Genomic DNA, 70510 nt, shown 5'->3' with positions numbered 1-70510 from the left:
ACAGCCAAAGTGACTCTGAAATTCCAAGGTCTGAATCACCATCCGTAAGGCAGCCTGGATCAGAAAGGAGTGCTTCTGAGGAGCTAACAACTGAGGAAGCCTCGCCTCCTAGAGGGCAGAGGAGAGCGAGAAGTAGGAGCCCAGAACAGCGGAGAACACGGGCTAGGACTGATAGAAGTAGGTCACCTATTAATCCAGTGAGTGAGACTCCTCGCAGGGCTCATCACAATACATCATCTCAGACACTTGATCATTCCTCGGTAAATGAAGCTGAGGGAAGTTCTAGAACTAGGCAGCATGTGACCTTAAGGCAGCATACAGTGGGGACTGAGATGCCAAGTGAAAACGCAGTTCTGTTTTCAACCCCTGAAACCAGACCTGTTCCTCAAGCAACAGGTTCTTCAGAAACTAATGGCAGCAGTGAGTCTGCAACTCCTGGGCAGAGGCCTCCTACTATAGTACTGGATCTTCAAGTGAGAAGAGTTCGTCCAGGAGAATATCGACAAAGAGACAGCATAGCCAACAGAACTCGGTCCAGGTCCCAGACACCTAACAACACGGTCACTTACGAAAGTGAACGGGGAGGGTTTAGGCGCACGTTTTCACGTTCAGAACGGGCTGGAGTGAGAACTTACGTCAGTACCATTAGGATTCCTATTCGTAGGATCTTAAACACAGGCTTGAGTGAGACTACATCAGTTGCTATTCAGACTATGCTAAGGCAGATAATGACAGGCTTCGGAGAGTTAAGTTACTTTATGTATAGTGATAGCGATGCAGATCCTAGTGGCCCTGCTCCAAATCAGAATGTGGATGCTTCTGAGCCGCAGAACGGAGGTGGTGGTAGTTCAAGCAACGAAAGTACAGATGCTAGCTCAGGGGAGGTGTATGAAGGTGGTAACGAAGGTGGTTCGACATCTGGTGCTAGACGGGAAGGTCGGAATACTAGGGGATCGGTCACATTTGAAGAAAGTGGTTCTCTGCCATTCCTTAGCCTGGCACAGTTTTTCCTGTTAAATGAAGATGACGATGACCAACCAAGAGGACTCACCAAAGAACAAATTGACAACCTAGCAATGAGGAATTTTGGTGAGAGCGATGCTCTGAAAACCTGTAGCGTGTGTATTACAGAGTACACGGAAGGCAACAAGCTTCGTAAACTGCCTTGTTCCCATGAGTACCATGTCCACTGCATTGACCGCTGGTTATCAGAAAATTCCACTTGTCCCATTTGTCGCAGAGCAGTCTTAGCTTCTGGTAACAGAGAGAGTGTTGTCTAAACGAGATCTGAATTCCTGGCCAAGCAGCTAGTGTAATAGTGATGGGCAAAGAAGTCACTTCCTTTATGGCCACTTTTTGAGTGGTACCTAAATGTATAGTAATGACTTGGAGTGAATCTTCCCTCATGAAAGCATTTTCTGAATTAAAGCTTTTAAAATTGGAGCATTTCTTTAATTAGGTTTTTCAAGGTCTAGTCAGTTTGTGATAAATATCACTTGTCCAAAGACATCTACCGGTTTAAAAATATGTTTTTCATTATGAAGACTATTAAGTTTTTCCCCTGCCCCCCAGGCCAATAAGCGTTTTGTCCTCAAGGTTGTACTCACGAGGAATTCTTCTGAGAAGTCGTCCCAGCTAAGCGTACATGAGTCGTAAAGGATTTTTTGCAAGAGATCCAACTACCCGACTGAAAAATAATATGAACTTAATTGCACACTTGAACATACTCTTAATTTTCATACTGGGTTAATATTGGACATGTCTGTGTAAATAACACTAATGTTAGCCCTTTCCCCATCACTATGGCACGCTGTAGGATGAGCTGTTAGCTTAATTGGGATATTTATCTTGTTGTGGAAATATAAGAATTGCCTATGCTTGTTTAAATAAAAAAAAATCTGTTTTAAAATTGTAAAGCTTTTTTGTAGAAGCTCAGTACTTTTCCAATGCACTGTTGTACTAATGCATTAAGAATTAAAATTGTACCATGCTTAGAAATCGAGAATGCTTTTCATACAAAACCCACCACACAGAGAGCAAACTAAATACAAGAGAGCTGCTTTTGTAACTGTGTACCTGTCAAGAGCAGTGCATATCTGTACTATTTATGTGAACAGCTACTGTAATATAAGAACAATTGAATTAGACATCTTAATTGCATTAAAAAATGGAAATTGAATGTTATAATTGCAGTGTTTTGGCTCAGTAATGCCACCAAAAAAGATGATAAAAATTTAGAAACTGTTCTAATGACTGGTTATTTCTTTGTATGGTTACTAATACGTAATAATACAGATGGGTATGTACCAGTTCATTCGGTGAGGTTTATGCCCATTTTTTGATATCAAATTTTATTTTAATTTTTGAGGCAACTCTGTAACTCTTCAGCAGACAAATACTGACTGTTGTTGTTGTTCTCCACCAGCTTCAACAATATTAGTAAACTCTGGATCCGTTTAGTGAACGTGCTGATACCCAGCGTGAGTGGCCTGTGACTAAAGTGCCGCAGAAGAATCATTTTAAGTATTAACTGGAAAGCAGATTAATTATTAGAGTGCTAAGTTAAATATGAAATTTGTAATTGATTACTGTAGTGCACTTAATGTTACACTTCTGGCAATTGGCAACACATTTTAAAAAAAGGTCTTTGTACTCCTTTTGGACCGATTAAAGCCAGTTACACTTTCCATTAAAAGTGAGTATGTGGCATATTAAATTGAGAATTGGAAAATGTACCTCAAGACTCATCAATGTCAGGGGAAAGTTTCCCTTCACTCCCTCTATGAGCTATTCTTTCTGTTTATTCTTTAGCGATCCCCCCACCCAGTGCAATTATTTATTTCAACTTCAGGGCAGTAGTTATGAAGGGATATGAACTGCTCTTGCTGGCTATATGGGAAATGTTGCTTGCTCCTCAGATGACAGAAAACCAAAGCTGGCCTATCTTTTTTTTTTTCTTTCCCCTCCCCCTAATTAAAACACATTTTCAGTGTTTTATAGTGGTGGTTGCGTAAAATACAGTCTCAGCTCTGAGCCATTTTAACTTCTCATCAGCTAGTTAAGGAGTCCACGGTATCCCAAAATTCCAGTTTTCTTTCTACCTGTGTGTTTTGTGGTGTTTGGCTCAGTGGGAAACCCTGACTGGCTATTGAGCTCGCTTTCCTCCTGGTGGGACACACCATTGTGGCAGAGGGGCTTATGTATATTCTTTTTTAGGCAGAAGACTAAATAAGCTTGTGCCCTTAAATTTTTCCCTCTGATGTGCATCACTGTAAAATTGGAAATTAGCTATTTCAGGTGCCGGACTCTCATGAATGTAGATGATGTACTTTATGCCAAAATTTCCTCAGCAAAATAACACTTCTGAATTTCTTCCAGTAGCATACACGTAGCAAATGCATGCTACCAGCTGCAGCTTCCCAGTAGCTTTGCTGGCTTACTGGAGAGTAGAATTAGAAGGGGAAAAAAAACCCCTTCCTCTACGTGAATATGTTTTAGATTTTGGAAATCTGAGCTACATCGCTGAGGACTAAGGATGGTGACCAGAAAGAAAGGAGCCCACTAGTGCTAATTAATGTGAAGCACGGCTGTGATACGTGTCATTCGGCATAACTTTCTTTTTAATGTTCTAAGTTTCCAATAACTGTACACTTCGATAGAATCGACTTTACAGTTTTGTTTTAGCTTAATAGTGGCATGCCTTAACATTTTATCTTCATGTAACAATAGCAACAACAAATAAAACGTTGGAGGTTTCCCAAATGGTACCAAGAACAAGTAATTTAACCTCAGTTAAGAAGCCCTTGAATGTTCTAACTCAGCGGACGCTGAGCGTGCTAAAGGCGCTGGGGCTCACTTGCCCGACTTCCAGACGGGTTAGCAGGAATGACATTGCTGCTGCAGCGAAGGCCTTTCGGAGTAGCCGAGTCGTCTGCTGATGGGGCTGAGCAGTGTCCCGACCGCTCCGAGGTGCACGCGGGAGCTCAGTGGTGTTCACGAATGCCTTTGGAGCGTACCGTGCACAAAACACAAATTTTATATCAAAGTCATAGGTCTTGAGGGCCGGCAACGAGAATTTTTAAGTGCTACCGTGTCATGCCCTAGTATCTTGAGATAATTTCTCGTCTTTTAAAGTTCTATTGGAATTTGGAAAAGCCAGTATTAGCACGTTAATTGCTAACAAAATATAAACGCCTGTCTTGATTTAGCAAGGTTAGCATTTAGCCTAATTTACTGTTTATGAATCATTTCGGTATTGAGCCCTTTTGCTTACACCTTCCCTAAATTCAAGCTTCCTTGTTTTAGCGTTGCTATTACAGGGGGGATGCAGCTGCTTTGCTCATGCTTCTAGCCATCGGAAGGGTTAAAATGGTTATTTTTTTGTAATTTTCCAATGCCTGATTGGACAGAAAGGAGTGTTGGGCAGAGGCAGCCTTGTTGCATCAACTCCCTAGTTCATAGTGCCACCTTGTGGGAGCCTCTCTTACCCTTCCTTCAAAGCCAGGATAAAGCTGCATCTTGTCTCTTAGAGCAACATGGTTCCTTTCACATTGAAGGCTTTTGCTTTATTTTAATTTTGAAGGAGTTCCCCGGTTGCTGCCTGCTTAACTAGAGTTGTGGTGGTGGGTTTTTAACGGCAAGCCAGACTAGCTCATATTGTGAATACCTGTCTGTCTGCGTGTGAGCTTAATTCCGTTCTTGCAGGACAGATCTGTGTCCCTAGGACCTCCATGCATGGCTATTAAAGCAGTCGTGAGGCCAAAACCTAGATGAATGCACGCTTTTTTATATATAAGAGTGCAGTGGACAGTTTAACTTAATTTGTAAACCAATAATGAGTTGAGGGTGCTTGCCTTTTTTTTTTTTTTTAAGGGCTTTATTCATTAAAAGACTGTGAAGAGTAATTCCTGAGGTTTGTTAGACTTTCCTTTTACACGCACTTTTTTATTACTTAAGTTGGGTTTTTTGCAAAGAGCTTGTAGGCAGTTAATTGATTTGTTTTCAGAATGATTTGACTCATGTAGCTACTGCATGCATAGAAATTACTCATTAAAAGTTTAAAGACTTTTTGTAGGAAGTATTAATGTGCGTGCATAGCAGCTGCACTAACATGATACCGTACCAGTTTTGAAGGAGCCATAATTGTTCATTGTGTCAACTTGCAAACTAATGTATTTCCCACTAATGTTGACACAATGGGCCATAATGACTGTCATTCCAGTTTCCCCTCACTTAGCTGGATTATGCAAATATGTGGAGTCCAAAGGACTGTTTCCCTAGTATAATTGCAGTGGATGTTTATCTCGAAATGGTCGCCTACACAACGGGGAGATTCAAAGTGCTGCCGTAATAACGCGGGTCTAACTCCAAGACGAGAAAAGAAACACAGTTGAGGCTGACCATTGGTTGGCAGTGTCACTAGGTGTTTCCTGAATCTCCCGGCATGGCCTTAGTCATCACAGTGCAATGCACAGGTTCATCCAGTTGGCTTAAGCCACAGCCTTATCTTTAACTTGAGATCCTTCTTATTACTGTAATGTGTACATTTGTATAACTGTCTGGTGTCTTGGCTTTTTCACCATTGGTCCTTGCTCCTGCTGTGGGACCTCGCTTGACCGAGGGTGTACGATCAAATGTTGAGCTGCCGAGGTATGCAGTCGTTACGGAAATGTCTGCCTGCTCCTCTGGCTTCTCCTGGGAGGAGTCGCTTTCTATGGGGGTTGGCTTGGAGCCATGTTAAGGGAATTTGTAACAAATTCAGAAATATTTCAAATTTTTACAGACGCTAGGCTTTTGGTTTGTTTATCCTTGACGAGGGAGGGAAGGAGGAGCGTGAAGAGACAGAATCAGTGATAACTTACCCAAGGTACATTTAAGCTATGTTGTGTTTGTTTGTTTGTTTTTTTTAAGAGAAAGAAAAGAAATTTGCATCTGTTATACCAGGGCTTCCCAACCTCTTTTTGATATGAGGTACCTTGTATCCTTTTCTTTTTTTTTTTTTCTTATGGGGGAAACAAACTATTCAATTTGTTTTGATTATCTTATCTGGTTTTGTTCCCTTAAGCTAAAACACCCAAGACCCTTTCCTGAATGTTACTATCTGCTAGTAAGGCTGTTGGTTGGGAAGCCCTGAATTAAACTGAGAATGTAATGATTTTCCTTTCTTTTTTTTTTTTTTTCTGGTACAGTGCTTTACATCTGTTTATACTGGACTTGTTTAGTACAAAATGGTACTCTGAGGTCATCAGACAACAGTTTGACCAGATTTGATAGCTGACATTTAGGAGGAGTTTGTTCCCTATGTAAGATGTCATAATGCACATTTAAATAGACTCAATAAAATGCATGAAGTGATAATTTTGTGCTTGATCATCACTCCTTGGCTTTATTCTTCTTATGGTGGGAAAGGACGGGAGTACATTACGATGGATGTGATAGGAATTTACTTCAGTTGTATACCTCCTCCCTTGAGGCTGGATGGAAAGAAAAGAACTGGAATGGTATCTAGTTAAGTCCTCAGAAGAAATTATTGCTCCTTCTTAGTTCGTAAAGCTGAAGGAATAAATCTCATTATGTACTAGGCTTCTGTAAACCTGTCAGTGGACAATATGGGATACCCAAACCGGTTATCCTTAAGTTGTCTTTCAAGTAGTAGCTGTGACTTTTCTGGGTACCCATCAGTACTAGGACCCGGTGAGCTGACTTCAGTGCTGCAAATCCAGAGAAACATGCCGCGCTCTTTGCAGCGTGCTGTGGCTTTCGTAAGCTCTCACAGATGGCTAAAAGCTTCATCCTAAAATTAGGATCTGATCTACGTGCAAACGCTTACTTGAGTGGGAAGGAAATTTTTTTAGGGTGTGGGACGCTATGTTTCTTATCAGCGCTTCCCTCACCTCAACTCCATTCCTTGTGTAAGAAGTCCTAGCCATTCCTCGAGGGAGGCGTGATGACATTGAAACGAAAGAAGGGGTAGAAAGCTTCTGCCGAGTATGGAATCATTCAGCGCCCATCGGTTTAGGTGCTCCGGCGGTGGGTAGCAGTATCGCGGTTAGGCTGATGCTTGGCAGCACTGTGAGTGATGATCTTGCTGTGGTAAATAGGAAAGATTTGCAGGATTCCCTAAGGGATGGTTTGAATCTGAATCCTTCTCCAGCTTCAGTCTCCACAGGTAGAGCTCTTTGATAGGAGCTTTTTTCCCAGTTCTCGTAGGCTTCATTTCTGAGCTTTGTGGTTTGTCTTGTTCTGGAAGCGTACGATGACTTGACCAGTTCAAACTGAAATTCTGTCTTTAACATAGGCCTTAACTTGTATTTCAATGTCTCCACTCAAGAAGCAGTTCCCATACTTTCTATACCAGAAACTCTTTGCCAGCTCGCTGACTTCAGCCCTGCACCTCCCTGTAGGAAGTCCTTTGGTATCTGTATCCCTGTACTTGTTCCTAAAAAATATCATTGCTTGACCCCCCAAATTGCTTTAAAAATCCAAACCAAGCTTGGAGCACTTGTGTGGCTACCTTCATTCCAATGCTTGTATTACATTTGAGATCGTTGTTTTGGCCTGCAAAAATTTGTATAGCTTAGTTCTTCTCTTTCAGTGCTTAAACCCTATAAGCTTTTATATTGTCCTACTCCTCCCTTCAGGGTATTCCTCCAAGGAAGAATGGTCCTCTTGCTAGGTGGGAGAGAGAGAAAGGCGATGGCAAAATACAGGTTGAGGAACCTTTCCATCCCCATGTAGATGGGGATGGAGGAATAATTGCTCGTTCAGTAATGTCGCTCCTCTCTCTCCGAAAGATGCAAAGAAATCCACCTGCACAATTAATTTTCAGTGTCTGGAATGAAAATGGCTTCTCTATGTCCCTACTCACATACCAAGGAAGAGAAACTAGATGTTGTAGCTCAGAAACAGCTAGATTATTATTATTTTGTGGAAAGGCCCATTTTCAGAGACCGTCCCACAGCATCTCCCATCTCATTGTCCTAAAGCACTCCGCTGAGAACAGCAAGCATTTCTGTGGAGGGGGCTTGGGAAGGACTAGTCAGGCCATTTTTCAGTGGGCTTTATCATCTGGAAATACAAGGGTGGAGAGGGAAGCAAATGCTGTTTTTCCTGCTAGCTTGTCCTTCCCAGCTGCTTCAAGTGTGACTGAACCTGTTCAGGGTCCTTGAGTACAATGAAGCTAAGCTCAGCTCTGCTGCGGCTGCGTTGGTGCAATTTGATGCACTAAATGGTGGTTGCGAGAGGAGCACTGAAGTCAAAATAATGGGACTTCTCATAGGGACAGTGTAGTCCTTACCCATGGCTTCATGCAGAGGGGACTTGTGCACTGGAAACCGAAGCAACGTGGCTTTTCCAAGCCTCAAGGGAGATTCCAGCTACCAAATGCAGCAGGAATCCCCAAACCCTGACATGAAGTTACGTAGGGAAAAACGCGAAACACTTCTTAATCTTTAAACGAGAGGGCATTGTCTGCGACACTAATGAGATCCTAGTGTTGCATGCTCCCACCGTTCCCCCGAAGAAATCCACCGTTCAGCCCAAGCGCGTGAAAAAAGCGGGCACCGGGCCTCCTCAGCGTTGGCCTCGCGGCGCACCAGTCCCTACCGTTTGCGGAGGGTTTCTCGAGTTTCGGCGTGTTAGCCTGTGCCGCCGGGTCCTGGGGCTCCACGGAAGGAACTCGCCGGGGGCGATGCCTGTGCTGAAGTCGCCGGCGCCGCCAGCGCGGCCTGCGCCAGGCTGGTGGGCGCAGGCTCGGCGGCCGGGCGGCTTCCCGGCGGCCGGAGCCTCCGCCAGCAGAGGGATGCCGTGTGCAGCTCTAGCAGGGCGCTTGGACCGCTTCTTGCTGCCAGCGGAGACCGCCGGGGTTTGGGTTTTTTTTTTTTTCTTTTTGCACTTGTTTTTTGATTTTGAGGATGAGTTTTGCAAACGTGATCTCTCCGGGCTGAAAGTTGGAGAGGCTGGAGCGGCCAGGCGGGCGCGACCCCCAGCGAAGAGCCGTGAGAAGGACGAGGCAGAGGCCGCGGTCCGGCGGCGGAGACGAGGGGCTCCCAGCGGCGCCTGCTGGCGTGAGGTCAACGAGCAAACGCGCCGACTTGGCGCGTCTCGCGTTCGGCACCCCGGAGCAGGGATTTTGCCCCTCGGGATGATGCCCTCCTGCGTGCAATGCCCCGAAGCAAAACGTGCCCCGTTTGGTTTCTTGCCTTTACTGACCTCTTTCAGCTTCTCCTTTCCCAGCGGCGAAGCCGGGCTCCAGCAGCGCGCGCCGCGGCAGCCCTCGGCTGCAGACGTCTCGTGGCCACGGCGCTGGCACAGCAAATCCCTGTTTGCGCGGCGGCCGCAAACCGAGACGCGGTGCCGAGGCCGCGCGGCGTTTCTGCCGGGGCCGGAGGGCGGGATGCGCAGGAGAGCTGGCGAAAGCGAAGCTATCTGGGGGGGCTCGAAGGCCGTCACCCCCGCGAGCCGCCGGGAAGGGGACGCAAGGCAAGCGAGACGCCGGCCGAGGCGCGGCGGAGCGCTACGGCTTCCTCTCCGTAGGAATACATTTTAATAATGTATATTAAAATCTATATATATATATAGATGAAATACAGGCAGTTTATATATGCAAACTATATAAATGCAGGCATACAGGGAGAGCTATAATGTCCGTATCTATATAGACACAGACACTAAACATACTAAATAGATATAGATATATCTACTGTCTATATACTATGTGCTATATATCTATATACTAGCTATCTACTAGATATATACTGTATATATCTCTATATAGATATCTCTATATAGAAATCAATACAGCTATATTAGACATAGCTTGAATAAAGTTACATCAGATATATATATAACTACATGTAACTAGATATATCTCATTTACATATATATCTAAAATATATGTGTAATTTAGAACTCTTAATGTAAACTCTAATATATATTTACATATTTTTAGTATCTAATATCTAGAATATGCACATCCACTTTATATTTCGTAGGTATGCATGTAAATTATAGAGCTAATATATACTGTATGCAGTACATATGTATAGTATGTATATACTTACACCGTACATAGGGAGGTATATATAAGCTGTATCTTACTATGTTATATATAAAAACACTAGATAATACTGTGTTGCCGTCTAATACCTGATTTATAAAATATATAATTTGTTAGTGCTAATGTAAACCAGGTATTTGCATTAATAGGTAGAATTTTTGCATTGCACAGATGTTATACATAAACCGCAGTTTTGGTGGCTGGCGTGCTTTGCGCCCTCGCAGGGGCCGTGGCTGCCACCGGGCTTTGCCCCGGGGGGAGCCGTCTCCGTCCCCTGCCAAGTCCCCGCGGCCGCTGCCCCAGGCTTTCCGGTCGCCGGCATGAAAACGGGTATTAACGTCTTTCGCTCTGACCCCTGCGACGTCTTCACCGGGAGCTCGCTGCCGTGGCCTAACTCTCCGAGAGCCTGGACTTACCATCGCTTATCTTACACGGTGGTTCCTTTTTTAAATATTATTCGTGGTCAATATCGCCAGCTTTAAACAAATGTTGCGATTCACATGCTTAACAAGAGAAAAAGCAGCCGGCCTGAATTATATAAAACTAAGGCGCATGGCAGCTTTCATCTCACGTCAATGAAAGCACCCGGCGTAAATAACTCATTGATGAAAAAATAAAAAAATAGAGCCCCTCGATCAAAGGGTTCTCAGGTACCTCGTGGCCACCAGCTATTCTATTAGGTACAATTATCCCTTTTCTTTCCCACCCGCAACCCTCCGGTACCTGCTTTTAGGGACAAAAGGGCTGCGGGGCCGGCGGCGGCGGAGCCCCGACTCGGGGCGTCTTAACGCCGGTCCTGGGAGCGGGCAGCACGGCGGAGCGACGCTTGGGGGGGTGTTTTGTTTTTTTTTTGTTCTTTTTTTTGGCAATTTCATTTTGCTTCCTGCGACTGGATGGAGCCAGATAAAGGAAACAATCTGTAAATGGCGGTGGTGCCGCGCGGCGCCGGGCCCGGCGCAGAGGCCAGCTCGGCAGTCGGCTGCTCTCAGCACCACCCGGCGCCGGCGCGAAACCCCTCCGAGGCGGCTGCTTGGAAAAGAGGCGACAAAACCGGCGGGCAGGACAGACACACACCAGCCTCCCCGTCTTACTTTTCAAACCGGGTTTATTCTACAGGGCTCTTCAACGACACTCATAAACACTTACAAAAACGTGCTAACAGTCTTTTTTTTTTTTTTCTTTTTTCCTTTTTTCTCTTTTTTTTTTTTGGTGCATGCCGAGTCTCAGAAGTTCACATTCGGAAAGGACAGGCGTACTTTAAGACACACATTCAAATGCTTTTCGCTTCCAAACGCAAAATTTTAAGGGCGTATAAGTTATAAGCAGACGTTTAAAAAAAAAAGGGGGGGGGTAGGGGCGGGGGGGTTTGCAAAGCTGCTGAAGGCGCTTGCGGCGCTTTCCCGCTTCTGCGGGATCAGACAGCGTTAGGGTGAGCGTTGCCAGCACGTCCGCAGGTGAAAGCAATGAAATCCTGCCCCCCCCAAACCCGCGCTCGGGCAGCCACCACTTCCACCAGAGATGTTTCCCCTGTCCACAGCCGACCCCGCCGCCACGGCCCCTCGCCTCCTGCTTTAATGGGTCCTAACAGCTGAGACAGGACAGGCTGGGCAAGGTCACTACTGACTTCTCCGGAAGCGATTTGATTTAATGCGCTCAGCGGCCCCAAACGAATCGAATGGACTCGAGACCGCTGGAGGCGACTGAGCCGCTGGAAGCAGTCTGGACGCCCAGGGCCAGGCCTTCCCGGGGCGGTTCTGGGTCACGCTCGAAACGCTCCCGAAAAGACAGGGGGATTTAACCATCTGCCGGGCTGCGCGCACCACCACCACCACCACCACCACCACCAAACCCCAAGGTGTTAAAGCCATGCAAAAGAGTCGCGCCGCCTAAACAAACCGTCTCACGCCCCGCGAGGGAAACCGCACAAAAATCGACGCAACAGGACGCTGAGCGTCCGCAAGCGCCTGGGCAGCTGGAGCTGAAAGGAGCAGGACAAACCTTCGGGAAGTATCTTACACCAGCAGCGGGGTCTTTAGGTTCATAAAGCATCGGTCGAAGGCGGGAGAAAATCGCACAGCCCGAGGGGTGGGTGACACGCGGGGAAGCAGATCCCCCCCGACCCCTCCACCGTGGCCACAGGACAGCGTCGCCGCAGCGGCCGCCGGTTTCCTTGGAAGAGCTCTGGAGAAGAAGGGAAACGTCCCCCCCCACCCCGGGAAACGCTGGTTCCCGGCCCGGCAGCCGCCTCGCTCCTTCCAGCCTCGGCGCGGCTGGCGGCGCCCGGACGAAGCTGGCTGAGCGGCTGAGCACCGCTCCCTCATGACCTTCGTTCTCCTCCCCGCAGGTGAAAAGGGCGGCCAAAACGCGGAAGGCAGAGCGGGCGGCGGTACGGCGGCAGCGCGGGCCGGACCCCTTGGCGTTGGCCAACGCGCCGGCGTCTCGGCGCGTTACAGCCCGGCTGAGGGGCTGAAGGGAGGGACGGTAGGTGCGAAGGGCAATACCGAACTGGCGAGCAGAACCTCCCGTTTCTCGCCGTTGGCTGCTTTAGGGGCTTTCCAAGCCCTAAATGCCCGCCAAAAAGCGCCGCTCCGCTGCTGCAGACCCGCGAAAGCCCTCAAACTTTTAATCACAGCAGTCATTAGGACGTGGGCCTTCCCACAGCTCCTACACCGGGGAAATTTTAGGACAAATTGAGTCAACAACCGGCCAGAATTCGTTAAGCTAAAGCACGTGCCGGAGAAACACGTCCGCGGAGGGACACGAGACCTCAGGGCAAAGCGCGCTGGAACGGCGAATCTTAGGCGGACGCGTCCAGCTTCGTTTCACAGCTCCAAGACGCTTTAACTCCTGAGTCGCGGCCTCGCACAGGGAGCTCCCGCAAACGGCGACCTGCCGCTTTTTTTTTTGAAAGCAAAACCCCGAGCCGTCCCAGCCCTCCTAGCTTGCCGGCGCTGCCCCGTCCTTCAGCCGGAGCAACAGCGGTTAAATCCTGCCTCTTGTTCTGCAGCTGCAGCCGTTACAAAAGAAGAAGAAGGAAAAAAAAAAAGGGCAACGGCTTGAACACCCTCAAGCTAGAGATTCAGAACAGACGCTCCAGCCAAGCCCCAGCCAGCGAGCTGCTAAGACACGTCGCTATAGACGCGCCTCCGAACGCGCTGCCGGCTCTGTTGGGGCAACCAGCGGAGCTGAGCCCTCCCTGCTCGCTTCCAGCCCGTCCCGATTCCTGAAAGACTCGACTGGCTCCCGCGCCCCCGCTTTGGGGCAAACCCGCCGCTAGAACGGTCTGACTGCCAAATTTCTGCTTGCCCTCCAAGAGAGAGGGAGCGGGAGGGCACGGGAGGGTTTGGCAGGAGACGTTTCTATTCTTCATTGGAAAATTACCCAGGCGCAGCAGGACGTCACCCAACGCTCTGGCTGAGATCTTGCAGCTTTGTCTCTGGCCTCTCTGGCTTGCAGCAGGAATTTCACCCAGGAGGGTTTTTCAGTCCCAGCCTTTGGCAAGAGCCAGAGGTCTATCAGCTCAGCAGGCCCCGCGTGGGGAAGGGGGACCGGCATGGCCAGTTTGGCTTCCCAGCACCAGACTGTGTGAGCTGAAGGCTGGGGCAGCACTCGGCTCGGAGATCGACACAACTTCTCCCCGCTGAGGGACACCCAGCTCGTCGCACTCCCACTCTTACACGTCGAGAGCGAGCAGAAATTCTTGGAAGCTTCCTGCCAGATACTCAAGCTAGACTGCACCCAAACCCAAAATATGCCCCTTTCTGCTCGCCAGCCCATGCCTTTGCTCCCCCAGTCCCAGGCTGCGGTTGCAGACAGCAGGTTGGGTTTAGTTTCCCTTGGAGAGGCGAGAGTTTCATTGCCGTTGCTCAAACATGCCTTTCCGAATTTGGTCCTTGTTGACGAAGGACATGGTCTTGACAGGACAAAGATGCTGAGGGCGGTTTTGGGAGGGTGTTAACAAACATCGGTGCAGGATAGGCTAAGGGATATATCCCTCTGCTCACCATCACGCCTGCTGATACCCAACATCTCCAACTCCTCGGGGCGGGGCGTTACATGATGCTGCAGCTTCAGCGTTAAGCACCCTTGCACCGACTGCAGGTGACTCCCTGGCACGGACCGCTGCAGCCAGGCAGAGCGCTCAATGGAAGTGAAATTTGGTAAAAATTCTCGACTTGAACCATAAATCGCTTTATGAGCTTGGGAGGTTTTGCTGGCCTGCAGTCTCATGCAGGGAGCCCAAAGTGCTTTGCCTTTTGGTAGCAGCCAGCTGCAGTTGCTTGCTATGAGCCACACATCCGTTCATCGAGTCCAGGTTTAGCTTTGGAGCAGCTCTGCTTGCCCCACGATGGCTCTCAATAAGCCATCTCTCTAATTTAACCCCCTTACATCTCTCCCTAGGAAGGCTTTAAAGTCAAAAATAGGATTCAAAGACCTTCATCAAAATTTCAGATGTCACTAACCCCCCCCCCCCAACTTACAAAGCGAGTTAGTTACAATATAAAACATTTCTTTCCTTTAACTGTCAGGCTGTGACGGGGTTTGGTGGTTTGGCCAACACTGCCCACTAACACGCATGTTTTATACCAGTGAACGGGGTTACGCTGGCACCCATCTCAGCAGTCTGATGAAGAGCACCGCAGCTTGGCTCCAGCCAACGTACTGATGCGGAGACACGTGGCCTGGCTGGGCACGATTTTGCAGATCGCCAATAACCACCCTACCTGGCTATGGACCTCTTGCTTCCTGACACGGGCTTCCTAAAATAAGGCGGCAGTCAGCAAACGGACGGTGCAATATGTGAAATGAGCGGTAGCAACCGTCACAGAAAAGCATCTCGAAGAAAGGGCAGGACAAACGGACATCTCATTTTATAGTCATAAACCAGACACGTCACGATACACCAGTTAATTCTCCAGCTGTTACAGGGACAGAAGGCAACAAAAGCTCAGACCACAAGACCTTATTACGCCTTATCAAATGCAGATAAAAAAGGGCCGGAGGGGCATGCAGGATCCGTAGCCTATATACAAACCTCCTGCCAACGGCTGCAGGAGTCGGGGGCCTGAACCGAAGTCCGGTTTCTGGAACAAAGTTTTGCCTTGGTGTTAGAAACACAGAAAACGAGGGATGATTCCCACAGCACGCGTTCCTCTTCGCTCTTTCAGTTCGTAATGGCAGGTGAATTTAAAAAAAAAAAGAGGCACGAAAACGACAAGCTAGCGATCGTTTCGCTCTCAGGAGACGCGCGCCCTTCGGGAAGCTTGCAGGAGGACGGCGGCGTCCTTGTCCCCGCTGCCCGGCGACGGCCCTCGTCCGCGCGACGCCGAGCTCGGCCTTCGCTCTGTGCTGTGCCCACGCCTCTACCGCGCTATTTTATCGAGATCTCGCTCCGGAAGAACCGCGCTGCGGTGGAGTCTCTAACCCAGCCGAGCTCCCGCTCGTCCTTAAGAGCGCGCCGACAGCTGCGGTGCCTTTCTTGGTGCATGCCGGCGTGCGTGGGAGGACAGCGGAAAAGGAGAAGATAAAAAGATTACAGTGTGACCTGCTGATAATTTATTCGGTTTTGCCTCGGACTAAAGCGGCGTTTCCTCCTTGAAAGCTGCCGCCTCCAAAATAACCTCTCCAGCTGCGCTGGGGACGGACTAGCTCACTTGACTGTGACCGAGGCAAGTGACACCAAAGGGGATGGTTTGGACATCTGAAAGGTTCAATGAGCTCCACTTGTGGCCTGCTTTAAAAAGATAAATTTATTAGCTGTAAACCTTTGTTGTGACATATAGAAAACTGGGAGAAGGACGAGGAGATTGATCAAATTTGAATCCTGGTGAGAGTTCTCCTTAGAAAAATGGTTAGAGGAAAAAAAAAAAGGAGGCTTTGAAATCAAAACTGTCCCGAAAAAAGCATTTCTGCTAGTTAAAAGCATTTAACTAGAAGAACTTTTTTTTTCTTTACAAACATAGTGCATCTGCAATCATTGAGAATTAGAGTCCGTTTAGAAAAGGGCCTGTGCTTAGGCTATCAAGAAGATGCTGGTGGCAACAGTGTGTGTCTAGGTGTGCGTGTGTCAGAGTGGAGGCCCAGGGAAAGGCTTTATATCTGTGCTTCTGAGGCAGGACAACCTGGAAGAAGCTCTCCGTTCATGACCGTCTCTGAAACCAACATCTTGTCTTTGCCAGAATCCAGCCGCTGCTTCTTGAGCATCCTTTGATGGACCAGAGGGACGACAGATAGCACCAAGCCTCCGATAATGGGGGGAACTCCAGCAAAATAAAAGGCAACGTGGTAATTCCCAAAATAATCATTGAGGTATCCTGAAAGAAAAGAGCGCCATTGGTTATAGCCGTGTCAGTCTAACAACTAACCTGTCTCCTCCACTGAGTGAGGACTCCGTTTTGTGGCCAGGAACACAAGAATGAAAGTCCCAGACATTCATTCTTATTTAACCAGAACAAAATACAATCAGACGTATCTTAGCTCGAAAGCAAGCTAAGATAGTGTTAGACAATCAAATGTTTCAGACGGCACTTCTGAGAGCTTTCACAGCCAGGAGGTATATAACTAAAAGCGGGCATGAGCTGCTCCTGAGCCGATTGCCTCCATCTGGAGGTTCTGCTCTGCTTACGGACGCTTTGTCTATTTTGGGATATGAGAGGGAGAATACGTGCTGCCAATTACAAACAATAACCGATCCCTTGAAAACCAATATACTCTGCGCTTGCTAGTTCAGCAAGTTCTGCCACAGCCAGGCCTCCTCAGAGAATAATACATTACCATTTTTCGACACTGGAAAATCCCTGTGAGTTTTCTCAAGTATAGAAACTTGTCTGGGAATTAGGTCTATGAAACGGGCCCCTTCATCTAATCCTGTGCCTCAGGAGTCCGATACAGGATGTTCTGCAGCACCAAAGTAACAGAGAGACTTCTCCAACCACCGAGTTCCTTCGTGATGGTATCGAGCTGAACATTTGCTGCCAGAATCAGGAAGATCAAATGTGCTTACGCATTTTTAGCTTAGTTATTTCAGTTGCAGAAGTTCTGTTGTTCAAGGGCCAGCTTCTGCAACATGCTCACTTTTAAGGACGTTCAGATTATCACTGTGCTTCACATGCTTATACATGCATATACAAGTCTTTGTAAGACTTGTGTTCAGGTGTCTCCATCTCTAACTTGGATTCAATAATCCAGGGCTTGAACTTACCAGTTAGCAATCAGTCCCCGGACATCACAATATTAAAGGACTTCTAAAAAATGCTAATCTTTGCTGTGACATGCTACCGAGAATAAGGCATCTATCTACTAAGTAAGTGTGGATTTTTTTTTGTCTGTATGGTCCACACTAAATTTGCTCCCCTGCTCAAGAAATTCCCTGAATTCCATTCCATGCTGCCTTGGAAATGAATCATTACCTCCTAAGTTTTAGCTTATCTTCCAGGGAAATTTGTTTATGTGCTCATTCTGCTTCTGAACCTGTTCTGCCGCTCCCTCACTGGTCACTTCTCATCAGTCTGGAGAAAGGTCCTCAGATGCTGACTTTCTGCAACAAGTCTGTACATTGGCGACACACAGCCAATCATCTGAGCTGCCAGAAGGCAAAGACTGCCTGTGCTGTTAGATTTGCCAAGGAGGCAGGACAGAGCAGCCAGCTGATCGGCACAGCCTGACTCAGTTCTTGCACTTTGGCAGGCCCAAGAGAGACAGGAATTTTTCAGTGGCTGAGGACATAATACTGGTAGAAAGGGCATATACAGGCATAACATATTAACAGCAACCAAAAGCCATGGTATATATATATATATATATTTTTCAACCCCTGCGGTAACAGGACAAGCTAGAAAGTTAAAAAGCATGTATCTGCTTTCGTACCAAAATGTCACCACAGGTGAAAGCTGCTACAAGTGTTTGCTCACTCCCAAAGCTGGTTCCAAGACCAACCCCAAGGGTGCTACCAACCTGCTATCGGCGGACCAGCAGTCATGGGCACGGCCATCAGGCCCATGAGGTACCCTATGGCCTGGGATGCCTGCATGGGCCCCACCAGCTCGAAGGCTATGGGGGCCATGATGGTAGTGAAGAATCCATCGCAAAGGCCGAGGAAGAGGCAGATGACAATGACGCCCTCAAACCCTCGGCACTGGGGGATCATCATGCACATGAGGCCCAACAGTGTAAAGGACGCAACCTGGAGAGACAAAAGCAGGCATGTTCTTTAGGTGTCTGCTGGGGTGGATGAGCTTAGGGTTTCCAAGGGCTGCAGGACTACTGGGGATGGCTAAGAAGAAGCTGCTCTGCACCTTCCCTCCAGTGACTTGAGGGTGTTTCATCTTAAAAGGAGAAGGTGAGCTTCTTGGCCAGGCAACACAAACACTTCAGGAGAAACAGGTCCTCAACCTTGTAGCTTCAGGTGCCTCAACTGATTCTGCAGCTAGTAAACTCAGCCCCCTATCAGGCATCATGGAGCGACATGCAGCTGCTCTGGACATTTGCAGTGACTCAGATGGCTCATTTGCTGTCCGGATCGTTTTCCTGCTCCCATAAGCTGTATGATTGCTCTTCCAGCCATGCCTTTCTGGCCCTCCTTGTCACTCTCCACCCTTCATTTTCATCCCATTGTGAAAAATTCCTAAATAACTGAAGGCCTCAAGCACAGTGAAGAACACTCACTATTTAATCCCAACATTTAATCAGTGGGAGGTGGATTTTTTTTTGTAGTGCTTAAATCATAGCAGATTTTTTTCAAAACATCCGGCCATTAAAATAGGCTCAGGCATCTTGAACAGGAGCAGCAAAGCCAAAGCTGCTTGTTTACACAGGTGATGCTACAAGACCCAGGAATAGAAGATCTACCAAATGCTTCACTAGAATGAGTGAGAAGTTTGTGGGAACAAAGATGAGACCGTGCAAGGACAGCTTAGGCTCTGAGCACAATCCCAGAGTCAGGAACGTCTCACAGCACAGAGGGCCTCCTCTCAGAGACGACTTCTGAAGGATGCCATTACTACCCATTGCCCTTGGTCATCTTTTCACATCCTCTGGGATCTCAGCCAGGACTGCAGGACTTTGCTTTTATACTTCCTGCTTCTTGGAATTGCAGACAAAGCTCAAAAAGCTCCTTGATTTGAATGACAGCATGACTAGCATTTCTTCACCTGAACTAGAGAAAGCAATGGCTTTAGTGCTGCTGCATTTCTCTTTCCTGATCGAGGGCTCCAGAGGTCTCTTCTCCCACAAGGAGACAGCCGGGCAGTTGCAAAAACTGTTTTAGCCCTGTGCTGCTGACTGAATAGATGTTATGCATACTCCTAGGAAGAGCTGATTTCTACTGCCTGTCCGCTCTGAGACGCTAGCAGAACTGCTCCTTTTACAGCAGGCCTGAATCCAGAGCAGCAAAACAGATGGCAATCAGTTCTGCTGAGAAACCTCTCATATCCCCTCTACTTTGAAGCAGGGAGTTAGACACTAGGGATATAGCGACTTGTTAAAGGGAAGGTAAGCACCAGTTAGCAGTTTGTCAAGACCAAAACCGTACTTTAAATGATGACAATACTGAACAGGTCAACAACATTATCCTGTTCTCTGAGCCCAGCAATGCCATCAACCCTCTGTTCTTGTCTCAGAGAAGTCCCTTAAGAAGGACCTTTTAAGAAGCCTTAAGAAGGATTATCTGACGGATTATCTGCTAGATTTCAGCAGTTTGTTTATCAAAACCAAAAGAAGGTGAGAGGGTGTCTAGCAGTTAGGGAAAGAGTCAGGACTACAGTCTTCTATTGCTGAATTGATACCAAGACTTGAGGTCAAGCATGTAGCTTTCTGTTCCTCTGTGTACCCCTGTTGTTCCCTCATGGCATATGAAAGTGTTAGCTAATGGTTGGAAAAGGATTTGAGATCTGTCATTGACAGTTATTAAGCTGAATGACCCAAGTTGCTGAGCTGCAGTAGTTAGCTGGGAACTACATGAAGGATCAGGCAGAACTTACCTGCAAATAAATCTTCTTTAGTCCAGGAATGCAGTCACCAATCCGACCTGAAACCAAGCGTCCGAGCCCTGAGGTGGCTCCAATGCAAACCAAGAGAATCCAATCCTTTTTTTTTTCATTAAATTCCTTCTCCACATATTTTATCTAGGATGAAGGGAAGGAAATAAGAATGTTAATCTTCCCTAAGGTGGTTCATCTCACACGCCACAAATGGATGTGCTGGAATGACCTTAAACACTAAAGCAAGAATTTTTTGGAGGGAACACAGACTTCTAAATTCTGAGCATGTGTGTTCGTTGAGTGTGGACTTCCCTCAGAGGGCTCGCTGCTCTTTGGGGTGGCTGCAATGCTCATATCCATGCCATGCTGACATGAGCCCACCACATCCATGCATTGCAAACCCAAGGGCCAACAACTCTGCCTCCCCTCTCTGTCGTTACCAATTCTCCTCCCAGCAGTCGAGCGTGACAGAAACGCTGCCACCTCGCCTCTGGAGTCATTTCAGTTCAGCAGCGGGAAGCAACCGCTCTGCCACTGCTTGATGCAGATGTTGTCCGGAGGGAGCAATCAACATGGTCCTTTGTAGGAACATTCAAAAGCCATCTGTCCCCCGTCACTATTCCTGTTTACAGGAAGTGCCTGCAGCAGTTTCTTAATTTCAAGGCTTTTAACAGCTCTGTCCCGACTGGTTCTCTCCTCCTCTTGCCCTTCTCCACCTTTCTACCTGCTCATTGCACTCTACTCCGTTTGCAAGGAGGAGCCATCTCACTTGCGGCAAAGGGACGACCCCCCCCAACCCTTCCTGCCCTGACAATGCTCTTACCAGGTGCATGTAAGGTACAAGGTATCCCAGGACAGCAGTAGCGATCCCAAAGGCCCAAATCCGATAGGTCTTTCTCCGGAAAACCCTCAGGTTGAAATACTTGCGCAGCTGAGACCAGCACTGCTGCTGCATGCTCCGGCTGACCATCTTATCTCGCCCATCATGCTGAGAGTCACAAGAAGCTGGCAAGATGGGCCGATACGTCAGGGACAAGAATATCTGGATGAACATAAAGGCACTGAGTACTTGGAAAGTATGCGCCAGCCCGATGGCCTTGCCGACTGTCTTCAAAAAGAAGGGGAGGGAAACGGAGAAGAGGCAGCTGCCACCGGCCACGATGCCATTTGCCAAGCCAAGGCGGCGTTTGAAGTAGTGACCCAGGATAACCAACGAGGGCTGGAAGGCGAAGGAACTGCCACAGCCGAAGAGGATCCCGTATGTGAAATAACGAACTTCAAGAGACCTAGCAGAAACACACAGGAACGTGGTTATGTTACACAGGGGTAAACAAACTTTCTCACACAGTCTGGCAAAAGCTTGAGTCAAGACCAAGGTCTCACATGTCATGGGCACTACACAGACAGTCTGGTCTTGAGGAGCTTATTCCCTAGACAAAGCAAGGATTATCCTCATTTCACAGCTGGCATGTTAAATCTTAGAGAAAATGAAGTCTAGCCAGGGAGTGCTTTCTGCAACGAGAAGTGGAGAAGGCAGCAGCCAGCCTACCCTCCTTGGGAAGTTCACCTAAATTGAAGAGTTTTTAAACTACAGCAAAAAACCTTTACTAAGGCAGGCAGGGTGCGTTATTTTTAGCTGGAAACCCAGCTTTTTTCCACTGAAACAACTAATTGAAAACACTCTGCACCCACTGTTTAAATGCAGAAGGCACCAACCTCAGTGATTATTAGGCACTTAGGAAGAGAACATTGTGTTTCCATCCAAATTCCAGACTGGATAATTATGTTCTTCTTCTCTGAGCTCCTGCAGAAGTTTCAATTAGATGTTTAACAGATTTCATTTTTACCTTTCAGAGGTGACTGCATTTGAGGAGGGAGTGAAGTGGCTGCTCTACAGAGCATGTGTAAAGTACTTGAGCCCCTTTGGAACGAGCCGTTTCTCAATTGCTGGCCCAGTTTTCCCAATGGAAACAGCTAAGAAAGGAGTCTAAAGTTAGGCAATGCAAATAACTCTTGAGTTCCTACAAGCTTCTCTCCAGAAGAAGGGTTTTTTTCTATCCCCGTGCAATACATTCAGCTGCAAAAGCCTGCCACCAACATGCTGCACGGGAGGAGAGTGTGACGGAAACACCTAGGGTAATTCACCTCGGTCACTAACCAGCCTAAAGGCCCTGCAGGAACTGGGTCCTGGTTATTCCAGTACTCAGAACTGCTTGCGTAAAAGACTAAAAGCTTTTCCCAGAGCAAGTGAGAAGACAGCAGCCCGGATGAAACAAAGCAGTTTTAGAAATTGAGAAAACGTTTATGAGTGCATCATTTATTCCATTACAAGCTTGACTCTTCAGCTAGCCAAGCAGAAAGCAGAACGTGATTGCTGTACCCAAGTGCTCGAAGACAAATGGCTGTCACGAAAGGCAATTTCTAGCTACTCTAGAGCTAAGCTCCATCTGAAAAACCCTCTGCCAGAAGTTAAGCAAACAGCTGGATTGCACAGGCTGCTCCCACAGCCATCCCAGGCAAAGCCCCGAGAGTGACAGAGATGTCGCGGGCGCCAGGGACTGACCCACTTACTGAGGGCTGTGGGCACCACAGGAGGTCCCGCTGATCTCAGCTAGATCACACCAACTTTCAGGACTGCGGCTAATCTTACATTTTGGATAAGGGGAGACAAACGCCACAGGTCCCATCTGCTCCCTGGTGGCGTTAAACATCCCTGCAACAGGGCACAAAAGCGGGGGCTTGATTGAGGCCTGTTTCTTAGCCAGGGTTTCCCCTCCCGTTTGCTGGGAATCGGCCAGCTGCTCTGCTCGCCCCAGCACAGTTGCCTGTTGGGAACCGTGGCTCCGTCTCCCTGGGATAATTAGGTCGCTCTCTAATGGCTGCCTCTCACTTACAACTCACAACCGAAACAGCTCCTGTTCAGCCCCAGTGGCAGAGGCTTTGGGGGGGTCTTATTCCCTCAGGGGAACATCTTGAATGCCACTGCACAAAGGCAGAAATGACACCTCAAGAATGCCCTTGAGGACAACAGTGAAATTCAGCCACGGGCCAAAGTCTCGCATGCCATAACTGCAGAAAACGCTGAGGGTATGGCGAGGAGCAAGGGAGAAGTAGGTGCAGAAAGCAAGAGATGGGTCTCTCGGAGAAAAAGACTTTGCATTATTAATGCTGAAAGATGAAAGGAGGCAAGAGCAGTAACTGCACTGCAGAGGACGTGAGCTGAGGAGAGATCCCTGCTGCTGAAGGCCCATGTAGAAACCTTGGTACGGCGGGAAGCGAAGCAGGAGGTAAGCCACCTGGGGGGCTCACAGCTGACATGCAGCCCACCTACAGCCAGATCCATCATGGGAGCTCCTGCTTCATTGGCTCTGGGGCTGCTCTGCCCCGGGAGAGGTGGGAGGAGCTCGCCAGCAGCTCCAGGAGCAGCATGAAGAGCCTATCTCCCGGCTTAGGGGAGACAGATGAAACACAGCAACGTCTCAGGGAAGAAACAGAAATTGGGTTGAGTAAGGCAAGGCAGAAGAGCTAATCATTCCCCACCGCAAAACTCTTAATCGTCCGCAGAGAGGCAGGGTGGAGGGTTTGAGGGGCCCACGAGGCCTGATGGACGACAGCCCTGCCAAACTAGCCAACGTTTCCACCTCTGTCGTTCCCTGCCTTCACACTACAACATCCCACTCCAAAGCGGCGGGAAGGGGAAGTGTGAACCCAGCTGTTATTTTTTAGATCAGCAGCAGCCCTGGCTGATTAATAGCGTAACAAAGCTCACTGAAAGGCGCCTAACGGAAGGCCGGAAAGAAAGGATAAGCTGCTTTGCTCCTCTTGCTGCCAAGCTGCATGCCAGCTTCTCAGCTACAACGAATCCAGAAAACCTCGGCCTTCCCCCAGTCTCTGCTTTTCAGCGCATTTTGTTTATTTAGTGACTTTCATATGGAGCTCCCAACATTTTGTGAGTAGGAGGCACTGGCTGTGAGCAAGCCCCAACGCCGCTGCTTGGTTCCTGCCTTTTGAGCTCTGCGGCCACGTGGTTGAGGCATCTTCAGCTCTGCTCAGAGCGGTGCCGGGACTCTCTGGGCACTCTGTGTTCAGCTCGCGCACAGCATCTCCCTGTCTGTTCTCACATTGCCCATAAAACGGACTGCAAAGACCAGGTGTCCCCTGAGCAAGCTTGGCCAGGCAAGGACGGGGCAGTGGCAAGCGGTGCTGGGGTGGGGTGGCAGGAGCCACCTCAAGCCCGATTGATGAGGGAGAAGGCTCGGGGTCGATGTGCAGTGTATGATGTCTAGGATTTTTAAACCTGAGCTAGACAGTGCTTTTCACCAGCTGTAGTTGCCATGCATTTAGGCCAGCCTGCCCACTGGCGTGCCTGCTCCTGTGCGGAGTTTGTGACATCAAAATAAAAAAGCCTCTTCATTGTTCTGGGTGAGCAGGAGCTGCTAGCTCCAAATTTCGGGCCTGGGCTTCATGATCCAGATGGAGAACTTCCAAATCGCACAGCCCCACTGGTTTTGGGGCTGTGCTGAGCCGACTCTTGCTCAGCTTTGCCTAAGGCAGCTCAATAAATAGGCCTCCCTTCGCTTCCTGCGGTACAGCTGCAAAGGGGTTTCATTTCTCCCTTAAAAGGCAGCCAAAGGAATTTCAGCTAAGAGCAAGAGAGCAAGAAATATGGATTTCAGCTCTGAAGTTCTCCTGGAAATAATATTTTTCTCTGTATGCATTTTTTTTTAAGCCCAACACAACCATCCACTGGCAGTGATGTGGTCTCAAGAGCATTTTTTCTTCACACGAACACTTTACAATAGGGAAAGAAAAGGAGTCAAAGTTTTGCTGATTAGAGGGAAATAAAGATTACAAGGGAAACACAGCACATCTTTGATCTTGTGCGCTGCCAGGAGTTCAGAGGCACTTTCCCTCAGGATTGATCAGACTTTCTCCAATTACTATTATCTTTATAAATACAAAGGGCCGCCATTTGTGGAGGAAGTGAGAGGGCTGGCTTCTTCCATGCCGCTGCTCATGCTGTTGAGGGAGACGGCTATAGCATCCCAAGCCCCCCAGTTGCAATTAGCCCCCGTCCCCGCGCCATGTGCTTTGCAAGAGGCACAAGGCAGGGCCTGTGCACTGGGAGGGTGCATATTACAACTGAAAACAAAGCAAAGCCACATGAGCTTTCTGCTGAAATGGTTCCTCTGCCCCTGCAAGCTTGCACATGGGGTCAGCGAGGGGCTTTGCTGGGAGAGAGGTGTCCTGTACCCCAGGGACTGGGGAGCAAGGGGTTAGTTATAATTATTATGAGGCTCTGTGACACTGCTGTGTCCGTACCGGGATGCTAAGGCTCTGCTGCTCTCCCTCATGCTTCTTGCGTCGCGCTCCTCCGTGCCAGGAGCCCCTCTGGCAGGGAGCCACCAGGAGTCGTATCACATGGCAGAGCCTCAAAAGCTGCCTCCACCCTTGCACCGTAACAGCGGGGCCTTCCACAGCCTCATAGAGACAGGTCTTGGCAAGCTACAGCCTGCCGGACCCTCCTGCTGGTTTGGGAACAGGGCATGCATGCACATCTCTGCAGGAAACCAAGGTTTGGGGCAAGCTTGAGAGTTTCATCAGACACGGGTCTTCAGGGCAAAAGTCCTCCTCGAGCTGAGCTGGTTCTCATTAGGAGCCAGTGACGGAGGCCCACCATCATGCGGCTGAGCAGCAGGCGGCCCATGCTTCTTGCACAACAACAAACCCCCTGGAGACTTCTCCTCTCCCAACTCGAGGCGTTTGAAGGCCCTCCTCAGCCAGCTGCCAGAGGCCCGCTTCCCTGGTGCCGGCAGCGAGCCCGGCACAAAGGCAGCTCTGGGCAGGGTGTGGGCAAGTCGCCCTCTTTGGAACAAGAGCGCGTTTGCTTTAAACAACACTTCTGGGAGCATTTTAATTAAAACAATATTGATTTCAACCGAAATCCAACCGCTGGCAATGTTTCTATTCAGACAAGCTTGGGCAAATGATGCTCTGGAGGATGTCTTCATGGTGCCCAAGTACTGAGCCTTTGAGACTACATCTAAAGAGAGACACATAGGACGAGGACACCCGGGGGGGTGACCTCTTTTGCTTCCCTAAAGATGCAAATGTGCTTGGTCAGAAAAACTATCACACCGAATCAGGTAGACTTACCATCAAAATGCTCATCAGTGACAGGCTGCCAACACAAATTTATGGGAAAGGATCAGCCATGGAAAATACGGAGTAGCAATCATTCTGCCTTGTGTCAAAACCAGCAGGCTTTGGAGCCAGTCTGGGAACAGCGCAAACTGCTCCAAAACCCATCTACATTCCTGATTTCCAGTCTCCTGTACATGGAAACTTTCAGTCTCCCTTCAGTACATTAGTGAATACATATAGTGAACACCATTAACTCTTGCCAGGTGTAACCAGTCAAATATTATTTTAAATATCATTTTACTTTGAGTACCAAATGTAAAATTGTTCGCAAAGGACAACAGTTTTGTCCACAAGTGTCTCTTCTGAGTGGCCTGCGAGTGGCATGCCAACTTCTCACTGCCTGTCTTAAAGATCAAATGAAGCACATACATACATACATACATACACAGAAATTTAAGAGCACATGAGCAGAGAAGCTCCTGAAAGCTGAAATCCCGTAAAGCAAAGTTTCTCACTCAGGTAAAATTCATTCTCTTGTTATTTAAGGACAAAAGAGCAACTCAGGACTCAATTTGGACAGTAACATGCTGTGAGCATGTCGGCTGCACACGGGCTGCAGCGCTGGCAGGAGACCTCTCAGCTAGATTGAAAACACCTGATCTGCACCAAAAGGCAGCAACAATGCATTAGCAGGGGATTTGGGGAGAACAATTAAAAAGAGCAGCTTGCCAAAGGGCTGTGTGACCCCTCCGCCCCCCAGCCAGGTGAGCAGCAGCCTTACTTGGTGAACGAACTGGAGAGCAGTCCGATGAAAGCAATGGCAGCTCCTGAGGCTGCTGTTGTCCTGCAGCCGATCCGGTCTGTGAAGATGCTCACGACAGGGGAGCAGAAAAAAATCATCCCCATGGCCAAGGCACCGACCCATGCTAGGAAGAGTGAGAGAGACAGAGAGTGAGAGAAGAAACACAGACGTCAGGACTATTTAATGAACACGCGCCAGTAAGAGAAAAAGCAGAGCACAGGGCGAATCAGGGACCAACTCCAGCTTTGGAGGTGGTCTCAGCAGAAAGGCAGTCCCGTTATACACTTAATTACCTGTACAGTTCATAAATAAGACCATTAATGCTTGTGTTCCTTGTCAGTATCACCGAGCGCTGGCACCCTTGCTAATACTCAATCGTGGTGAGGTCAGCAGCGCTTAGTGGCTTTACCTGTGTGAGGGAGACATGTCTAATTTTTCCTTTTATTTGCCTCTGCTAGGTTCCTACATGTCCTAGGAAAGGAGTCCAGCTTGCAATACCTTTTTCTAGTTGCTCTTACAGCCTGTCCAATGATGCCTCCATTGATGCTCTTTGTATACATGAGATATCCTCCATGGCCAAGAGCACTCATGGATTCAGAGGACCTCAGAGCCCCCTGTGCCCAGTTCTTGGCTATTAGGAGCTTGATAGCCTGAGTTATATAGCTCTGTTTTTTTAGGTGCCACAATTATCCATCATTGTTCTCCACGCCTCCCTAGAGAGTCAGGATTTCTTACCCCTCCCTGTTTGTCATGAGGCTTTTCTTATAATGCTGAAGGTGTATTTTCATTGCAGTGCTCTTCCCTAACCCACTAGGAACAGGACATACCCAAAGCAGAACTAGCAAGGCATATTAATTAAATGGCAATTTAACATAACAACATAAATAGCTCATGATATTCAAATTACAGGAACTGGACGTCATCAAGAAATGAAAACCAGAGAAATGGCAACACTTAAAAGGATGAGGTCCAAGCCCTACCGAGCGAGACTGGCATGGTCCAGAAGTTAAAAAAACAGAAAAAAAGAAAGACGCCACAGTCATGGGAAGGGACAGCTCTCCCTGATTAACGTCTCACCGCTACTATGTTCTTAAAACTGCATTCAGAAGGCTCACGGGAGACCCACAAAGCTACGTCAGGTTAAATTACATCCCCTGCTCTGTTGGGTGATATCCAGGCAGGAACATGATCTCATGTCCCTGCTCTACCTACTTCTGGAGAAAACCACTGTCTGTCTGTCTGTCTTTTTTAAGAAACTTTCACTATTATAAGATCACTTCAGCCCTTCCTCTTCTCCCTGCCCTTCACCTTCTCTTTTCCATGGTTTCTTTAACTACTTTCTACAGGAAAGGCAGGCTTTCAAGAAAAGTAGTGGCAAACAAAAATCTCTGTCTACGAGCTCCGAGGAGAAGCAAATCGGGAATGCAATGCAGAAGGTGCTAGACCTTGACCAAGCAAGGTCTTCGGCTCAGAGGAAGGCAGGAGGGATGAACAGTTGAGAAGGTAAGAGCCGGTGCTCTGGAACAGACCAACGGCCGTCCAGCCACGGTGGGAGGAGATCAAGCCCTGCAGAGCACCAAAGTGGCGAGATGTTGAGGACTGAGGAGCATCCCTCAACGTGCAATGAGCTCCTGCACCAGCATGACAGTGCTTGATACTGTGCTCCAAGCTGTGGGGACGCAGATGGCCTTTTCACATGAAGAGGATGACGCAGGTCCAGTTGGGTCTGTGTCAGAGGTTTCATTTCACAGACAATAAGGGCTGCAAAACAAAGTGCGGAGAAGATGATACTAGGATCCACTTGGCTCCTTTGCAAACGTGAACAACTGCAGTCTCCTCGCACAATCCCACGTTAAATCCTCAATCCCTGCTAACGCCCAGCTCTGACCAAGCACCACGATCAGGATTGCTTCTCACCCTCCCTCGGTGTCTCAGCTGCCGCATGTGGGCTGCTCTCCCTGCAGTCACAACAGCTCTGTCACCTTCCCAGGCACCGCAAGGAAAGAACGAACCCATGCTGGAGGAGAAAACAGCCTGATCACACAGCAATGACCGGCAAACAGGCAGGCAGGGCAGCCCAGCAGACACTGGCTCTCCAGGGAAGTGCCACCAGCCAAAGATCTGCCTTACCTTGGGCTTGTTTCTCCCTCCCGCCCCCTCCCCCCCCCCGCCACCACATCTTGACGGTGTCATGTTTTAGCTTCTTCGAGACACGATTCTGCATTAAGTATTTCTCTGCGGCGTTAACTCTCCAGAGGCGACCTGAGGGGATCCTTCTGCTGATCTGCAGTGTGGAGCAGGGACCAACGTGGGGACCTCGAGCCACCTCTGCAGGCTGGCCCGTGCCGTGCAGTGCCTGTAGTCCTCGGACAGACCCCCCTGCCTGCTGGCCTCCAAGTGTTGCCAACTGCTGACAGATCGCTCTATAAATAAGAGTGAGATGACCTTTGCGGCACGGCTCTGCTCCCAAGGCCCTGGTGATTCACTGCCCAGGCTGTTACCACCAGCTCTCTGGGAAACGCGGGGACCCAGCTGCTTTTGTGGCCAGACTTCAGCATATGACCAGCCATTTGCACCAAAAGTAAGAGCTCTGCAAACCCTTTTAACTCAGCCCTGCGCGGTAACAACCAGTCCTTCACTAGCCGTGAGATTTTCAGAAAATAGCCAGGTCTCCATTAAAGGAAAATCCCCGCTACATAACAGCCTCTTCAGTCTCTGCCTTTCAAAAGGGACCACACAAAGAAGCCCTCTTTAGCCTGGGAAGAACTGACCCTTCCAAATTAATTATAAGTTCTCAAGAACACAATTTACTCTGAAGTATTCCTTAATAAATTCTGACTGAAGTGAAAAAAGAAAAGTGGAGGCCTAGCAGGAACCTTTTGGGACTCACTTGGATCCCGTCTCAACACAATATGAAATTAAAAAGAGCGAGGGAGAGGGAGCGGACCCCCTCTCTAGCTAATTTTCGTCGTTATAAACACAGCGCACAGTATAATGAAAGTCCTTCTAATAGGATTAGATGGCACCACTCCAAAGAGCCGTCCAAGGCAACTACAAAAGAGGGTGAGGGGTGGGAGGAAAGCCAAGATGGGAAAGGCTCGTTAAATTGGATAATATACTTTCAGAAATGTTTCTTCTACTTCAGCCAAGGCAGTAAAATGTTAGATGGCCCCATCATGTTTGAAGTTTGTTATTTTTGGAAATTGCTTTAAGAAACACGGAAATAAAAGCATAAAGCAGGCATTACATTTAAAGGGCCAGATTCTGATCTCAATAACCCTGAGATTTACATGCAAATCAGCAGTATCAGTATCTGGCCCAAAATGCACACTTACCTGCGGGGATCAAAGCAAACCTGATGTGAGAGGCTCAGTGATGGGAGAGTTGAAGCTGCTACAGATTTCAGTTTGTAAAGGGAGATATCGCTCAATTAGAATCGGTAAACAAACAAACAAAAAAGATTCCCATGGCAAATTGTTCTACCTTACAGAAACGGCTTACCACAAGCGAGGAATAAAAATAGTTTTCGGTAATAACATCAAGTTAAAATTAGTAAGAACAATAGCCTCACTTCCAGAGTACGCTTTTGTCTTCACAACCAAGCCAACCCTCCCAATGGCCCTGGGAAGCCGGGAGGGCTGGTGGAGCTCCCGCTCTCACAGATGTGGAGCTGCAAGGAGCCTTCCTCTCAATCTCAAGGCACGAGAAAGCTGCTAGGCCCCAGGCCCCTGCTCTGCTTCTTTGCAGCATGCTTAGCAATTCGCACCAAAATAACCCCCCAACAGCAGGTTTCACAACTACCCTTGTATTTTATCTGGAAGGAAGCAGAACGTGGGAGAGGGAGGGAGCTGTGCCAGCAAAGCTGCAGTGAAGAAGGCTCTTGTATCTCCCAGAGAGTTCATTTTACCGTGTTTCAGGGAGAGGCCCGAGGAAAGCAATGGTGAGAAATCACAGCTCAGAAAAATTGGAATTCTTACAGTGTTTTGCACCAAACCTGCCTTTACGGTCACGGACCCAGCCCTGCTCTGCACTGCGATGAACACAGCTCCTGGAGGAGCTAAAAGAAATCATTCGTGGAAATCAGTTTAACATCGTATTCAAGGGTCTCAAGGACTTTCCTGGATCACTGCTGATATTAATGGCAGACATCTCCTTTCCTCGAGTGGAAAATGGACTGGGTTTAATCAGCTGTTGTCACGTCAGTTTAGCAGGTCTTCAGATGTTAGAGAAGTTGAGACTTGATTCAAAGCCCACAGAAAAAAAGGGGAATCTTGCTTCTGATTTCAATGCGTTTTGGATCAGATCGTTAATTCCTAGCCCAGCCGCACCTCAAAAATCCTGTCAGATAATCAAGGCAATATATTTAAACATACAAATACAAGCCCCCACAAGACACATGAAGTCTTATCAGCAACGCAGCGTGATCAAGCACTGTTGCAGCTGAGTCTAACAGAAAATATGGATAAAATCCAGCTCAGCGCTGGATTGGACTTAGTTCAAGTCCTGTGCATAACCTGGATGTGAATCAGGTTGAGACTTGATCGAGTCTCAAGGTGCTGGGAGTCCAACCATTTACTGGAAGCCGGAGTTGAAGGGGCTTATTTTGGAGCCGGCTCTCAGAGGGACGAAACGGCTCATGGGCCGCTCCCAGTGCAACCGAGCATCCGAAAATCCACCCGGCACTCCCGACGCAGGCTCGCCGCGACAGCAGGGAGAACAACGCTCCCTTTGTCCGGCATCTTCTCGCTCGGCGCCGCTGCCGAGACCCCCGCGCTGCCCTGGAGCAGCTCTGCGTGGTAGGGAACGCAGACGGTGCTTCGCTTGGCACCCAGCGAGCGGCGAAACAGGCTCAGAAAAGGTTAAAGCTGAGCGTTGTGCAGCACGAAACAAGTTCATTAAAGCCTCCAGCCTGATCCCCCTACAGAGCACAGTCACAAGGCCCCACACATGCTTCACAGCCAAAAAAAACACTCTCTGAGGGATGCCTTTGCACAAATACAAAATACTTCATAAGGCACTTTTTAGCTGAAAAATCTCATTTAAAGCACTCTCCCTTTGCATGTGGGGTGGAGAGTGAAGATGACTTGTGATTTTTAAGCGTGGAGTCGGCAATGCTGTAGCTGGCTCAAAGCAAGCTGCCACTTACAACGTGGCCTTCAACATAGGCAGGAGGAAGACAGCGGCTGAACATCTCCAAGGAAGAAGCGGATGAAGTGGAGAGATGGAGGCACCGAGGCCAAGGCAAGCTCTCCTCTCCCTGGCCCCGCTCGGTCAGGGCTCGGAGCAGTCAAGGTTCACAGTCAATCCATCCTTGGAACTGGTGAGGAAGGCAGCTTCCAAAGGGCCCGGGGCTGGCTTCGGCAAGCTGGCCCACAAACCAGGGAGGAGGCCAGTGCAGAAAGGCACGTGCTTCTGCATGGGCTGCAGCTGCACCGCCTCGCGTGCTGCTTAAAGGAGTGCATATTTCCTTAAGAAATCCCTTGCAAATCCCACACCCATTTTTCTCAACAGCCCTCTGGCATCTAGGTGGGCTTCAGATGGGCACACAAGGGGGGGAGCCCAGCATCAGGCATGCTTCAGCCACGGCATTGCCCCAGCAGGCCAGTGGCACCAGTCCTGGGGACCAGCAGCAGGTGGTTGGCACAGACCCCAGCAGTGGGGTGTCGGGACCCAGGAGGCTGGTGCTACCTGGGGACCCTAAAGGCCCTGTGAACACCAAGGTGGCGTCCCAACACACCAAGGTAGCGAGCGCCTACACACCATAGCGAGTTCATGACACCAAGATGCTGGAAGTGATCAAAGAGTTTCAGTCCAGAGCGGGGTCCCATGAACCAGACGCTGAAACGCTTTCTTTCCAACAAGGCCATCCCCAAAAGATGCCAAGCTCCCTTCCCTACCATTAACTGGGAAAAGGTTTCTGGGAGTCATGGAGCAAAACAAGCTGGGAACAGAAAAAAGCTGGAGCGAGGTAAGAAACAAAAGGGGAAAAAGTAATCGCTCCGAGACACAGATCCAAATTCCCTCTGGTATTCAGCTCATTGTTAAAGCTTTCAGAAAAACATCATTAAAAAGCATACCGTGAGGTACACGCAGTCTAGTCTATTTGTTCCTTTAAAAATTAATCTCCTGGGAGACAAAAGGAAGGGACGCTGTTCCCAGCTATGCAATTTTCCCACTGACCCAAATTCCTCAGACTGGATGGATCAAGGACCAGGAGGTGACTTCAGATCCGGCCCTGGGCCCGCATAGGAAGTGTCTTCCCTCGTTTCCCTCTGTTTCTCCCCCTCAGACTGCTTTGCTGGCAGGGGGCTGGATGCCAGCAGCCGATGCTGCAAACGCTAAGCTTTGCTCGGAGGAGAGACTGGGCAGCAAAAGATGATGCACCCATATCTGCCCAGCCACATCTTTCCTCCAAAGTATCAAGTTATTTTTCGCCTTGTGCCATCGCTGCCGACGCTTTTCTGGGTACAGGGAAGGCCTGGAGCCCTGCTGCCTTAGAGACCTCACCACACCTCTTCAAAGGGCTTCCCAGCCTGACTTGGTCCCCATTCTCTGGTGGCCTGGGAGCCAAAACAACCTTGCAGGTCCTGTCTATGGAAACACAGCCTGGGAGGCAGTAGACTATAAAGACTCTCTCCATGCAGTCAAAATCTAGCAGATGTTTTATCTTCCTCTCTTACAAAGCAATTTGCGTCATTTTGTTGCTCACTCAAAGTAAAGCTTGAATTTCTCCTAATAGCTCGGTCTAACATGCTCAGCACCCAGCACGGGCCAAGTCCACTCTGGGGAAGATCTGCCAAGACGTGAATAAAGGCAGATGCAAAGTCACAGCCTAAGGAGGTCGCCACGGCACATGGAAGGAAGGGAAATCTGCTTGGGTCTGAGCAGCAGCTAAGAAGCAGCTTCTGTGGAGCAGACAGGCAGCCGGGTTTCCTCTGAAAGACAGGCGGCATGGGAGCAGGCAGCTCGCAAACGCTCTGACGCAGTCCATCTGGCCCCACTGCATTAGAAGACATACAAACTCATTGAGTATTTAGCAAGCCCTGCTTGGTAGTGTACCCTAAAGCTTCATAAGAAAGTCCTTGTTTATAAAGCTTTGCAACTTCTCCCCTCTCCCTTCCGAGAGGCCCAATTTGAAAACAACTTGGACGTTGGAATAAAATGAATCATTCAGACCCACACTCTGCCTTGTGTGTGCTGTCCCAGCTCGGCACAAGCTGGGACATCTCTCGCTGTCAAGCTGACACGCAGCACACGTTCACAAAGGACATTGCTTCAACTGGCGGCGCAGAGACAATAATATTTATCGAGGTTAATGAATTACCATTCATCAACCAAGCCATATTTACAGACCACACGTGGGCTCTTACCCTACTGCAGGTGGAGCTTAACTGGAGTTAGATGACCCACTGCAAAGCAACGAAGCCAGCCTACTCCACGTGTCCCATCACAGCAGGCTGACCACGCATGCCACCGCTACTGCAGTTCAGCCGAGGAGCCACAGGCCTTGACGCTGATGTGACCCTGCTGCTCATGACCATCCGTCCTGTTTCTAAGTAAGTCAAGATCAAATTTGCTGCAGCTCCACTAAACTCAAGGTCCCAACGAGAGCGTGTGCATCCAAGCAGTACTGACTTGTTTCCAGAAACTCCTAATGCCTTTCGCAATGCAGCTGCGCATCACAGATAACTAACTACTGAGCGACATTTTACCCATCATGGATTTTTACAACTCCAATCTGTAACAAACTTCACTGTCTGTTTGTAACTTGTTGAGAAAAACTAACAAAATTGCAAGTAAGCACAAGGCTAGGTCTGACATAAGACCTCTTTTCAGTGTCCCATTCCTAGTGGTATTAAAAAGGGACGAAGGAAGAACGGGGATGTCATAGGAGATGTGTTAGCAGGCTAAAGTCATTAGCTACCATCATCACTGCATGGTCTCAAGACCAAGAATAATAAAACAGTTCCTAAGAGACCAGAATGTAAAGCATGTCCATGAAGTCTTTGCCATAGACTTTTAAAAACCAAATTTTGTCTGTTTCTGGAGCCCAGGGCATTGGAACAGAATAGGCTGGAAATGCACTTTGAACCCTTCTCCTCTCCCTGCAAAATCACATCTTTCCTCATTTGGTCTCTCTCCCTTCTGCCTCGCTCGAGGATGCAGGGAATATTAAAGTGCAGGGAGAATGAAAGAGATGACCCCAAGATCCCCTACCAGACCTCGGCACTGCAGACAGGGATCATCCTGCTGCAATAGCTGGTTGCTGAGCAAATGGCAGCGATTAAAATCCTGAGGACCTCCCTTCTGCTTCTTGCTGTCGGCAAGCACTGCTCTGTCTCTCCTTGCTACACCAGCCATTTCAATCTCCTTTAACCACTAAGTGAAGGATATCAGCTTATGTGCGAAAATGTCCCAATATTAGCAGCCCTGTGGCCATGTTAAGTAGAGACAGAGACAAATCCGTGGTTTTGCTTGGCAAGAAGCAGGCACAAAGTGTTTGCATGAGGTTTGTGCACTGAATATCTCCGAGATTCAGCCCAAGCCACATTTTGTATCGTTTTATTCCAAAACCATAAAATTGAAGCCTAGTTAGGGCAAAATGGTGTTCAGGCCCATGTCTGAACAAAATTATGTCTTCCCCCTCCACAGCAAGATTCTGGGACCACGCACCAAAAGACAGGCTGTAAATATGGGAGGAGCATTTGTCCTTTGACTCCTGCTTGGTCTTGAAAAATCCAGAGCCAGTCCAGAAACGCAAATCCTTGTGAAATTCATCCAAAAGCAATAAAGCAGCATGTGCTCGGCAGATGAAAACCACCATATGCCCAAGTTGAGTTTTTATTCTGAGCACTTCTCTCAGCAGGCCAGGAAGGTTTTCTTCTCTGCGTCTCCTGGTTTATAATTTTTGAGAAATGATTCACCTACCACATACTAAGGTTACCAAACAAATGGGACTTATGGTTGTAACAGCTTAATCTCAACACTGGACAGGGATTTCTATGATCCTGTAAAACTACACGGCTGTCAGAACGTATGGGCTCAGACCTGCCAACAGCTGCAAATATCTTTCCATGACCTAGACCCACAAGGAATTTGGCGATTTTGCTATTGCAGTCTCTCACGATGTTTCTTTACCTGTGCCCCCGCGCCAGGTCTCCCCTGGCCAGACTCCAGTGACCACCCATTCAAGTGGGAGCTCCTCAGGTTCGAAGGCTCTACAGACAGGTGTTTGTGCAAAAACACTCGGTGGCCTAACACAGCTCCTTCCTAAACGAAACGGCAAAGACTCTTTAGCATGGGAAACAAAAGCAAGTTCTGGAGGCTCAGCACAACTGCGTGTCATCTCCGACATCCGCAGCGCATTTCTTGGGTCCCTCCAGTGAGAGACCTGGGCGTTGAAATAAACTCAACGGACTGTTTGGCCAAAGGAACACGCCCAGGGGTTTCTCTTGCAAGTGCTGTACCTGCCATAAAGATAATGACAGACGCGGCTCTTCTTGTGGTCTTGTCAGAGAGAAAAGAAAACTGGTTAAAAGTGGGGTCAGTAAAGCCATTTACTGTGCTGTCAAACATCTCCCACTACACCTCACCAAGCCCTGGCTGTCTCTTATCCAGCAATTTTATGAAAAGCAGAAAAGTTCCACTTTAACTGGTGAAAATTCCCTCCTCCTACATGCGCAGCTCCAATCTGCAATTAGCCTTTCATGTCAAACGATGTTTATTCCTGATGGGGTTTATCTTGGCATAAACACTTGCTCTGAAATGCGCACACATTTGAAGGCTCAAGCCCTGCGTTTAATTCTCTAGCTGCTTGTTAATTCGCATTGTTCCCAAGCCCCTTTTCAAAACACACCCACAGCAAGAATAAAGTTTAAAAAAAAAAAAAAAGTTCCTGCCCGAGTCAGGAAGGGCAGCGGCAAGTGCCAAGCATTGCTGGCCCCATCCCGCAGACCCTGTCCCGCTCCCTCCAGCCTCTGCGTCCATTGTATTGCACAGCTTCCAGGGGAGCTCACAAAAATGCACCGTGCCAGTGCCATTAGCCTCACTGCTGCCAAAAAACAGGCATTTACTCACAGTTGTTTCCAACTTTCGCATTTTTAAATGCTGTTCTGGCTCTGATGCTCCTCAGGTATCTCCCTGAGCCCATTCAATGCACTACCCCAGTGCAAACGAGTCCCCCTTACTCCTTTCGCTGGTTTTCAGTTCTGCCAGGTTGGTGAGATGAATCAGCTTGTGGAAGTGTCTGATGAGTGCTCAAACTATCCCAAGGCAAGTAATAGGGGTGGGGAAGACCACAAATCTCCCCCACCCTCAGCTTACCCCATTTCCTACAACTTAGCCTGGGCAAGGCAGGCAGAAGTGGAACTACAACCAAAGATTCTTGATTGCTGGCCTTAATGTTTTGTACTTTACATTCGTCTGAGTTCCCACCACCCTTCCTAGCATGCAGCGAGCCTGTTGCCTTTGCAAGCAGCCCATCCATCTCAATGGCAAACCCAACCACAGAAGCCCTGAGCAACCTGCTCTCAGCTGGCCCTAATTTGAGCAAGGGGTTGGACAAGCAACCTCCAGAGCCACTTCCAACCTGTGTCATCCTGGGATGCACTGCCTTCCCTACCAAGCAGTCCCAGGCAACTTCACCAACCTGTCCATTACCAAAAGCAAACAGCAGCACTGGCTCCTTTGAAGTGTGAAAATACCCAGTAAATTAAGAAAGAGTAGGAGGAGAAAAGCCTTAAGAAAAGCTACAGACCAGGTGGTCAGGCGCTGCTCCAAATTCTCCAGCTCAATACTTTGGGTAACCGCATTTCTATCAAGAGGGTAATAAATAACATATCTACCTTATTAAATGAAAGGGAAAGTAAAGTTTATTCACCCCGCTCAGTGCACTCCTCTGCCATACCTGCCTTGCTGTCTGTAAATTCACCTGGAAATGACCTGGACTTTTTTGCCTTGTGGAGAGATGAGCACATGTTGGTCAATGAATGGTCATGGCCACTGAACAAGATGCTTACCCATGCAATCACTTGCAGTTTGCAAAATCCTTTAGCAAAGCTCAAGTTTCCTTTCCCTTCTGCCCTTTTACTCCCCCTCACGGCTCCCAGCTCCTCCTTCTGGGAGCAAACAGTGAGGGCAACTCTCCCTGGTCCTGTGGACAGGCCGTGCATTCCCCATGAGCTCAGCACTACCCAACCAACCACACCACACAGAGCAAGACTGAACCTTGCGATGCCTGGCATAGTTCAGGTTGCCTCCTGGGCCAGCATGCTGGCTCAGCAGGAGGCACTTTTTGGAGAAACGGTTCATGCAGCTGAAGTGAGACAGGTCCCAGAGCTGACCATGCTTCAGTAATTATTAACTGTGCTGTCTGACCCTGTTACTTCCCAACGGTCTGAGTCAGCAGTGTCCCCAGATATAGGCTGTTGCTTGTTTGAAATGTCAAGCCTTCAGAAAAGCCGTGACCTGAGCAAACTTCACCAGGCTTTGATTATGATTAACCTTTCTTCCTAGCACTTATACGTGTGCGAAGTGCTCGCTTGGGTAACAGCTCAGCAGTTATGCCCCAGCCACTTCCCACACAGTCTGGCGTACTTGCATGTGCAAAGACTGTCACCCTTGGACAACTGCAGCCCTTCTCCCGCCCCTGATAAGGCTGTGGTGACACCCTTCCTTCCTCCTTCCCCCCAGACCCAAATGTGTCATCTCCTCCAAATTCCCACCGTGGCCACTTCTTGAAGCTGGAAGACTACTTGCTGGTTACTGCAGCAGATGCCTACACACGGGTACCACACTCACAAATGGGAAGAAAGTGAGCAGCTGGGGGATGGGTGGTGAGTTTTAGGAATTTGCTCCACTGCTTTACTTCCTGTTTGGAAATCACCAGTGCCAAGAGACCGTTCTGCAAGACATGCTCATTTATCCAAACGCCTGGGCGCTTTCAGGCTGGCTGTGTAATCATGCTTTGTCCTAAAACACGCAACGTTTCCTTTGCACAATGTCTTAGTCCACAAAAGACAGTGCAGAGCTGAGAAAGGTCGGAAAACCATTAAAAAAAAAAATCTCATGGGTAAGAGGCATCAAACAAGGCACCTCTGGAACTGCTGCAATAAGCAAAACCGACCCATTTGCAAACAGGGCAAGAGGATGACGCAACAAGGCAGGACGGAGGCAGGCGCCAGCCCGGCCCAGTCAGGACACACAACCAGCCCCACGAGGGGCAGACTGCCAGCCGGCCCCAGCCCAGGTTCGAGACAGGAAAGCCAGGTTACAAGCCCAACTTCAGCCACTGGTTCTCAGCAACGTCTTGGGCAAGAGGCTTTAGCCTCCCTGGCACTCATTGTGTGGTGCCTGTAACACAGGGCCTACATGAGCATTGCCCCTTTTGGGGGACACCTGAGACCCTAGAGAAAAGGAGAATACCAGTCCCTTCAATTCTGGGAACCCCCCAACACTTCTGCTTTGAGCCCCGCATTTTGCACAGCAGATGTGAGAAGCTCACCTGTGCTTCAGCTCACTGCCAGCAAACCCACGCAAATCAGTTTTATAGCATTTCCCTGGAAAATAGCAGCTTTGCTTTCTTTGTGATACCTTGCCAGAAAGCAGAGGTCATGGCTTCCTTCCAGAACACATCAGAGAAAATGGCAAAGCAAAGCTGCATCTCGCAGGCCCTGGCTGAGCCAGGGCAATGAGAAATGGGGGAAACGGGGCCTTGTTATGTCAAGGTCAGTGGTTCATCTCCTGGCCAGGTGTAGCATACGCATAAGACATTGTACAGATCTCTGTGGGCAACTATTCCCAGTGCAAAACGCAGCTCTGTAACCTTCATTACATCTACATCTGCCAGCTGGCAAAATTACAGCCAAGCCCCCACTATGACACGGCTGCAGAACCTCAAAAATCTCCAACGTTACTCAGTGGTGAAGCAGAGGGGAAAGCATCTGGGGGCATCACAACCTTCTACCATCTTGGCCAGAAAATGGGAACGTGGCTGCCCACCAGCATTTCCTGGCTGCCAACGGGACGCAGGTTGGATACCTCTCAGGAACTGCAGCTAGCAACCCAAGATTGCCCCATCCCTTGGAGAATGATCAGGCCCTTTCTATCTCCCCTGCCCACTGGGAAACCCTGCCTGTATGGCATTTGGGAATCCACTGACTAGTCTGCTCAGAGGATGGAGTGAAAAAGGATGCTTTTTTCCAAACTCGAAGAGACAGCAAGGTTCCCCTCCTTGCCAGATTTCTCCCAAGCAATCTTCTGTTTTCTATTAAGAGAGAGAAGAAACCCTTCAGCTCAATTCCACATTCTTTCCTACTACAACTCCCAGAGGCTCTTGTCAACATTACATAAAAAAGGAGTATTCAATACATCAAACCTGCTTGCCCATGATACAGTGAAATACACAGGGTCAAGGAGAGAAAAACAGAGCAGGAGCTGGGTGGGCCAGGGAATGGAAAATGACACCCTAGGTTTGCTCTTAAATCTTCTACACAAGAAGTTTTCAACTCTTTGCTAGCATAAGCAGGATTTATCACAGCTGAATTCATTCCATTTACCAGCAAATAAATAGCTGTTAAACGGAGCAAAAGAAAAAAAAACACTCCCTTTTTTCTCAAAAGGAAAACAAAGACGCTGGGGAGAATAAATGGAAGCAAAATCCTGCACTGGTCACAGACTCATGAAGATCTTTTTTCTCCTTCTGGCTGGGTACTTGACAACCTTCCTTTTCAATCAATTAAGGGATATTTGGAAAAAGAAATACTTCCAGCCCTTTGCCAGTCCTGCCTATTAACTGAAAGAGTCACGGCGTACTTGAGAATAAAACCAGAAGGCCCTCAAGAGTTGATCCAGCTCCTCCTTCTGGCCCTGGATGGAAGTGGGCAGCCCAGACACTGAAAGCATCATTTTTCAGACCAATAGGTGCCATTGCAGCACCTCTATGTTCTGTTCCTCTCCCTGATTGTACTATGTCATCCCTTGCTGTCATTTGTCCAATCTTTTCTTAAAACCCTCTGGTGATGGCGGTTTCAAACCTTCCTTAGACAACCTATGACAACATCTAACTATCCTTGCAGTAAGAACTTTTCTCCCCTGAAGTCTAACCAAAATGCTCCTCGTTGCAAAATTTAAAGGCATCACTTTTTAATCTGTCCCTCACTGGACAAAAACAATGGTTTATTGCCTTTTTAGCAACATTTACAGAGCTGAAGGCAGTTATCTATCCCCTCCTATCTTCCCTTTTCTGGCAGGAACAACACCAGTTCTTTGCGCCTTTCCTCCCCGGCCGTGGTTTCTGGATAGCTGATCATTTTTCTTTCCTCTCCTCCATTCCTTCCAGTTGGCCCACGCCTTTCTTGATGGGTGGTGCTCAACTGAGACACAATGGACTGCTTCCCAGGACCAGTCCCATAGCGAAATGGCTTCCCATGTCTTGCATATGATTCCTCTGGTTACATTTTTCAGTGGATGGTTTGCTTCTTTTTCACTACGCTGGGACATTATTGGCACGCTGATCAGCTGCTGAAGTGCTATAAGCCCAGCTCCCCTCTGGTGGACTGTTTAATCGCCCCTTGCCTCTTACTCACTCAGTTGACACACTACTCAAGTGCAATACTTTGCCTGGTTCTTGTCAAATCACATCCTATTAGTGATACAATCACATCCTCTTTGTAATCGAGCCATCTCTTCGATTTGCCAAGATCATTTTCAGCTCACATCCTGTCTCCCAAAGTGCTTACAGCCCCTCTCCTTACAATTCATCCAAGCCGTTAATGAAAATATCTAGTGCAGAAATGCTGCTCTGGAAGATTTTCCCTGTGCTCCTCCTTAGCACCTACAGCAGAGATTTTGTGCCCTCCTAAATAATTCTGAGACCTTCCCCAAAGCCCAGATGCTGAGAGCAGGGATTTACAGCCCAGGCTTGGTACATGGCTTGGTTATCTAGACTACACTACTGCACTTCTACTGATTAGAAACCCAAATACCCAGAGGCCACGAAAAAAGTGACCTCACAAGGATACAGTAGGACTTTCAAACAATGCAGGAGAGATACTGGCCTTACACCTAACCTCCAGGCCTCCAGAGCTATCTATGGAGTGCCCCATCACACCAGATCTTCCCTGATGGACTCCAAACAAGTCTCTGTAAGCTGAAATTGCTGCAGGTCTGTCAACACTGCACAGAGAGCTCGAAGGAGGAGCATCTGGAAGGGCAACATCCCTCCAGCCCAAACAGCATCCCACTTCTTAGGGACTGCAACTTCCCAACGTGCCCTGGGTAGACACATGGCATGGGACAGTCCCCTGAGATGGTGGCAGCAGTTGACAGAAGATGGGACTGAGTTATACAAGGAGATTTGCCATCTTTACGATAATGCAACTTTAAGCTTATTTATTCAGGGATATATTCGCCTTTGCAGTAACTGGATTTTTCTTCTGTAATCAAGAGCACAGATTTCTCCTATTGGACATCATATTCCTGAAATACATGGCCAAGCCCTACGTTAGGGCTTGTAGGCCACAGAAAGCGTGTCTGATTTGGCTTTCCAGGCCAACATCTCCACATCGTGACATTCAGCATCCTCAATTTCCTCTTTCTGCACACTAGTCTCTGGAGAAACTTCATATTGGCAGTGCCAAGAGCAAATCGGGAGAGTTTATTTTGGGCCACTTTTCATAAATAGTCTGTAAAGGCACTTCAGAAAAAAATGCGACCAGAAAACCTCTGATTAATGAGTTGCAGCTGCAGTGACCCAAAACCACCATCATCCTGGCTCCATGACCAGCTGCTGCCCTGTTCATCCAGGACAGCAGCCACCTGGGGAGCGCCTCGGGCCCCTTCCCCGTTTCTGCAGGGGTTACATAAGAGACGCAAAGCCAAGGGAGCGGGGACACTGGCCTGGCAGAGAAGCTGAGATGTCCCGCTTTTGAGGAAGGATCATAGCCCCTCTTGGCCGCATGAGCTAAGTAAAAAGGGGAAAAGCCACCTGCCTCGAAGACAGAGAGCTCTCCCCATCCCACCAGCCTACCGCTGGAGGACATGTCTGGAGCTGCCAGACGCACACCACCTCTGCCGCTACGACCCGGATTGCTCGCATCCCGCCAGCCGCACGCTTGGCACGCCAAGGACTGCCTGGGAAACCAGTAGCGGCTCAGCCACTTGGAGGCTATTTCTAGCGATTCTGCAAAATCCAGACAAGAACATTTCTGTCTGCCTGGGCGAGTGGCAGAGCCAAAAAATCCAGCGGGGTAGTTTTCTTTCCCTTGAAGCAGAGCAAGTGGATCATTAAGCAAGAGGCCATACCTTGGTGCAAAGAACATTTCCTCGAGCACCGGAGACGGGGCCACGAGGTTTCCACAGGACAGGCGTTAGCGACCTGGCTGGCTTCCTTCTGTCGTAACGCTCAATGGCTCCTTAACTTCACCCTGTGAGAGGGGGCGTTTAAGGATTACTTTTACCGCATGCCTAAGATAGCAAACCGGAAACTCCCCCTTTGCAAACCTCATTTCTTTGTTTCCTGGTAACGGTGCTATTAATCCTGTCCGGGGCCTGAGCAGAGCTTGCCCAGTGTTGCTCGCTCACGAGCAGCAGAGCCGTGCTCCGGGCTAGGAAGGAAGCCGCTCAGCTGGGAAGTAGCATGACTACTCTGTATGGAGAAGGAGAGTGTGACGCCGTCTCTGCTCCTGTCCTGTGTTGCTGTAGCCCCGGTAGTCCTTGCACTGTCCCCTTCACACCTCCAGCCTTCCTCTAGTACCGTCTTTTGGGGCTTGCTGCATGCATGGCGCAGTAGAGATTCAAGCCCTGACCAGGATCTCAAGTCCCCTTGATAGATGGGGCTGTGCTCTTTGCAAGCAGGGAGGAGGTGGCAGCAGGCATGGGGCTGCCTGGATGTGTCCCGTTGCTGCTGGAGCAGCTGACTAAGGCATCCAACTGGTTCTCCAGCCACCAGCCCGAGAGATGGACTGAGTGACACTTCCAGCTAGGTAAACTGAGCTGGCTTTAGCGCAAGGCAGTGCGTGTTTCAGCATTACCACGGCTATGCCTCACGGCCAGCCCCCCGAATGACCCTCTTGCAACGGTGTCGCTCCTCTTCGGGCGCTAGGATATGGCCAATGGTTGGAAAAACACAATCCTCTTTCCCTGTGCTCGGCATGGCCAGAACGGCCTCCCCTTGGTGGCTGCCAGGGCTCCTTCCTTTCACTGCAAGAGCCATTCCCCGTGAAGCCACCTCCCCTATAGGAAATACCTTGAAGGACGTGTCCACTCGAGCTTCAGCAAGATGCTTTGCTGTTGTCAGCGGGGGCTGCCCCCATACGATATCCGCCTCCACGCAAACATCCGCCCTGCCTGCAGCTCCCTTTTGAATCCTAAAGGGCCATTTCCTGTTTTGGAGCGCTCTCCGGGCACCCGGCTCCTCAGTGGCCGTGCGCACACATTGTTTGGAGCAGGATAGGAACCCACCGGGCAGCCTTCCTTCGCTGGCTCACAACGGCAGCGATGCTGTGCGCAGGGCAGCCCCATAACAAGGTACCAGCCCCTGGTGCCTAACAAAGTGATGGGAGACCCATCACGTGGGTCTGATCAGAAACTCTCCGAAACGGCCAGCAGGCTAAGAGGAGCAAGAGCCTACCAGGGTGGTGGGCAGCCCTGAGGAGGACGCCCGGCGTTTGCGCTCTGAGCTTGCATCCAAAGAAAATGGTCGTCAAGGGGCTGCAGGGAAAGAGGCAGAAGTTGCAGTAGGAATATAAAGCCACGCTGAGACTTAAGGGCTGCCTTGGCGGCTTTCTCCCCAGGAAATGGACTGTTCTTTTGGATTAAGTGGGAAAAAAGTGAACCAGCACAACATTTTTGCCAGTGATAGAGCATTGGCTGCTGGGGTGCACGAGGCATTTCTGCTCCTGCTTCTCCTTCCAAGCAGCGCGGAGCTTGGAAACGCTCCCCATTTCAAAGCCCCATCCAGCAACAGGTCTTATATTAGTCCATTAACATCACATTAGGCACCACCCGAACACTAGGAAAAATGCAAAAAATGGTGACTTTCATTTTACACATACGACGCCGGCCAATTGGGCGCATTGCTGGGGCCGGTGACAAGGTCCACGAGGACCCTGGTGTCCTGCACCACTTGCCAGATTTCTTCCCCAGCTAAACCCAAGGAGAGTTGCTTGGCAGACAAGAGTATTATCAAAATACTTCAGTTATGTAACTTATTTGCTTACAATTACTGAGGCCTCAATTTCCCTGAAGACAAACTTTGCCCAATAAAAGAGTACCTATGTGCCTATAAATATGAAAGGAAAGCCTACACAGCAACAACAGCTGCTCCGAGCGCTTTCCAAACGGAGGCCCCTCTCAAGGCTTTGAGAGTCATCTTTTAAGCTGTTTTACCCCCGAGCTTCGTTCGCAAACAAGGTAACACTTAGTTTTAATGGACTGTGACACGCGGGCTCTGGGCACGGCTTTGCAGAGCCCGTGCTAGCGGCGGGGCGCCCGCTCCCGCACCCTGGGCCGCTCCTCTCGCGCTGGAGCCTGACGGGCACCCGGGCCCAACTCTCCCAAATCCCATCGCACCGGCAGGACCACCCAGAGCTGCGTGTGTGCCGCGAAACAGCTCAGACAGGGGAAAGACCTGGGCAGCAGCAAGTTATTTCCATCCCTCCTGCCAGAGAGTTTCCCCGTCTCTAGAGCACGGAGACACTTACTCCTTTGGACACCGCTTCTGAAGTCTACTGATGGGGGAAAAAAAAGTCCACAAGCTACGCAAGACTTGCGTACTATCGTTAAACCAAACAGGCAGAGGCCAAAAGAGGGATAAAATACCCTTATGATTTTAATCTCTTGTTGTTTCCTTGTATTAAAGCACACGTTTCAGAACACCTGGATATCTCAGAAAAATACATCGTGCTATAATTAAGCAAATCCAATAGCTAAAAGAAACCGTAAGTACAGCATTTTTTTTTTTCTTTTCCCCCAAAGAAACAGGTTATACCCCTTTGCCAATGGTGTGTTACTTTTGGCTGACCTGCTCTCATTTGAAAGTTTTTCAGACGCCCAGCGGCTTCATCAGCCGCTTTGCAGCGCTAGGAACAGCCAGTCCCACCCTTTGAAGCTCCGTGCAGGCGGAGAAAAACCACTGGAGAGGAGTCAGCTTTTCCTAGCAGGACGGTACCCAGCTCTGGATTTTCCATTAGCTGAGCGTGCCTCTCGCCTGGTGGGGAACGCGCGGCCGAGCGCTTCCCGAGGCGTTGCAGCGGGCTCACGAGGCTGCCGCAGACGGACCGTGCACCTCCTGCAAAGCCGCGCATCTCCGGGGAGGGTCCGAGAGGGAAACGTCGCTTCCAGCCTCGCAAGAAGTTGCCGCAGCAGGAACTGCGTTACAAATCACACGCAACGGGGGACCCTTGTGGGCAGTTATAACCAGGGAAGAGAACAGGGCACTGAGTCTGAAGAAATGCTGCATCTATATATATACATTCATACGTATATATACATAGTATGCATGCGCACACCCACACACATATATACGTGTACGTATGCGTATATGTGTGTGTATATAGTGTGTGTGTGTATATATGTGCATATATCTATGTGTGTATATATATGCACATATACATACATACATATATATGGGGAAAGCGAAACCCCGAGGGCTTTGGCCTACACAACGACTGCACAAAGAGATAAAGCAGCGCTTTCCTTGAGCCACGCAATGTTTAACGAAAACAAGGGGAATTAGGGACAGCCCTGACGTTTTAAAGTGCCTCGGCAGCAGACTGTTTCAAACGCCAGTGAAACATTAATGCGCTTCCCCCGAGAAACGTCTTCACTTTTTGCTGCATCAAGGGCTTTCAAGTCATAATCAAGAACAGAAGAGGAGGTTCATAAAGGTTTCTGTGGGTTCCTGTGTGGGTTCGGCCCTCCTCCAGTTCAGGCTTAAAAGCCATACATCCTACCTCCACGGTTAGGGACCATCCTCTTTCTTGCCATGAAAATACTGCATTTCTAGGACGGAGGCAAGAAAGAACAAGCAAATTACCGTATTTCAGCAAGCATCAGACATGCGATTGATTTTGGTCCAGTCCTTAAGCAGTTGATTGCCTTGTTTTCAAGCTGCTTATCTTAAATTCCTCATGTAAAGTCAATCCATCCCCCTACGTCTAGGGAGAAAGGGAAGGAGCGAGGCCAAGCGGCCTCAGCTGCGCAGAGCTGAAGCTTGCCAGGTTTTTTAGGGAACGAGGGACGCAGCGGCCCGCGGGGGGTCTCCCTGCTTGAAGCGGGGCCGGCAGCAGACGGGAAGGCGAGTCCCGCTGCGCCGGGGCGGTCACAGCCAGCCGAGGTGCGAGCGTCCGGACGCGGAGGCCGCTCGGTCCCCCAGGTTTGGGAGTCTGGGGGGATCTCCACCCTCCCACTTGCCCATTTCCAGAAGAAGTGCAGAAGTGCCGTTGTCCCCATCTGCAGAAGGGGGACTAAGGAGAAATAAGGACAACTTTTGGTAACATCTGCAGTCCAGGAGACTGCAGCAGAACAGGGAGCAGCGGCTCAGCCCAGTTCCAGCAAAACCACCTGCTTCGGTCTCTCCTTCCCCATCCTCTTCCTCTGAAAGGACAACTGTGACTTCCAGCACGACAGAAATGAGGATCTGAACGTAGGTTTGGAAAGTCTGCCTCAGAAACTCACCCGAGGGCATCGCTTTGTCAGCTAAATCCCATCGGCGGTATCACAACGGGGTTGCTGGGACATGTTCGGTTCAGATGCCAGCCTGTTTCGGCAGGATCTCTGCTTCTCCATGTTGCCATCGAGAAAACCGTGCTGGCGGAGGGACGTATTCTGCCTTTGAAGAATTCACCTGCTCCTGCTGCTTAAACCAACACCTCAGACAGTATATCAGATACAGGGCTGCAGAGAGGAGCAGACATAAGTCCGCTGACTGAGGAGGTAACAGGCAACCCTGCCTCACTACCACAGGGCGAGAGGAGGGAGCCCCCCAAACGGGGCTGCAGGCAGCCCCTACGCACAGCTTGGCTCCTCGAGCGTGCGTTGCCACTGGCCTGTTTATTTAAAGGACTGCTTTGCACTGCTATAACGTAGCAGAAGCATTCAGGCTGCTGGCTGCAGTCACTCAGATCCTCATGGTATTGGCCTCCCCGGTCCGTCCTACTCCTGCACCCCCAGGGAAAGGCTAACCCAACATTTCTCTTTTTACAGCTTTTTAATGAGGTGTCATCCAATCGATCAGTAACTGCTGGAAGGCGTCTCAGCTCAGCCACGGGGCTTTTCTGACAGCCTGCGCTCTGCAGCAGCGAGGCCCCTTGGCCGATGCAAGGCAGCAGCGACCACACGTGATCTGGAGCTGAAATCTCCTCCTTGTTTTAAAACAAAGCGCGAGTGTTGCCCCACGCTGCCACTCAGGATGCCCGGAGCAAGACCTCCGCCTCCTATTGCATCTCCTGGAAGAAAGCCAGGATGAGAGTGGAGACCAGTTGGCTTCTCCGCAACAAAAACAGCCAGACTGCCGCACTGACCAAGGACGAACGCAGTGACGCTAAGACAGCAAAGAGCACGGGAGCTCTTGCGATGAGGATCTCCGTACGGCAACGCTGCATTCAGCGCTAGGCTTGACTGGGCCACAAAACTTAAGTGACTCAAGGACCAAGGATGGGGAGCATTAAGGAATCGGTTAATGGGAAAGCCAAGAAGATCAGTGGCCAAAGCGAGGAGGCGAGGCCATGCAAGACTTGAGATGACTCTGCTGAAGCTGTAGAGCTGAAGTTTTCGTGACTGGGGTGAAAGAAAGGCCTGGAGCTGTTTCATGAGCTAGCGCCTTCCCGGGGGACAACGCTCTGTGCTGTTACCATCACAGCACCATCCCCAGCAGCACATGGCCAGCTCCAGAGGATGCTGTTGAGGGGGTCACCGATGCCTGCCTCATTCATTCACAAAGACACCCAGAACTGGAAGAAGCTGATCAACCACCCATGGAGACCCTGCGTGCAGCCAAGCTGGTTTGGCCACTGCTCAGGACAGCTGCGGCTGGTGCTTGGGAGCTTCACAACCTGCTGTCAATCCCAGCCAGGCAGCAGGAGGACTGCTCCATACTGGTTGGACATGTTAATTTTGAGTTGGTTGGAGATTATGCGACATGCATATCTAGAGGGAGACTTACTTATGCCTAGATTGACAATGAGACTAAGACCAGCTGCATCTTGCTTAACCGGTGTGACCATCGGGTATGAGCCAAAACCTATTCATTCATAAGAAAATATAAAAGGAGATTGACTCGTCTTCAGCCCTGACTAAGGGGGGAAACCGCCAACAACCTACATCTTGTGAACTGTGTATAATAATGCAGCTTTTTAAATTCTTTATTGGCCTCCAGAATTCAAATACCCAGGACGGCTCCCGGGATGGTGGAGCAGGCAAAGCAGAGGGAGGGAGCACGAATCTCTGCGGGTGCATCTTCAAGGTGCCTCTCGAGAAAGGCGACGCCACGCACCCAGACGAGGAGCCGAGCTGCATCAGGGGAGGCTGCACTGGGTTTGCACAACCTGAGAAAGTCTCCCGTTGCCGGACCCTGCTCTCCCACCTGCAGCCAGAAGCCCCTTCCCAGTGTCCCCTGGAGAGGTCACTCTGCCACTCAGTCTTCCCAGTCTGGAGCTAAGGAAAATCAACAGCCAGAAGAAAACCATGCAAAGCTGGTTACATTAGAAGGCAACAAAATACCCACCTACTCTAGCCTGATTTTGAATCAGCGTAGCTGAAGGGGGCCTGATATAAGTAGTAAAAAACCCAGATATCTTATGCTAAAAATGATAAGAGTTAGAAATGACGTTAACATTACTGGGCAATGTCTCAGATTTTGTCACAGATAATTCCTGAGATTTGCAACAAGAGCTTTAGAAGTAGAGGAAATATTAAAAGCCTTTAAGGTTTTCTTGCTGCGCTGCCTGGCATTACTGTTTCAGCAGCTTTTTTGGATTTTTTTTTCCCTTCCCCTTTTCATCCTACGATAAAAGTCCAAACAACAATCTCCTGTGAGCAGAAAAAGCTCTCAGACACCACTTCAGAGAAGTTCTCTCTGTCTGCCTTTTCATGCAGCCTGTTTCATTTCACAGGGCAGAAATCGCCGCCTGCCTCGCTCAGGGCAGCACCGCAGAAGCGAAGGAGAGAGGCCCTGCGTGCACGCTGGGGAAGAGGCTTTGGCAACCGCGTTCCAGGGAGCCACGTAACCCGCCAGGGAAGTTTGGGAAACGCAGCCTCAAGGAGAGAGTCAGCTAGGAAAAATCCTTCCTGCAAGTCCTTCAGAAGCCAGGAAGCTCCTGGTGGTGGGATGCATCTTCTTGGCAGGCATTTGGTCAGAGCTAGGTAGCCACCAGGCAGTGAAACAAGGCAGCTGAGCCAGCTGCCGAGGCAGAAGAGGGATGGAGAGAGGGGAACACTTCCCAAAGAGCAGGGAAACTGGAGCTCTGCAATTGAGATCTGGGCTAATCTTATCTAAGGGTTTAGTTTGACATTGCTAACAGAGAGTTAATTGCCAACCACAGAGTTCACATCAGGACCTGAAATACCTCCACTTTGTTGCTGTTTGGTTGATGATCTGAAGCAGGGCAGAGTTGAATGGCTTAAAAAATGGGAAAAAAACATCCACCCTGATTATTGAATTTTGGCAATACATTTCATTTTATAGCAATCTATTTAAATTAAGGCCCTGCTGCCCCTCTCCCAACCAAGAGAATTTAGAAGAGAAAGAGCTAGAGCTGGAAAACCTGACCCGGCGGACGATGGAAGCCTAATGCAGCCTGGCCAGAGCCAAATGGGATCATGAGCAGTATCCATGCTCAGCTGGGGACACGTGCCCCAGCCTTTGCATGGGGGGCATGGAGAGCCCGCCAGGCACCAACCCTCACCTCCAGCCAGCCTGACACTTGAGTTCGTCCTCAAACTGGAGACCACTAGAAGCACCTTCCTCCTTCAAGGGTCATCTGCCTTTTCGCCTCACAAGGAACAGAACATCTGTGGTGCTTTTGGGGGGCAGAAAACACCTGTATTAAGTGCCATTAAGTCTCCCTGAGAGATGATGGTTTACCTTGCCATGTGTTTTACTAGCCAGCCAGCAACAGCACAGCGCTGAGGAGCAACACGCATTTACAGTACTACAAAAGGGGCGCCCTGATGCTTTGCTCCCTTTGATGGCGATCCATAAAGGAGAGAGGTTCCCACACAAGGTACTTTGCTCTAGCGCGGTTTTCCTGCTGTCAGCCTGGTCTGGAGGAGGGACATGCCCTGTCAAAGTCGCTGGTGATTTTTCCCACACAGAAAATGATGCCGTCCTCAAAGATGGGGAAGGGAAGCGGAGATATAGCCTAGTTCCTATCACTGGCTCCATCACTGACACCTCAGGGTGCTCAGGCTCCCCTGGGCAACCCTCCCCCCGTTTCCCTCTTTCTCTCCCTGATTTCCAAAGGACGTTGGTACTGACCCAGCTCTCCATCCTCAGGACCCAGACCGGCTAGTGAGAAGCAGCAGGAGATGGATGAGGAGACCCACTAAAAGCCCCATGTAGCAGCCAGCCCTTGCAAACCTGCTTCAGAGCCTCATGAGGGCTGGGGAGCCTGACAGGAGATATTTCACCTACAAGCAACAGTTGCCACTGCGGGGTCTGGGCAGGTAGTGACAGACCCACTGAGTCTGGCCAAAGACTCCTGGAGAATCAAAGCACAGGTTAGAGAAAAAGAGAGAAAGAGAGAAGGTCCTGCTTCTGGGAAGGCATTTGTTAGGGCTCTCAGCTCCACGTTGCTCCAAAGCAGCTGGTACCAATGGGCTGGGGGAGGATACCATGGCTTGCTTAGCCCTTGTTACACAAGATCACACATTTTGGGAGCATTTACTAAGCTGGGCTTGCCTCCCCTCAGCCATTTGTTCACTCTAGCATGGTGAGACCGATTCAGTGTGGTCTCCTCTTGCAGCCAAACGTTGTCCCCATCCCCTCCACCCTTCTCTTTGAAATGACGGCTGTCCCTTGAGCCTTGACCATGGCCTGGTGTGTTTGCAGACAACCACGCTCCCCAGGCTGCAGACTTTGCTGCCACCCACACAGCCCCAGACCTTGAAAAGGAGCCCTGTTCCTCTTCCTCAAAGCAGAAATTATAAGCCGCCGCTTTTAAAAGAGATATTTCTCCCTTGTGAGTTTGAAGCCAGAAGGTGCACGCCGCTCCAGCAGGACTGCCCTTCCCAAGCCAGGTTCCTTGTTCGCATCTCTGCTTGGAAGGCTTGACTCATCCGTGCAATGAATCACTGCTTCCCACCATGCTCGGAGAGGGCCTTGGCATGTCGGCTCCCTACCTGGTCCCGGCTAGAGCAGCTGTGAAATTCCCAGCCCTGACAGTAGCCCAGGAAGCCCATGTCTGCCTGGCAGCCGGGGGGACGTGAACCAAACCGGCTGACTGAGAAATGCCGAGGCGGGAAGGTGGCAGCTTCCAGCCACCGGTGCATCCGATGGCTCTTGGGAGCTACAGATGATGTGGATCCCCATGCAGAGGGACCAGTCAGTCATTTCCCATGTGACTCAGCAAACGAGAGAGGAAAATCCTCGTCCAGCAAGTGCAGGGATTTAAGGACCACACAGCATGGATAAGTGGAGGCTTTCCTTCTTGAGAGGGGTCAGGCTCTTTGCATTAGCACTAAGCTCACATGCACACACATAACGGGGTGGGAGACCCAGCACGAAACCTGCCAAGCAGAACAGAAAAAACTGCAAGCGAAGGAAATTGCATTTCCAAGATATAGGGAAGAGCCAAGCAATCAAAGCACGGTCCAGAAAGAGGTCGACGACATCCCTTTCATTCTCCGCTCCTCTCCTCTCTTTTCAAGCCGTTTGCTGATTGAGTGCGAGGAAAACTTCCCTGGCATCCATGCAAAAGAGTCTCAGGGCAGTTGGCATGGCTTTTTTTTTTACAGCACGTTTCCCAGCTGGCAGGGCACGCGCAGGGGGAACGGCGGAGAGGCTTGGAAGCGCGTGCGGGCTCATGCCACTCGGCCCGAGGGAGGCAGGAAGAGCTCCACAAAGGCCTCATGCCTCCAGAAGCGCCGAGGCCCCGCCAAGTTCTTTCTGAAAAAACCGCTGCCGCTATTTACCCCTTGGCAGTGCTCTATCTCAACAGCATGCTCCTATTATTATCTGCTGCAATTAAACGATAAAGATATAATTGCCTTATCTGATGGAGCTAGGAGCGGCAGCAAGGCGAGGGCTGGCCGCTGCCTTGTTTGCACAGGCATCCCGGCTGGCATGCAACGGTAGGTTTGGTTTATGCGGCGGACAACGTATTCCTGCTGGTCATTTTAAAGCCTGCCTATCCAAAAGTCTATTCTTTGCCTGAATTGCACCCATTGCAAGCCCAGAAGCAGAGCTTCCGCGCTGGGTTTTTCCTAGTCTAAGTGTAGGGAGCCTCAAGGTATCTGCATATAAAAAGGAGGAGAGGGCCAAAGTCCTCTTCTTATCCTGCCAAGTCCTCTTCTATTTTCCCCTTGGATTTGGGGCATAATAGATGTTATCACACTTTCTTCCCATAGATTACAGCCAAAGAAAAGCCATTCTACAACTAAAGGAGGGAAATCACCTAACCCTTCACCCCAGGGCCAGGTAGGACTCAAAGCAGGTTGTGCGGCTGCCCTTTCCTAGGGAAACCCCTTTCTTAGGGGCAAGCAGCTATTGAACACAGCAGCAATCCAGAATGGGTCATCTCCTGGGAGTGAGACTTGGCCCATTTGGGGCTGGCTCCGCCCTCCTACCAGCCAGCACTGAGGCTCCCTGAAACCCTTCTGCTGCTGGGCTCCCAAAATGGACCTGCTTTCAGCAGACTCAAGGTAATCTCCTCAAGGCAGACGAGGAGGAGGAACGACAGGACCTAACCCCAGTGATGGGCTTCCTCCTCTCATTGAACAAGGCTGTGATGGCAGACTTGCTGCCAGCACAGGTTTCCCTCTCCTGAAGGCTACAGCTCTGTGACTGGCCAATAACCCCTACAATGGGAGAAGGCTCAGAGGGCGAGGTGCCCCACGAAGCTCAGGGGCAGTGTAGGATGCGGCTCACTAACCACAGCTGTTGCACAGAGAACTGACTTTACCTCTAGACAAAGGGGACTGGTGGGTGACCTTTGTTTTAGATAAGTAGCCTTATCCGTTAATTGGACCAGGTGCAAATGTTTCTCCCTGAAGATAGCCAGATCAGCATGGGGGAAGTGTATATGTAGCCCAGCCCAACGTAGAGTATAAAACCTGAACAACTACCAAAGGAATGTCGAAGAGAGCAATGGCCTTGAGCTGGCTTCAACCCACATATTCCTTCCCGGCGAATGGGGATGCCCAGTGTCGTGATGGTGAGCATATTATAGAGACTGGTCATGGGAATCACATTGGTATTGTGATTGAACTGCATACTGCACTTGCTCTATTTTGCTAAGTGTATATGCTTGTATTGTGATTTCAGTATACTGCTGTATCGCTCTGCTAAATCAAAAATCCCGTGTAACATCAAAGTCCCTCAAAGTAAACTTTAATAGTAAGCATTACACTCTCTGGGTGTGGAATATCTAAAAGAACCTGGTCAGAGAGTACTGGACTTGGACAAGCTCGTAACCCGGCAAGAGAGCTGGGCACTCTCAGTGCCCTCTGCCAGCTTCAGACCAGCAGACGGCCAACTTTGAACAGGATCAAAGTGCGCAGAAGAAAGAGGCAGTCTTTCCTCCTCCTACTGCAGTGCATCGGGGAGCAGGAGGCCTTCAGCAGGCACTAACCACATGTTGTACAGCGCGTATAAAAACGACGTTTGAGAGACTTAAGCGCAAGCTTCTGTTTACACTCCTCTTCCCCAGATCTTCCCAGCTCTCTGGTTCAGCATCCCAATGACTAATAGGCTACTTCTGAAAAATTTTCTTATTTTCAGGCTTTCCCTGGGAATACTGGCACTACTCTTCCTAGAGTCATAAACTATTTTCCAAACTACTCCTGCACAAGTCACGCAAATACCAAGGCTATGAGTGGCAAGGACATAGAGGAGCGCCCTTGAGCCGTTCCCGGCATAAGCCCACTGCAGGATCAGCTACCGGCTCGCAAGCCTGCGGCAGCCGGCAGAAGCCACGAGGCAGCCTCCTATCCGCACTGTGCTACCGATACGCCTGGGCTGAGGAAAGGCTCCCTTTTTCCGTGGGAAAATGAAGGACCCATCTGGTTTTCAGGCTCAGTTTTGGAGTCACCTCCACCAAACACGCAACACCTCATTTGCAACAGCAGTCCAAGCTGGGGGACAACATTCCCCAGCGAATGGGGCCACCAGCAGGTGCTGAACCCCAGGACGGGACCGGCCAGGGTGAAACGCTTCTCGATACCACACTTTTATCCCGGGATCCCAGTAGTATACCAAGATTGGCAATAAGCACCAAAACCGGCGCACGTATTTTAGACGCGCCAACCCCCATTTCTCCAGCACCCAACACCTGGGAGCACAGAGAAGTACCGGTACGCAAGCTGTCCTCCTTCCCAGGCACCAGCTGTGTCTGGAAAAAAGCCGGTGCCTGCCGTGAGCCACGGCTGAGCTGGACACGGATGTTCCCAGGGGGTCGCTCAGCTTGCAGCAGGTTCTGTCATCCAATGGGAAACGCTAGGGAGTGTTTCTCATGCTATAATATCCAAGCTGGTGGCTTGATATTTTTATCCATCCGCTCGTAGCTCAGAGAGCTCTCGTGAGTTATTTCAGACTTTTAGAAAAGATTAGCGCCAATTTAATTTGAGTTTTAATTAAACTTGCTCTCCCCAGAACTCTAACTCCCGTGCCATTTTTTCCAGAAGGCCTTTTACTATTTCACCTCCGTGCCAACACTGATCCCGCGAGCTTTCGGCCAAGCGGCATTTGCAGGCCTTAGGGAAGCAAAATACACTCCTCCAAAATCCAATCGGCGTGACGCCGGGCACGAGGGCGGGTGCGGAAAAAGGGAGGCAGGGACTGCACAGGGCAGGGAAAACCAGACGAAAAACGCTCACCGCCAAGAGATTTCCTGAAGGGGCTCCAGATTGCTCCGTGAGCCCCGCGGCATCGCCCTCGGGCCGGGGCATCTCTCCGCGGGAGCGGAGGACCGCAGGGCCGCGCCACCTCCCAGCGCGAGCGGCTCCCGCGGAGCCGGCAGCCGCAAGAAAGGCCCAATGCAAATCAGACCCTTCGCGCTCTTCCCCTTTTAATAACCCAAGGTGTTACCAGCAACACTGCTAGAGATTTTTATCTCCGCAGCACCTTTCAAGAGCGCCAATTTGTTTTTCTTGGAGATCGCATTGTGTTTTATTAAAGCTGACACCGAAGAGGCAAAGGAGACATTCTGGGCCCAGAACAAAAATATCCCGTTTAAATACTCAGAATTATTTTCTTGGAAATGGTTCGCCTTTGACTTTAATTAAGCTCTCCCCAGGCTCACAAGCTTGGCATGCTTGGCTTTAAGGCGAGTTTAATCCCAGACAAGTCTTCCCCACCCCCTAGCGCTCCCAGCTTCCATTGTTTACATAAAGCTTCAGAAATAAACGTGCTTTTGTGAAAATACGTGGATTAAGAGCTGGCCAGGGATCAAGAACATCTCGCCTGCTGATGTTCCCCCTTCGCCGATAGCTGGCTGAACAGCAAGTGTTTCTGTAGCCCGGCGCGGTCACCGCCGCGGCGCCCCGGCGGCGATGCAGCCCCGGGGTGGTGCCGCGAGACCCAGCCCGCTCGCTCCCCACAGGGCTGGATAGGGCCCCCAGCGGGCAGGACGGCCACGGGCCGAGCCTTCGAGGTGCCCTGCGTCCAGCCACGCGGGTCGTCCTCAGCGCCCAGCCCTAGCCTCCCCGATGAAGCGGCAAGGCAGATTTTCAGTTCTGCAGCACAAACGCCGGATGAGGAACGGGTGAGATCTCTGTCCGGTGCCCGGCTCTGCCGCAAACCTCCTGTTTGATCTTCGGCGCGCCGTTCAGCTCGCTGGAGCCGTGGCTCTGCATCTATTAAATTAAAAAAAAAAGATGCACCGCAACCTCTCTGGCTCTTGAGCCTGCAAGCTCCAGAGAACAAGCAGCGACTCCGACCAAGTGCAATTTGTATCTGCCGAGCCTTACGCAATCGCGCTGAGCTCTGGGCACGGCTCTAATATCAATAATTACACCCCCCATGGTAGAAGCACATGAGGATGATTGCAACGTTAAGCCCTCAAAAGTTGGGAAATCCCAGGATGAAGCTTGTCTGGGCAACCTCAATTCATCATCTTGGGCATATACATTATGTAATTACAGTCAATCTTTAATCACAGGCTGTTTTGTCCAGAGGACCCAATTCAGGCGGTGCACACGAGGTACGATGCTCATTTAATAAATAGCCATTACGTTGTCTTTGCACCTCGCCGTTCGGTGCCTGGTTGCAGCCTTTGCTAGCTGAGCACCTCCGCAGTCCTGCAACAGAGCTCGCGGCGCTTCTAGCAGGGCTTGATATAAGCCTTGAAATGCCTGACTGCCTGGCAAGCACGAACACACACGCTCGCACAATATCCCCCTCAGAGGGAAGGATTTAATCTCCATTTTACGCACGGGAAAGGAGGGCAGGCAGATTAAGGCCAAAAGCCTAAAACAAACGCTTTGTTTAGGCGCCTGGTTGGGGAGGCGCAGAAGCAGGAGTCTGCGGGATGCTCCTGGCCGGGTAAGCTCGCTCTCCGGCCTCGCCGGCCTCCTGGCTCTCAGCCCCGCGATCTTGAACCACCCCGTCCCCAAGCGCCGGATTCAGCCCGTCTCTCCCACCCCGGGGCCGCAGGTCCCGCTTCAACCCCCCCCCCACAATTGCTCATCTGCCCTCAGAGAGCGAATCCGCGTCCCGCCAAGCCGGATAACGGCGAGGGGCTGCAATCAGTGGCTTGCGCTCCGGGCACCGGGCGAGCGTCGCTGCTGCTCCCCGCGGAGGGATGCCGGCCCCAGCGCTCACGCTGGGCGAACCCCAGCAAGTTGCACCACGCAGCGAGCATGAGCGCGCGCCGTTCTTGGAGAAGCAAGGCGCTTCCAGCGGGAGAGCAGATGGGCTGCGCCGCGGGAAGCCAACGCTTCGGGGCCCCGGGCAACGCAACGCACGGCGGATCTGCCCTTCCTCTGGGTTAAAAACCCAAACCAAAACAAAACCCAACCTGCAGTTCTCACTAAGCTCCTAAATCCCAGTGCAGAGCGCTGAAAGAAAAGGAGAGGAGGGAACACGGTCCCGTGACCATGCACACCACTGCCGTCCCCATCCTTTGCCCTTGCACCTCGCTCAGCGCCTCCGCCGGCGCATTTTGCAGGCTGCAGCGCATCGATGCTGCCAATGCACCAGCGACGGTTTTGCGAGGCCGCGCTCCAGGGCTGTGCTGCGAGGGAAAGGGCAGGCGAGGAGCTCGGTGCCAGCCGAGCCCCGCGGACGCCGCAGCGAGGTTGGGCTCCCGCCGGAGCCGCGCGGTGCCAGCCGTGACTCACCGCCCCGCCGCGCGCAGCCCGTGTCCCGCCAGGCAAGCAGTGTCTTGCAGCCTCCGAGGTCACATTTCCCCCCCCCCCCCAACACACTACCGCTTGTAATCAGCATGGTAACGCAACGCTCCCTTCTCCTGCCCTGAAGGCAAGGGGCTTTGATCCAGCGGAGCAGCTCATTTGAGCGCAAAGCTTGGCCTCGGGTGCTGGTAGCACACCCACGCTTGCTTCGTGCTCGCGCTCCCCTTCCGCGGTGCGAGCTGTGCCCGTCACCTCCAGGCCCGGCTCGTGGGGCGGCGTGGGCACGCGGAGCGGGGACCATCCTGTCCTTGACTCCTCGGCGGAGGGGACACGCCGCTGCCAAAGGGAAGCCAGAGCAGCAACCTTCTCCCAGGTGGTTGGGGACTGACTCGAAGGGGTCTGAGAAAGGCAGCCTGGAAAAACTGCTATACTCTGTGGAGCAACCAACGTATGGTGGATTCCTAAAGGTGCTTCCACTTGCACTGGCTAATTTTTAGGGATCCACAAATAAAAGAGGGTTTAAAAAAAAAGGCTGAAAGACTGCTAATCCAAAACGTGGTTGTAACACCCACCATCTCCAAGGCTGCGTCTCTGATCCAAGGGGCGTGCGAGAAGGGCGGATTAAGAAGTGGCAAGAAACTCGCTCCCCTGCGGTTTCTGCTGTAACCCAGCCGGTTTGCACGCAGCAACGCCGCGGGGCGTTTGACTCGCGGCTGCCCGGCGTGGAGGAATGACACCGCTGCGTCTTTAACGGGCTGCGTGCTTGCAGCACCTGGCAGGACCTGTTGTACGAGGTGCCTGGGAGATATTTGAACCGTGTACAAATGAAAGCATGTTGTAGCAATTCAGAGCACACGTCATGCGGGTTTTGCAACCGCCCCAACTGTCTTGGGGTGGATGAACGGAAATAGCCCAGAGTGAACCAAGCTTCCCCTCGGCCCCAGCCACCTGATCGTGCACGCCGACGGCCGGCACGAGAACCGGCCCAGCGTTAAACCCAGCAGGAACGCCGGCCGTGTCCCGGGCATTACACACACATCCCTTTTTTTCCTCAAGGGCTAAATGCCAAAAGGCAGCATCTCCTTCCATTGAAAGATGGAATAATCAGTCCTTCTAGGAATAGAAGGGAAAAAAAAACAGGGCTGTATTGGTGAAGCATTTTTTGCATGCGTATATTAGCATATAGAGAGCGGGAGGGTACACGGTCCTCTTCCCGTTCATCTTCAGGGCATGAAAACCCTGGAAAAGTGATTCCCCATGAAAACCACTGGCTGGAAGAGGCCTCCTCCTCCTCCAGTGCTGAATCAAGACAGGTCAGGGTGCTCGGCCACATCCCACGGCCTTGGTAACAGTCTGAGAAATACCTGCAGCCTCCTCTGCGCCTGCTCAGCCTGTATGAGAAGCTGGAGGACTCCCCGGCCCCAGGAGGTGATGAGGAGACCATCAGGGTAGATGATGGGCTTCACCCGATTTTGGTGAAGCCCTTCAGAAAATCAGGGAATCTGTTAACGAGATCTCCCAGATTCCAGCCCAAAGTGGGCCAAATCCCAAGCTACAGAGGATGGGGGAAACCTCGGTGGTTTCTAGCCAAGCTAATGTGGAGATGGAGAAGTTGTCTCCCCACATAGTCGAGCTCTCCCGTTAGATGGCGCATCATTTAAGTCTTCAGATTTTCGCACAGATGCACTGCCAATCTAGCTGTTGACACGAATTTAGCATCGCTCTGGCAGAGATCCCAAAGAGTCACTAGCATGAAAAAGCAAAAGGTTACCCAGTCCCTACATTCAGATGGTGCCAACCGAAAGCACTTGCTCCAAATCCAGAAAACAAATTCCTCTAGACACTGCAGCTACCAGCGAGCACGTCCCACCAGGATTAGCTCCCCATTAACACTATAATATCATAGCTTGTTTACTGCCACCCATGCCCCAAGCATTAATTTCCCCCTGCTCACTGCAGGTTACGAAAACAGACTTCAGACATTCCTTCAGGGACTTTCCAAAGCAAACAGGGCATTGCTGCAGAGCAAACCGAAATGGCGCGGTGCTCAGCCCTGCTGACGCCGGTGGGTTCCCAACCGCTCACGCTTACAGCTAAGGACAGCCGGCTGCACGCTCAAGATACAGGTTATTCCTCTTTCCCACAGCTCCCCTAGAAACTCTACTGGTGAGCCTGTAGCCCTGGCTCCCAACTCCATCCAGGGTTGTCTCCAGCCCATTACTTTACTTGCAGCACTGGGAGAAGGTGCCCATCAGACAGAGCTCACTGCTAAAGAGACACAAACTGCTACAGCCTCCCCACAAATCTCCAGTTTGGAGCTCCCAGGCCCACTGCTTTTGCCACATCTGAGCCAAGAAACAACTCAGATTTCCACTGAACTGCCCCACCAGGGAAAACGCCCCAAACGCAGTCAGTATTTGGTCCGTAAGGGGCTGCTACTGCTGTGAGCTCACACTGCCGTTGCTTCGCTCCGATGGAGTGGGCGAGATCTCTGGTGTCCCGGCTTCTGGGGCCCACGGTCACTAATCAGCTCCTTTTGGGACAAAAGCGCTCTGACTCCTAATATCAAGATACAGAGGAAACTGAGCTCTTCACTGAACACTACCAGGGAAGCCAAATGCCTCCAGAAAACTCAACGCAGAGGTTTGCTGCTCCAGCGTCAGCCACTGCCGCACCACCGGACTTGGGGCAAACCCTTTAATGCTCCACACTGCAAGACCTGCCTATCCATGAGATGGGAAGATGACTTTTCCTCCTGCTTGCCCTTCTCTCCTAGCGCATGGTAAGACTGAACGCCTAACGATGCCACCTGGCAAGTCAGATGAGCCTCCTCCAACAGCCCAACGTGACGCTGCCGGACACGGCCCTCACGTGGCCAACCCAGCCCGGGACTGCTCTCCTGCCTTGGATATGGGAGATTCCACAACGCACACCAGAGCTCAGCGCATGTGGCTGTACATTGCCAACTATATAAATCAACGCGCACGATAAAGAGAGAGGGAGACGGCACAGAAGCGCTGCCCCGAGGAGATGAGCAGCAAGGGTGGCCGTGGAGGTACGAGGCAACACCCTCGCTAGTCATGCACGAACCATCTCACTCAACTGGAATTGCTTTCCTCCTCCCAGAGGACCGCAGCAGAGATCAGCAGGGCTGGCATCTCCTTCCAGGTAGAGAGTTTCCCCTAACCAGACAGTTCAGGTCTATTTTAAGATTCTACCACTCAACCGCCCCAGATCATTTCACATTGTAACATTACTTGGCCTGCTTTCGGACAGGCAGGGTACGCAATCTCCAATGCCCTGGTGCCATATCACACCCTTTCTTACAAAGGCCGGCTGTAAAAGATTTCTGATTTACATTGCCTCTCCTGGTGTCCAAGTCCTGCTCCTTCGTGTTGACTTGACGTATTCCTGGAATTCCCTGAGAAGGGAAAATGAAACTGCTCCTCCCTTTCCTCGTACAAAGCACTTCCACTTTCTGTTAAATTCCCTGCTGTGCTCAGCTTCACAAAGCTACACTGAAAGCTTTGGTCACATTTGAAAGCGGAAACAAAGTTATTTTTGAAGAAGACTTAAGGAACAAAACAAGCCGGGCACTGGCTTTGTGAAATACTCCTTCAGACAGATGCCTAAGAGGTTTTGCTAATACATCTACAAGCCCAAAGAGTCAGTGTTTTTAGATTCCCCATCTCAGGTCCTACCAAAAATGCTGGTTACCCCACACAGTATCATCGGGATTTGAGGTACAAGGAACCGATGCTGCACTGAACTGGCGCTCGAGGCAGCTTGCGAGCGCCGCATCCGTTGGAGACGTGTATCACATCCCCCTGGAGGACACGTGTTGGCCAACTGTTGGCTCCTGCGGGTGGGCAGACGTAAGCGTCATTGCCCCTGCGACGTTGGTAGATCTTCCAAGTCGCGAGGGCTTCAGGCAGGCCCTGCGAGCTGGCTATCAGCGCTCCTGACAGCTGGCACAGGGTGCTTCCCACCCACACAGGGCCACCTTAATGGGATTAAAAATCCAGGGGGGCACAGCCCTGGCAACGGAGCGGAAATTTGGCATCCAAAAAACCCAAGCAGGGTAATTTCAGAAGAAGTCTTCCTTGGTTGAAGAAAAATCACCTGGGCTCATTTCAAACTGATTTACACAATCAGTGTAAATCAGGGCTGGGGGAAGGCCACAGTTTGGTAGGGGGGATTTGGGGGTGATTCAGTGCTGCCCAAGCAAGGAGGGGAGAAAGGGTAGGGAAAGAGTCCAAGAAACAAGGCCAAAAAAAAGCAAGAATTGCACTTTGTTAAGTGTAATAACCAGAAACTTTCAATAAATATTTGGGGGGGGGGGGCGGCCTTGCTGTCTGGAAGTTTCTGAAAAGGCTGAAATGGGCTCAAATCACAGCAAGGTTCTGTTGTTTGTTTTGCTGCAACTGAAATGACCAAAAAAAGAAAATAAAAGAATGGGGGACGATTGTGCAATGCCCAATCTCTTTGTGCAAAAGAGACCCACTGGAGACCACTTCTTACTTATTATAGCGAGATCATGGGAGTTGCCACCACTTCAGGACGATGATCACTGGGAAATACGACCGAGACTGAAGCATCCCCTTTGCTGTCTGGTGGAGGACACTTAAAAGGAAGCTAAAATCCTTAAAATGGCAAGTGTGCTAACTGAGAGGGCCCCCACGCAGGCTGCTTCTCCGCCGTCCCTGTGCAGTACATTGCGTACACAGCCCAACCATGCTGCTAATCCTGCAGTCATCCTCGGTGCGTTCGGGTTGTTTTTCTTCCCTCCCCTCCATTTCAACTACTGGAAAATGCAGAAAGGCTTTGCAAAGCTTTTCCTTGCTGAGAAGAAAATGGGAGAAAGGCTCAAAATGGTGAGTTTGGCATGGGATTGCTCGCAGACCGCGCATGCTCAAAAGCAAACCCCAGCGGGGCTGGTGCAATCCTCTCGCCCTGGGCGGATGGGATCCCCCCTTCGCCTTGACGTTCACCCTTCAGAAATATCAGCACCACCTGCAAACAGAGCAGGAGGCCCACTTCCCTTCACAAGAACCTCCCTTAGCGCAGCGCTCCTGGGTACCTGCAACCGTAATCACTTAAAACGGCCTGAAGCCAGAACAGCGGGAGCCAGCTCAACAACCCGCGAGCGTTTCGGGCCGTTTTACAGGCCCTGGGCTACCCAGGCTGGGGCTAGCGCACCTACACGGACCAAGGGCAGACCCAAGCCTGTCTTAGCAGTGGCCAGAAGCTGGTCAGGGCACCCAGGGCATCTGAAATGCCACAGGAAGGGGTATTTAAATAACTGAATCCTACCCTGAAGGATACATTGATTTTTGGGTTAGCCATTAAAAAAAAAAAAAGAAAGCTTGTTTGGATAGGGGGTTGCATCATCCAGTGGTTACAACGGGGCCCTAGGCAAGACGGCAGGTCAGAAAATCCAGCGGTGCTGCCCGGCCTTACCCTAGGCAAGCACGGGAAGGGTTTTGAGAGCCGTCTGTCGCCCGTTTCAACAGGGGTGGGAGATTCCCGCCAGCATCGGGGAGACGGGGAGACCAACGCTGGACCAGCCCCACTGGCAGAAAACGGAAGAGGGATCTTAAGAAGCGTCTCTGGGACACATCTCCTTGCCGGTGGCTTGGAGGAGGGCCGGTGGCTTGGAGGAGGACTGGCGGCGAGGACGTCTGCCGGGTGCTCCTGGGTGGCAACGTGCCTCGGTCAAAGCACCTGGGAAATGGTGCTGAGCGCTGCTCCCACAGCGAGTGCCTGCGCGGGGGGCTCGGGGGCCAGCGGGCTGGTGGGCGAGCAGTGGTACCAAGTGACCTCCGCAATTAACACAAGCGTCACCTCCAGGGGATCTGCATAAGGAGGGCACATCCGCAGTGCCACCTTCAGGGGAAGCCCTCCCAGGCCCAAGCACCGAGCGATAAAGCTTACCACGCATGGCAGACATGACAAAGGGTTATTAATGGTTGTTAATTTGATTTTAGCAGCGCCAGGAAAAGGACCTCTCCGTGACCAGCGATAACCGTGTGCAGCAAATTATTTTTTCGAGCACCAAGCAGGACTGAAACAACGACTCTCTTGTCCAACTTGCGATACCCCAAAGTCGGCTAGGTGGAATTGCCCTCTGAGCCCCTCAGCCTAACCTCCACCCAAGGGACGGGTAGCAGCAACCAGAGATCGCTGAGCACTTTTGGTTACTCCTTACGCCAGCTTTTCCAGGCTCCTCACAAAAAACCCACCCACTCCTGCAGGCCCAAATCTAATGCCGTGGCTAGACGTCTCTCCTCCCGTGAGGCTAAAGAAAGCGCGTTTTAGCGACGGCCGTTCCCACTCGATTTTCACGGCTCTTTACAACAGCAGCCCTGCGGGACGACCTGATCCCACCTGCGCTGCGAAAAACTGCTACGGTTCAGTTGAGACCAGATTCAAAAATCTCCTCTTGCAGTCAGTCGACTCTGTCCTCAGAGCCGCCCTTCTCCGTCTGCAGAGACCACGGAGAGGGCGCCAGGCCTGGGACTCTTCCGTGCGCACCACGAGTCAGCCCCGGCTTCCCCTCCTGACCTTTCAGTATTATTATTATTACCTAAACGCTTTGCTTCTTCCAAAGCAACAAACTCCCTCCTTCTTACCAAGCCTTTTCCTCGCCTTAAGATGTTTTAATAAAAAAAAAACCAAAACCCCAAAACTGCGAAGCAGCCTGTGAACCTTCCAGATTTGGCACGGACCAAGTCCCCGGGCTCAGCCCACAGCGTCTGGCTGCCGGACCGAGACGGGGAAGAGCGGCTCCAAGCTCTTGGTGGGTGGCAGGAGCGGAGAGCGCGGCTGGCGGGCACGCGGAGCCCGTCCCGCCGGCAGAGGCGGCCCGAGGAGCCGCGGGCAACCGACAGCCGCTTCTCGGCGCGCTTGCAGCTCCCCGTCCGAGCAAACGCAACATTAAATATTAAGCAAAGGGAGTTAATCTGTACCTAGGACCTCGAAACACAGAGCGGGAGGGGGAGAAGCGAAATCACGGAAAAAGAGAAATCACTCGGCCCCGCTCTCGCCGCCGCTCCCCCGCGAGCGCCAGCAGCGTCCCCTTTTTTGCGGCGGACGCCCCGCAAGGACCAAACCCCGGGGGGAAGGCCCCGGCGCTCGCTGCCGGGACGTGTCCAGGAGGTGCTGGCGGCCGACGTTCCCCGCGCGGAAGGGCGACCCGTGCCGGGGACGGGGGGGACGTTCGATACCACTGGAGGGAAATCAGCCCGTTCACCTCTCCGACATGGCTCAGCACCTCTGCAGCGGGAGCAGAGCAGCGGTTTTCCGGCCGAGCGCTCCCGTGCATTTTTCTGCCCGCGTCGGCGTCTCCCGACGGTTCCCCCCGCCCCGAAAGAAAACAAACCCCGAAAGCACAGAGCGGGCCTCGCGACAGTCCCGTCTCCGGCCTCACGCTGCTACGGGGTACGGCGCCGGTCACGGGGGCTTGCTTGTTTACGGCCAGCGTCGCAGCACATGTCTTTAAACAAAGGCGCCTATGCGTTCGCCGTCTTGTTGGGGGGGGGGTTTGCTTTGAAAGCCTGACCCCGCGTCTGAACTCCGAGGCTCCGGCGGGCCGCAAGATCAAACGCGCGCCAACGTGACCCTCCGCAAACAAGAAATACACCCTGATAATTATAGCCGCCCGCGCGCCGGGGGCGGCTATTGTTTGGCTCAGCCTCGCGCCCGCTTCCGCAGGCGCCCTCTTTTTCCAAGGGACGCCGAGCTCGCCTAGAGCGCGGGCGGCCCTGCCGGCTGTCTCCAAAACCCCTCTTTGATGCAGCGCCCCCCCCCCGACCCCGTCCCCCTCCCCGAGAACAGACAGCCGAGCAAGCTGAGCCAAGAGACCGGGGCGATGACGCCTGCGGCGGGTCCGGGGCCTCGCGGCGGCCCCGCTCCCGCTTCGCCCAGGCAGAGCCGGCACCGCTCCCGGCCGGCGTGGAGGGGAGCGGACGAGCGCGGGAGGAGAGGCGGCCGGCGCCGCTCCGGCCGGCCGGCAAGGCCAGCGCGCCGAGCGCTTGCGAGCGGGCTGCACTGCTTTCCGGGATCGCGTTCGCATGCAAACAACTGCCGGGGTGGAGGGGAGCGGGGCGGGGGGGTGGGAATTATGCAAGCGTGAAGAGGGAGGGATGGCAGCGCCGGGGCCGGCGGGGAGGGAGGCGGGGGAGGCCGGGCCGGCTGCAGGAGGCCCCCGAGCTGTACACGCGCTGCCCTACGTCTCCCCGGCAGGCAAGCTGCAGCCCGGAGATTTATCGCCGCTGCTAACGAGCCGGCACGTACGGTATCGATCACGGAAACCCTCCGAGGAGGTCTGCCCCGGCGCTCTTCGGGATGCTCTCCCTGCCGGCGGCAGCGCGGACCGACTCCACCGGGCTGGGAGGAGGCAGGGAAGAGGAGACGCCGCGCCGGGCGGTGCGAGCCGCTTGGTTCTTCGCGTCCCTCCTAGGTGGTTTTCCGAAGCCGACGGCAACCGCCCGAGCTCGTACGCCGAAACGTCCGAGCGCAAAGGCTGCCGCGAGGAGCCGCGTGCCGGCCGCCCGCGGCGCGGCGCGCCGGAAGAGCAGCGAGCCCAGCCAGCGCTCCCGCAGCCGCAGCCTCGCTGAGGAGCAACGCCGGGCCAGCGTGCCAGAGGACATGTATTATTAACGGCCTCGGACCAAAATGCATATTCGTCACCGAGGCAATTTAATTACCGAGCACGGGCTCACCTCGCACGCCTACACGCCTTTCTTTTTAGAGGCCTCTGTGCGGTCATACCCATAAATAAATAGATTTTGAGAGCAGGAGACAGATGCTGACTCCTACAGACTCTGTCTTGGGCATGTAGCCTTTAAACCACCAAAACTTTCATTATTTAATTTCTTTTGTTACGACTTCTGCCTTTACAGCTGTGCCTTAGGCTTTCTAGATACGATCGCAGAGAGCAGGAAACAGGCAACTGCGTGATGAGTTTCCTGGAGATCCGACACACACATATGCGCAACACCTTATATACTCCATCAATCACAGTAATTAAAATTATCCGTACATTCCCAGCTCTGTGCAGCACTGTTACTGCCCTTAATTACAGGAGCACATCACTCCTCCGGTAACAATATCACATAGTTAATTCTCGCTCCTTAGATGTGGTCTAGCTTGGAATTTATTGTATTCTTGCACCTTCGCGGCTGCTAGCAGATGTGTTCGGTGAGCGAAGGGAAGGCAGGCAGCTCCGCCGCCGGTGGTCCCCAAAACAAGACTTTGATGTCTTTAACAAGACTTTAACAAGACCTTATGCAGCCCCCCGACGCTGCCTCTCTCCCCGGCCGCCAGCACCTGCCCGGCAGCACCATCCCACTTCGGCTTCTGACCGTTGCCAGCGTCCCATTAAAACGTGCAGAGTTACAACACCATTATTAGGAGTTTCCCCCCAGTTCTCGCCGTGGGTTTTCATCAGGAAGATTGCTGTGACCTTTTCGTCCAGAGTAACGCGACACGGGACCCCAGGCTGAGCCTCCTGACAGCGCAGGGCAGTCGTGTCCGTCGCTGCCCGGCTCGCTGGCCCACCCCTGTCGCCCCAGCAGGCTCGAGGCCCTCTGCCAAGGCTGTTCAAACAGTGGGGTCTTTGCAGAGAGAAATGTCCCTTCTCCGTGTCCATGCGCAACACAGCCCTCACCTCAGCTGAGGTCTCTAGGTGCTACCGAAATGCACGGTTACGCACAGTTTGCCGTTCTTATTGTTAAAGACCATCGAATATTACAGACCCTCCTCCACCTCCGTGCAAGCGTACGGAGATAACGCTACCGGACCTCACCTACGTAACTGAACGGATACAGCTGCTGCGACGCGTGGCTGCAAGACAGATGCTCTTCTTGCAGCCACCCCCAAGCGCGATTCAGCAGATAAGGCAGAAACAGAGTTTAAAAAAAAGAAAAAGTAACAACAATTATGGAAAAAACAAACAGACCAACCAACAAACAGGTAGCTCACTCACATCAGTTGATTCGCACTATCACCCTTACTCCAAAACCCATCAGGCTGGACTAGCTGAGGGCACGCTTTTCAGATGAATTACTTTTAATTGACTGCATAGCAGCTTAGAAACATCTGATACGGTTGCAGATAAATATAGCAAGGACTGCAGGGGGGGAGGCAGGGAGCGATCACAGTTCAACGCATCCGAGAAGCAGCTTCCAGCTCCGCTGCATACTTGTGAAAGGGCCTGCGCTCCAGGAGGCGAAGCTACCCGGGCGAGCGCACCTCAACCCCGCCGCCTTGGCAGCGCAACCCTGCCTCGGCCCCGGGGGGGCAGGCAACTGCCGAGGTGCTGACAGCTCTTTTCTCAAAGGCGGGGAGAGGCGCCGGGGCTGGCAGCCGGCACGGCTCGCTGGGCACCAGCCTGCGGGCTGCGCAGCCCCCCTTTCCCCCTCCATCCACCCTCACCTGTTTTGAACTCCAGCGTGGGGTCCTTCTCTCCGGGGCCCAGGTCGCTCTGCAGCATCATGTAGAGGATCCCGAAGGAGTTGTGGATGCCGAAGATGGAGCCGTTGCACCAGGTGGCGGCGAAGACCACGACCCAGCCGAAGCCGCCGTCGGGGGGCTGGAAGGGCGCGGCGGCGGCGGCGGCGGCGGCGGCGGCGGCGGGGGGGGGCCCCGGCGCGGCCCCGGCCCCGGCCCCGGCCCCGGCCCCGGCCCGCGGCTCGCCCTCGCCCTCGCCCGCCGCCGCCGCCGCCGCCGCCGGCCCCTTGTCGCCCGCCGCCTGCCCGCGCTGCGCCATCGCGGCCGCGCTCCGGCCGCCGCTCGCCGCCCGACTGCCCCGCAGCCGGTCCCACATGCCCGCCGGCCCCCCCGCCCGGCCCCCCCTTCCTCCTCCTCCTCCTCCTCCTCCTCCTGCCGCAGCCTCACTCCCCGCCTCCCCTCCGCCGCCTCCATCCTCCTCCTCCTCCTCCTCCTCCATCGCTGCTCGGCCCCGGCCCCGGCTCCTACCTGCGGCGGCGGCGCCGAGCGCCCCCCTCACCCCGCTCACGGGGCTCAGAGCCGGCCCCGGCCCCGGCCCCGCACCGCCCGCCGCCGCATGCTGCGGCCGGCGCAGCCCCCACCCCGCCGCCGGGGCGGGCCCCCGCCGGCGCCGCCCCTCACCGCGCCGCGCGGCGCCGGGGGCTCCCGCCGCCGGTGGTGGCGGGGGGGGGGGGGCACAGAGGGGCCCCCCCGCCAGCTAAATCGGGTGACTGTCTGCTGCGCTGCCCTGCGGGCTGCTGCTGCTGCGGGGGGTGGGGGGGTGGGAACCTCCTCACCCACCGCTGGCAGAAACAGATGTTCGGCAGCCGGTTTCGCTGCCCGACACAAGTGACGTGCCCAGAGCAGGCCAAACAGGTAGCCAGAGGCAGCCTCGGCAAGGATATTTGTTTTATTCCGTGCTGCTTCTGCCAGCGCGCCTTTCGGCTTGCCGGGATCCCCTACCCAGGAAAGTTTTGAGAGCGTTTTTATAACAACAGCCCGGAGCCAGGCGGGCTCACTTGCTGCCTGGTGGCGGGCCCTGCGAAGCCGGGAGCCTGCTGCTTCCTTACGGCTTTGGGGAGCTACGCGAGGTTCCCGAGAGGCAGCCGCTGCGCCCAAACTGCTCCCGCGCGGGTCTTTGCTGAGCAGGATGGGCGAGCTGACGGTGTCGCTCCCCAAAGCCGTGCGGGGCTTGGAGCCGAGGCCCTACGAACCGGGGGGCGAGCTGCTCCCTTTGCGTTTATCTGGTTTGAAAGAGCTCTCCCTTTCCTGTTCTTTCAAGAGATAATTACAAACCCGGCAATATATTAAAGCCTGTCTTTTAACACGCTGAAGTTGTTTGCGCTCTTATATATGCCAAGTCCAACTTGTTATTCTTTCTTTACCCTGATGTCTGTGTCAGTGGCAGATTCCTATCAGAGTAAAATAATATATCCCAACCTCATAGTGATCTTTCTTTACCTCTAGGGGTATTAATTAAAAATGTCTGGTAAAGAAACAGGGCAGGATGCAGAGATGGGAAGAACACGGCAC

At 51.3% G+C, this 70510-nt stretch overlaps 2 protein-coding genes and 1 long non-coding RNA gene across 3 annotated transcripts in view; 2 read left to right on the top strand and 1 right to left on the bottom strand.

Moving 5' to 3' along the window:
• The window catches only part of RLIM (ring finger protein, LIM domain interacting), a 14836-nt gene extending 12591 nt beyond the window's left edge, over window positions 1-2245 (top strand). The window contains exon 4 of the mRNA XM_068956912.1: window positions 1-2245. This exon is cut by the window's left edge and continues 255 nt beyond it. Coding sequence (XP_068813013.1) covers window positions 1-1280 — 1280 coding nt within the window. The 3' untranslated portion in view covers window positions 1281-2245.
• A 3531-nt stretch (window positions 2246-5776) lies between these two features.
• Window positions 5777-6357, top strand: LOC138068726 (uncharacterized). The gene is made up of 2 exons (XR_011143443.1): window positions 5777-5866; window positions 6189-6357. It is a non-coding gene; the product is annotated as an uncharacterized lncRNA (long non-coding RNA).
• An 8547-nt stretch (window positions 6358-14904) lies between these two features.
• On the bottom strand, window positions 14905-69314 carry SLC16A2 (solute carrier family 16 member 2). The gene is made up of 6 exons (XM_068956702.1): window positions 68924-69314; window positions 26960-27104; window positions 20858-21320; window positions 20035-20178; window positions 18011-18239; window positions 14905-16371 (listed from the first exon to the last, which is right to left on the bottom strand). Exons 1-6 carry the CDS (start codon window positions 69312-69314, stop codon window positions 16151-16153), a joined length of 1593 nt encoding a protein of 530 aa, XP_068812803.1. The 3' UTR covers window positions 14905-16150.
• Window positions 69315-70510: the final 1196 nt, after the last annotated feature.

The sequence above is a fragment of the Struthio camelus genome, chromosome 11 (assembly GCF_040807025.1).
Source record: "Struthio camelus isolate bStrCam1 chromosome 11, bStrCam1.hap1, whole genome shotgun sequence".
Lineage (NCBI taxonomy): Eukaryota > Metazoa > Chordata > Aves > Struthioniformes > Struthionidae > Struthio > Struthio camelus.
This window is presented reverse-complemented; position numbering and strand designations above follow the sequence as displayed.

Coding starts and splice junctions, on each gene's coding strand:
- SLC16A2 (XM_068956702.1), bottom strand. CDS start 69,314: ATGTGGGACCGGCTGCGGGGCAGTCGGGCGGCGAGCGGCGGCCGGAGC. Junction 27,105..68,923: donor CACGCTGGAGTTCAAAACAG/GTGAGGGTGGAT, acceptor CACTCTTCCTAG/CATGGGTCGGTGCCTTGGCC. Junction 18,240..20,034: donor TAAAGAAGATTTATTTGCAG/GTAAGTTCTGCC, acceptor TTGTCTCTCCAG/GTTGCGTCCTTTACACTGTT.